Here is a 72089-nt window from a genome sequence, read left to right on the forward strand (position 1 = left end):
GCATAGGAGATTAGGACATGTGAGCATGCATACTATGTCAAAATTAGTTAAGAAAAATCTTGTTGTTGGACTGCCTGAGTTAAAATTTGAAAATGATAGGATATGTGATGCTTGCCAACTAGGAAAACAAGTTAGGACATCCTTCAAGTCTAAGAAGATTGTATCAACATCTAGACCTCTTGAATTGCTTCATATTGATCTATTTGGTCCAATAAGCATAACTAGCTTAGGAGGAAAATCTTATGGCTTTGTAATAGTTTATGACTATTCTAAATATACTTGGGTGTATTTTCTTGCTCATAAAAATGATGCTCTTCAAGCATTCTTAAGTCATTGTAAGAAAGTAGAAAATGAAAAAGGACTAGCCATAGTTAGCATAAGGAGTGATCATGGAGGAGAATTTGAAAATGATGAGTTTGAAAAATTTCGCAATGAAAAGGGGTTGGATCACAATTTTTCTGCACTTAGAACACCCCAACAAAATGGAGTTGTAGAGAGGAAAAACCGAACCTTGAAAGAAATGGCTAGGACCATGTTATGTGAGAACAACTTACCTAAATACAGTAGCTTATATTCTTAATAGAGTCTCAATAAGGCACTTGATTTCAAAGACTCCATATGAACTTTATAGAGGTAGGAAACCAAATATTTCTCACCTTAAGAGTTTTGGCTGTAACTGCTTTGTATTGAACAGTGGAAAATAGCCCCTAAGGAAGTTTGATGCAAAGAGTGATGAAGCAATATTTTTAGGATATGCTTTAAACTCAAAGACCTATAGAGTTTTTAACAAAAGGACCTTAACAGTTGAAGAATCAATTCATGTAGTTTTTGATGAGTCAAATGCATTACAAAAAGAAGTTCATGATGATGATGATGATGTAGAAGTCCTAGAAAAACAAATGGAGGAAATGAGCTTAGAAAACAACAAAAATAATGAAGAAAGCTCACCTAGAAAAGAAAATGAAACTCCACCTCTAGATAATCTAGCAAAGAGTAAAAAATCAGCATGATGATCTACCAAAGAGTTGGAGATTTGTAAAAGATCAGCCACAAGACCAAATAATAGGTGACATTTCACAATGAGTTAAAACTAGGAAAGCAACTAGAGAAACTTGTGAGTTTTTAGGTTTTATATCTCAAATTGAACCTAAAAACTTTAAAGAAGCTACAAAATAGGAAAGTTAGATAATGGCCATGAAAAAAGAACTTGATCAATTCACAAGGAGTCATGTATGGTCATTGGTACCTAAACCTTCAAATCACCCTATTGTTGGTACAAAATTGGTATTTAGAAATAAGGTAGATGAACAAGGAAATGTAATTAGAAATAAAGCTAGGTTGGTAGCAAAAGGATACAACCAAGAAGAAGGAATAGATTATGATGAAACTTTTGCTCCGGTTGCTAAGATTGAAGCCATAAGGTTGTTGCTAGCTTTTGCATGTTTCATGAATTTTAAATTGTTCCAAATGGATGTAAAAAGTGCATTCTTAAATGGATTAATTCAAGAGGAAGTATATGTAGAACAACCACTTGGTTTTGAAGAATTTGAAAAATCTGATCATGTTTTCAAACTTCATAAAGCCTTGTATGGATTGAAACAAACTCCTAGAGCTTGGTATGAAAGGCTTTCAAAATTTCTAGTTGAGAAAGGGTATGATAGAGGCATCATCGATACTACATTGTTCATTAAGAGATATCTAAATGATTTAATTGTTGTGCAAATATATGTGGATGATATTGTATTTGGTGTAACTAATGAAGCTTTATGCAAGAACTTTGCAAAGGAAATGTAGGGTGAATTTGATATGAGCATGATGGGAGAGTTAAAGTACTTCCTTGGCCTTCAAATCAAACAAAGTGAGGAAGGAATATTCATCAACCAAGAAAGATATACTCATAATATGCTCAAGAAATTCGATATGCTAAAGCTAAAATCAATTTCCACACTAATGAGTCCATCCACCAAACTCGACTTAGATGAAAAAGGTAAGGATGTAGATCAAAAGCTCTATAGAGGTATGATCGACTTTCTTCTCTACTTAACAGCTAATAGACTAGATATTTAGTTTAGTGTGTGCTTGTGTGCTAGATTTCAGTCACAGCCTAAAGAATCACACCTAACAACTGTTAAAAGAATTTTTAGATACCTCATAGACACTCAAGAACTATGAATATGGTACTCTAGAAACTCAACTCTTAGCTTAGTTGGATATTCAGATGCTGACTTTACTGGCAGCAGAACTGATAGGAAAAACACTAGTGGAACATGCCAATTTTTAGGAAGGATGCTTGTGTCTTGGTCCAGTAAAAAGCAAAACTCAGTGGCACTGTCTACAACAGAGGCTGAATATGTATCATTAGGGAGCTATTGTGCACAAATCCTTTGGATCAAGCAATAATTAAAAGACTATGGAATAACTATGCATAATGTACCAATATACTGTGATAACACAAGTGCAATCAATATATCAAAAAATCATGTGCAACACTCTAGGACAAAGCACATTGAAATTAGACACCAATTTATTAGAGACCATGTGGTGAAAAATGATATTAAGATAAAATTTGTGAATACTTTACATCAATTAATAGACATTTTTACCAAACCTCTGAGTGAAGATAGATTCTGTGAGATTAGAAGAAATTTAGGGATGATTAATGTGAAGGAATTATAAGAAAACCTTTGGCTCTCACATAGAAAACAAAATGCTTTCAGTCGACTAAGGATTTCTTAGTCAACTAAGAATGGTCTGACAGCTTTAAATAATAAGACTCAGTGAGTTTAGAGAAAGAAGAGTAAAATGTGGTAAAAATTTGGGTTTACCGAGTGCCAAAGGAATGAAGAAAAACTGTCAAAGGTAAATAACCAAATTTTAGAGGGAAGTTTGAAATTATAAAGAAATAAAATAGGGCAGCACTTAAAAGGAAGGTGAGCAGTTTTTTTTCTGAGTAATAACTACTGATTGCCTCTCATCCTCTCTCCCCTGAAACCCCGTTGCTCTAAAAACAAAAACCTAAATCTTCTTATTTGTATCTGAAAATGACTTAAACCCTTAGAAATTTCTGCAACCAATATGGCTAAAACATCTCAAAGCAAAAAGATATTAGAGAAAAAAAAAAGGGAAAAGGCCAATGGAGGAAGGAACAGGAACTGAAAGTCTGAAAGAGAAACTGAAAATCATGCTTGGTTCAGTGAAAGATATATCGGAGAAACTAAGAGAAAAGAAGCAAAAAACTGACAAGAAGAAAGAAATAGAGCCTTCATTACACAAAGGTACTAGTTCTTCTTCTTCGAAATTTAGGAATAAGTTCCATGAGTATAGATTCAAGAATATCGAGAATGCACTAATCTCCAGTGGAAAGTTTATTGATTGGAAGAGTTTTGAGGAAAATGTCGAAATCCAAACTAGTTTATCTAAGTACTTTGATGAACTAGAACTAAAAGGTTACAACACCTTTAAGAATAGGTCTTACAGTCCAAATCTGGTCAAAGAGTTTTATTCTGAAATTTCTTTGAAAGGAAAGGAATTAATAAATTCTGAAGATTATGTAGAAGATGGTTTGAATGTTTATCTGAATGGAAAAGAGTTTTGTTATGACTGCTGAGGATTTAAGGAACCTGCTGAAAATAGAATGTAAAGAAGGTGAATTTGAACTACTTGAAAAATATGATCCGTCCTCATTGTGGGAGATCATCACTGGAAAAAAAGAAAAATATTCTTCAAAAAGTAATTCTGGTTTGTTATCCAGTCCTCAAATTAGGATTTTACATTATTTTATAGCAGCTAATATACAAGGTAGAAGTGGAAGCCTTAGCTACATCAGCCTCCAGGACTTTTGGCTGATGGAGCATCCCTTTAATGGAGTATCTCTGAATTTGAGAAGATTTATGATTTAGAAAATGAGAAGTGACTGTAGATTGGATAAGGTTAATCTGCCATATGGGAATGTAATTACATCCCTTGTGCAGAAGAAGGGAATATGGGCAAAGAGGTATAATATGGACTTGGTAAAAACTAGAGATCAAGCCATTCATTATGGCAGCTTAGTTAAAATGGGGTATGTGCTCAAAGGAGAAAAGTTCATCAAAACCTCTAAAACTGGTCCAATAAAAAAACACAGTCTGCTTGCTCAACCTGAAGAAGCTCCCTCCAGATTTTCAAATGAAGTGATTTTTAATTTACTCATGAGGATTGATGGTAAGCTAACTGACCAAGGAGTGAAGCTACAGAAAATGGAAGAGAAAATCACTGAGTTGGAAAACAAACTGAAGGAGAAGGAAAACATGCCATATGAACTTGTGGCTGTAGATAGTTCTGCCAAATCCAGCACTGCACCTGCACAATAAGGTGCTAAAAGTTCAGTTAAGTCAGCAGAAAAATTTGCTCCTCATGTTGGAAGTTCTAGTATTCAGGCTAAAGGTTCCACCTACAAATCTGCCAGTCCTACTCTACAGACTGAGGACTCTCCCCAAGGGGTTGATCAACCAGTTGAGACATCTTCCCCGGAACCTCAAAGCAAAAATGATTCAGAGACAGAGAAACACCAGGCCTCTTCTCCAAATTCAGAGGAAGTTTCCATCATGGATATCTTCCACCAAATGGTTAAGGAGGGACAAGCTGAAAAAGACACTACCAAGACAGAAACTCAAAAGGATGGTGAAAGTGTAGGAAAAGGAAATAAATCTGCATCAGCTACCAGAGTAAAGACAAAAACAGGGAAAGCTAAAGCCACTACAGCACCACCAATTGAGGCAAAACTACCAACCAAAGGCAAGAAGACTATGGCAACCAAGACAGCTTTTCTCAAGAGAAGAAAATCTTCCAAGTTGGTAGAGAAATCTAAACCAGTTTCAATCTTTTCTCCAATCCCTGTCTCAGACAAGTCTTCACCAGAACTTTCCCCAAGACAGTCATCACCTCTTCGAGAGCCCTCTCTTTTTCCTCTCAACCCTTTTTACAACACTGAATCCTCACCCTCTGACACATCAGATGAATAAAAGCCCCTCCCTGTGATGCTGAAAAAAAGGAAGAGTAGAATGGGTGCAGGAACTAGAGACTAAACTTAAAAAAAAAATGTGTTAAGGTAGAGGAACCAGGAAGGAACCTAGGAAAGGAAAGAAGGCAGAATCAGGGGTGAATGAACGTAGAAAAATAGAAGATAGGAAGCAAAATAGTCTAAGGGCAGTTTCGAAATACTTGTTGATTAATTGTTATTTGTGCCATAGTGGCACTTAAACACTCAATTTTAATTCTGTTATTTATGAGGTTGTATGTGAAAAATGAATGCTGATATGACTATGTTGGTTAATTGCTAAAAATTGAAGTCTGCTGATATTTTGCCATTTTGATATTTTGACTGTCATGAACAAAATTTGTTGGTGCTATGCTGATATTGATTTACATGCTGATAAATGATTTTTGTTATGCCATTGTGGATAATTTTTGTTTGAAAATAGATATAGATGGTGTGAATAGCTTATCAATTGAAACATGAATGATGCAAACAAAATCTGAAATCAATAAACTGTTGACAGTTGTTGGAACATTGATGAAAATCTGTCAACACTTAAAGCTGAAAGTTTAATGATGATCTGCTAATACCTACTTGCTGCAAATCACTCTGTGTTGCTGAACATATGTATACTCTAAATGTACAATATCATTCTCTATATGACGAGAATAAAATTGACTGAAATAAAATAAGCAAAATATGCAGACACTAAAGGGGAGCTTATACTTAGGGGGAGCAATCCTCATTTTCTGAAGAAAACTAAAAAGGATTAAAATGACATTATGCTGTTAATCAAGAAATGTTTTGTCATCATCAAAAAGGGGGAGATTGTTGGCTCCATTAGTTTTTGATGATAACAAAACATTCCCATTTATTTGTGTCTAATACCTTTACTTGAGTGTGCAGGAAATTAATATATGAAATTAATTTATTAACTCTTCAAAGAGTATTTCTGAAAGAAAAAGAGGGATAAAATCAACAAGATGTAACTGAATAACAAGAAGGAAGCTTATTGGTGAAACAAGGAAGAACATTGGTTGACCAAATTTCAAATTGAAGAAATAGCGGGCTGAAGAGTTTGAAAAACAGAACCAATTTAGTTGACCAAGTTAGTTGACTAAGTGCTCTCTGCTAGAATCTGCAAACCAAAAACAGAACCAACTTAGTCAACCAAGTTAGTCAACTAAGAGCTCTTTGTCTGCAATTTGAACCAGAGAACTACAAGACAGATTAACGGCTAGAACTCATCCTCAACTGTTTCCAATGAATAAAAACTGCCAAACTACCATCAAAGTTGCATCTCCAAGTATAATGGGTCTTCCAATAATTAGAAACAAGTTTTTTTAAAGCCTTGAATGAGATTTGAGCTATAGAAAGTAGAAAAACCAGAAAAGCTTCACTGCACTTGTTTGCACTTAAATGCCTACTCTTTGCATTTGTTTTTTCCTCTCAATCTTGTACTAATCAGATCAACCAGTGATCATTGGTACTTTCTTTTACTACTTCTCTTGTATTCTTAGAGTGAGGGAGTCACTCTAAGGAGTTGTTCAACCTTGGGATAGCTTGATTGTTATAGGTTATGGTTAAGCCTTAGAAAACCACTTTGGGTTTTAGTTGAGCCCATGAAAAACTAGTGTAAAAGATTATGGCTTAGCTTGGTAAAAGCCATTGTAAAAGCTTGGTGGAAACTTGTGAATTTCACCGGTTGTTAGTGAATTTGTGCGAAAATCCTTGATTGGAGAATCAAGGTAGTAAATGTAGGTCTTGGACCGAACCATTCTAAATTGCTATGTATTTTATACTTTGTTTTTGTTCTCTTAAGTTCTGGAAATTAGTTTCCAATCTTGTCAAGAGCCAAATATTACTATTCACCCCCCCCTCTAGCACATATTATAGAGACCAACATTACAATGCTTCACTTTACATACTAAAATAGTTTTGAAAGTAGTGTATCCACTCACTTGTTCGAAGACTCAACCTCTACCTAGCCAAGCTTGACTCTAGTGAATTCCTTGAAGTTTCTATAGCACCTAAAGCATTCAAAAATCATTATAATCAATACTTAGGCTATGAATCTCATAATACTGCTCTTAAGCTATTTCGAAACTAGTTGAGTTCATCTAAAACTAATTCTTTCTAACTTAAACTCACTATTTTGTAACCAACTAAAGTTGAAAAATTCTTAAATGCATTTTTCCTTATCTTGGGTGAGCTTTGATACTAAGAGAAACGAAAAAGATCCTCCAACTTGAAATATTAATGAAATATGAAAAAATATGTAATATTTTTTAAAATTGGAAATCAAAGATTTAAAGGTCTAAAGAGTTGAAAAATGTCACTTTATTGATTAAAATTCAAAACCAAGCTTCAAATTTTAAAAAATGGTGTTTGTTTGTAAAATTGAGTCAGAAAGTAGCTGGTGTTGAGAGAAAATAAGGAAAAACTGCTGAGGATAAGAAACCCTAGAAAAATAGAACCCTATTTATAGTGGAAAATGTTAAAAATTCCTTTTTACCCTTTTTATTTTTGAAATATGATGTTGAAGTATCAATGCTTTGAGCCTAAGTATTGATACTTTTGAAATATAATGGTTTTCTTGGAGAGCCTTGACAAAAAGTGACTTGTTCATGTAATGTCGAGACACACGATTTTTCCAAAAAAGTCTCAATACTCTAATGAAAGTATCGATACTTTTTTAAATTGTGTGTCTTGACACTGCATGAACAAGTACCGAGACTTGTTCGTCATAAACCATTTCTGGGTTTCAATTATTGATACTTGATGAACAAGTATTGATACTTGATGAACAAGTATTGATACTTTTAATATAGAATGCTACTTTCAAGTTAAAAACTAAACTTTTTCGCTCTCTTTAAGTCTCCACTTTCTAATAAATTCATTTAGGAACACATGCTACCTATTTCTAAGTAAAAAACATAATTAAAATCATTTGTGAAAAACTTTGGAATCATTATCTCAACTAAAGATGTCTTAATCTACTTTCCTATGCAAGTTGGGGGTTTCACTATGATAACTCTATTATATAGAGTTATTTTATGTATCTTTGGAATCTAAAATTGAGCTAAGTCTTCTATTTTTAAGTAATCCATAAGTAATTTTATGATCAGTAGTAGTAATTTAATTTATGTCATGGCATTTATCATTTATGCAATTTCAATGAATTTCTTATTAAAATCCCTTATTTCAGCCTCAAATTAATTGATTTTCTGATATTGAAGGATGTGCAAGGGCTTGGAACTCAAATGGCAAAGGATCGTGCAAGTAGCTTAAGAAAGGCCTCCAAACACACTACAATATTTTAAGCATAACTCAATCTACGGAACTCCAATCAATACAATTCTTAGGCCTATAGAAAGATAAAAGGAAGAGCTACAACTTTGATGTTTAGCACTTCACCCAGTTCAAAAGAGATCATGATCAAAAATGCAGAGGAAGCTGACTGATTGTAGTAAAGTGCAGTCAGTGTTGACAGAAGCTTGGGCTCCTAGGCTCCAAATGCACAATCTAGCATGTTAAAACAAACCACAAAACAGAACCTTGGTGCCTAGGCAGCGACATGTAATTATGCATATTTTGGCTTTTCAATTTTAAATCAAGTGGCCATCAAAAGGGGTATTGTCACGACCCAAATTTTGAGCCATGACTTGCGCATGGGCCCAGTGGACGTAGCCCACTAAGCCCAAGCAAGCCTCTTTATGTAATCACGTTCACTATCCCATCAATTTTTCATCACCATTACTAGACCACCATTTGTAATTTGCAACTAGACGTATTTTCATAATACAACATAGATACAAAAAATTTACATTTGTATGATCTCAAAATAAGGCTATTCATAGCCATCTAATAATGGCACCATCATTCCAAACTATACATGCATCGTTAGCAAAGTGATTCCTAGCAATTTACATTTAATGTACATGTACTCATATAAAAGACTTTTGATGACCAGTGAAGTGACTTTGGTGAAGGTACGGCTATCGAATGCCATGATACCTATCAAGAGTGAATGCAAGTGGACGCCTTAGCCTCGGTCCCAACTATCTACGGATCTGAAAACATGCAATTTAAAAGACTAAGTATAAACTCAGTGAGTGAACATAAGAAGGGAACAAGCAATGACAAGGAATGTTTTAGAAAGCATGATGCACTTACGATAAACCATGTAATTTAACCTAAATTTTTGGTTCAAACCCCTTATTTCAAACTTTGAATGTTTAATCCCTTAATGTTACAAAACCCATGATGAACCATAAAGTTGAATAGAATGAAAATTTCAGCAATGACTAAGCAAGACAAACAAATGAGGGTTTCTTAGCTGCAGCGAAAAGGCATTCTCAGTTTGCATATGCTTTGGTTTTTCAAGCATATCTCCCACTACAAAAGCCCAATTGGCATGATTTTTGGGTATTAGAAAGCTAAGAGGCTGGGCTACAACTTTGATGTTTACCACTTGGCCCAATTCTGACCGAAAGGTGGTCAAAATCTTTCTCAAAGTGAAAGCACTGCACTAGAATTTTGGAACCACTCGAGAGTTTCTTGCTGTAGCGAGAAGCTTCAGGAAATTTATCGTTGTAGCGAGAATACATTATCACTAAATCGAGAACTAGGCCAGTGTAACCCCCCCAACCCAAGAGTTTCTTACTGCAACGAGAATGAATCTTGTTGCAACGAGAAACAGAGCAATTTAGTTAAAAGGGGTATTGTTACATCAAAAAGCCATTTTCTTGTTGAAATAAAAAGCAATTTGGGAGCAATTAATAATGCCAACACATAACACAATCACAATTATTTTCAAAAACTTTCTATAACATATATACATATATATGTATATACATACATCATCATGCATACCATCCCTCCACACTCAGCTCATGTGCACTCCCTACTCGCACATAGTCTGGTCATCATCAGCTCATGTGCACTCCCTACTCGCTCATAGTCTGGTCATCATCAGCTCATGTGCACTCCCACATCGCACATAGCTGGGTCATCATTAGCTCATGTAGACTCCCACACCGCACATAGCTGGGTCATTATTATCACACAAAAGAAGCATCCAAAGCATAATATACATATCAATATAATGTGATAATGCATGAACTATTCATATTGCACATTTCACAAGATAGAAACATTTCATCAAGGGCTTGTTCCCCAAGTATTTTTTTTTTAAAGCAAAAACAAAAGAAACTGTCAAATGATTTATTTAAACATGTAGGCACTTCCCAAAACATTTTGAAATGCAAGTTCACTCACCGATATTTGTTAAATCTTAGATTGACTCCAACTTCCACTAATGCTCCGAATGGGGCGGTGGGGCTTTGTTGGAACCTATCATCACAATAGCATCACAATTAACTCAATTTACATAACTATAAATTCTAAAAGCTATCTCCTAACTAGCTTCCAATTGCCATTAAGTGGCTATCTATTTTCACTATCCTAATCATTATAAAATGAATAAACAATCTCAACTACAAAACACTCAAAAGTCTAATCACTAGCCATTCTCAATACTTAAAAATCAACTCTGTTGGTCCCAATAATATGTGCTAGAGGGGAGCTGAATAGCACAAATCGACTCTTGACAATACGTGGAACTAATTTCCAGCACAAAGAAAATAAAAACAAAGTAGACAATGCACAACAAATTATAGTGGTTCAGTCCAAGACCTACATCCACTACCTTGATCCAACCAAGGATTTTCACAACAATTCCACTAATAACCGATGAAATTCACAAGCTTTCACCAAGCTTTACAATGGCTTTTACAAGGCTCAGGCAAAACCTTTTACACTAGTTTTTCATGGGCTAAACTAAAACCTAAAGTGGATTTTTCAAATGCTCAACCACAACCTTTCACAATGGCTTTTCACGGGCTCAACCAAAACCCAAAGTGGTTTTTCAAAGGCTCAACCACAACCTACAATAATGGTTTTTACCGGGATCAACCAAAACCCAACAACCAACTTTTCTAGTCTAAGTTGGAACCTTTACACTCAATCAAGCAATCCAAGCTTGAATAAATCCCTTAGAGTGACTCACTCACTCTAAGTGTACAAGAAGAGAAGAAATAAAGAAGCACCTATGATCACTTACTTGATCTAGATGGTACAAGATGAAGTGCTAAACACTATTACAAAGATTGGAGTTTAAGTGCAGTAAGATACAGAGAAGATTTTTTGGTTTTTCAGCTTTATATCACTTGGAAGCCTTCAATTCTCTCAAAAACTTATTTCTAACCATTGAAATACCCTTTTATACTTGGTGTCACGACTCGGAACTCCCATCGAGTCCGTGAAAATCGCCATGACGTCCCGATAGGCACTCATTACCTCGAATGCCGATCGAAACCCCGAAAGGCTTAGCATCAGCTTCTGCATCTCTCTAGTGAGCGAAAGTTATTAAATCTCACATTTCAAAAAAATCATAAGTCATTTCCAAATCAAAACAATAAAATATTACTTTCTAGCTCACAGGGGCATTTTCATCATTTTTCTTCAAAAATACCGAAACTCGCCAAAAACATGGTGTAAAAACTAAATATATTCATACATATTTTAAATCAAATAATTGAAGAATAAAATTACTTTTACAGTGACACGTGGGCCCCCAACTGACTAATAAAATGTAGGGTTACGAACCCTTACTTTCTAAGATGTAACTCCGAGATTAATTCTCGTCTTAATCAACTATCAACAAATTGTCCTGAGCTTGAAAAATGTATAGGAATAAGGGATGAGATTATAAAATCCCAGTGAGTAGACAGACATCATCAAAATAATCTAAAGTCGAGTAATAAGAGACAATTAAAATAATTCATCCCAACCCATATAAATAATTGGATTTCATCCAATTACTCAACATGGCTTATGCACTTTTCAAAAACTTAGCCCTTGCCAAAAATCCATTCTCGGGGATACCCCATGAAGGCATCTTACCGAGACCGCCAAGGCTGTTTATTGTCACACACATAAACACATTTCACCTCTGACAACACAGTCGTTCCTTGACGTTGGCTGAGTCCCAATTTCACGTGGTAGCCAGCGTGAAGTGTACTCAAATCCTACCTCGGGAGTTATCTTACGCGCCTCTCCAATCGAGGTAAGCTCAATAATTAGGAACCGTGCCCATCTAATTAGGCTAGCCCACGGAACCCCTATCACTGCAGTGCCCACAAATCCTACCTCGGGAGTTATTCTACGCGCCTCTCCAATCAAGGTAAGCTCAATAATTGGGAACCGTGCCCCTCTAATTAGGCTGGCCCACGGAACCCCCGTCACTGCAGTGCCCACTTTATAATCCACCAACCAATAAAATCACAATAGTATGACATGGCTCACTTAACACATTCAAGGCAAATTAAAGCAGTTCACATATTCTTAAAATCATAAAAATAACCAGTCATACCCACATTTATCATAAGCCATTTAATGTAAAATCATAGATAAACAACACAATCATAGTATAGGTCTCCAATTACTCTATTTTTGAAATCATTATTAAATTTGTAAAAATTTTATAAAATCTCATTTTCCCATAAAACACAATAATTTTCTAATTAAACCATTTTTCCATAAAATCACACAATTAAATAAATCTACTCTAGATAATTAAGACGATAGTAAGTTTACTCACTGTTCTAGGAGTCGATATACTCCTATTTTCAGTCTGCGGGTACAGTCCTTTACCCGTATTTAATGGCTCACCACCTAGCTATAATCCATGGTACATATTTCAATTAAATTGTGTCTAACAGTCATAAGCTATTTCAGGCTCGATATATATGCATGATATGAAATGAAAAATGCACAGATAGCCATCTAGACCCGGTATTGACCTAAGTCGATTTTTCATCCAATAAATTGGCCAATGCGTCCAATTTCACTCCAACTTTCTCCATTTCTTTTCCAATCCCTCAATTCACCAAGCACAACTAATTAACACACAATTAGGCAAATTTATCTTCACTTTTCTTCTTGGAACTTTCGGCCATTGAAGGTTCATGGGGAAAATGGATTCTTTTCTTGTTGTTTTGTTTCTAAACATGTTTAACTAACTCTAAACACCAACATAACTCAAAATCAAACAATTCCAACATCTTTCTCTCTCCATACCCATTTTGACCAGCCATAATTTCATCATGAAAACATGTAATTTAACCATGGAAATTAAGGAAAAATGCATGGGTAAGGTAAATCACTAGCAAAATCAAAGAAATTTTACCTTTGCTTGATCAAATCCTTGAATTCCAACACTTTCTCTTTGATTTTTCCCACCTAGGGTTTGCTCTTCCTTGGCTTCTCTTCTCTTCTGGTTTGGCTGATCACTATGGGAGAAATGGGCTGATTTTTTTGCCTTTTTATAAAGAAATAATAAAATAATAAAAACATGACACATGGCATTTCTTTATTGGCTCAAATTTTAAATATTTGACTTTTAATTCTTTAATTCTCCACCACACATTTCTCATGTTTATCCATTTCCATGATGAATAAAATCCCTTGGTCTTGACAAGTGACGGGGGTGAAAATTTACCGATTTGCCCCCGGGGTGGCAAAATTACCATTTCACCCTTATACTCCAAATTATACCGGAATTAAAATTTTTCACTTCTAAACTTCAAATCATACTCCAATAAGTCAAATGGACCAAAAAAAATCTTTTCTAAAAATTTCCATTTTGTCTCCAAGTGGCAAATGACCATTTTACCCCTAGATAGTGAAAATTCCGGTTTGACTCCAAATTGATCCTCGAACTCCGAATTACCATTTTGAGTCATCCATGAATTGTGAAACTCTTAATTTCACCTTAAAATTCCTATTTGAACTAGTTCGAGGCTTAATCGACTCAATGGTACCATTAGGGGCAATATCATCTTTTAACGATTTCTCGAACTTCCTAAATATACAAACATTCTATCGAGCATGTGAATGACATTATAATTATTTTACAAAGCAGGGTTTGACACTTGGAGAAACAACTCTAATGGCAATTTGATAGTTTATGGCCATTGAAAACAGTTGAGGATGAGTTCAGCCATTAATCTGTCTTGTAGTGCTTTGATTCAATTTGCAGACAGAGAGCTCTTAGTCGATTGACTTGGTCGACTAAGTTGGTTCTATTTCAAGATGTAGATTTTAGCAGAGAACACTTAGTCGAGTGACTTGATCGACTAAGTTGGTTCTGTTTCTCAAACTCTTCAGCCCGCCATCCTCCAATTTGAAACTTGGTCAACCAACATTCTTCCTTATTTCACCAATAAGCTTTCTCCTTATTAGAAAGTTACATCTTGTTATTTTTATCCCTCTTTTTCTTTTGATATACTCTTTGAAAGATTGATTTATTAATTTCATACATTAATTTTCCTGCACACTCAAGTAAAGGCATTAGACATAAATGAATGGGAATATTTTGCTATCATCAAAAACATATAGAGTCAACATTTTTTTTCTCTTATTTTTGATGATGACAAAACACTCCTGATTAAAAGTGCAATGTCTATGTTCAGTATGAATGCTTCAAATCTTTATGCATAATGAGTTGCTCCCCCTTAGTCAATGCATCTAGTTTTCTTTAAAGATTTGTAATAAACTACTTATCATATCCATAACAGCTAAACAAGATATACAATGCCCACAGTAGCTAAGGAAGATATATTGAATATCCATAATAAGTAGCACATAATATTCAATAAAATCCTAACTAAGCATCACACACATAAATTAAACATGGAAAACTATCACACTCAATTTAACTTACTTTTCCTTCTCTCCTTTTTTGCCATTATTAAAAAAGATATTCAAAACTCCACCTTAATAAGTGCATCTAGATTTTCCTTTAATCTTTAAATCAAACTTTAATGAATAAGAATCATAAGCACTCATATACTTAAGTCATACAAGCTTATAGATATAGTTCAATAGCTTCAAGAGTCAAGCTTGTGTTTATGTAAGAACAAATGTATGGGAGTTAAATCATTTCAAGATTACTCAAATAATATTCAAGCAAATTTCATCATTTTGTCATAATCAAAACTATAATATTTTTAAAGCTAACAATCTCCCCCTTTTTGATATGACAAAACTATGAGCATAATTTACATTTGAAATGATTTTAAAATCTCCCCCTCAACATATGCATAAAATTAAATTTGCTCATAAACTTTCTCCCCCTTTTTGTTATATCAAAAAGGTTAAGAAGAGTGAGCATTAAACACTTGAGCTCAAGAAACAATGGTTAGGAAAGTCCATCAAGAATATAAGCGTTAAGACTATGGATATGTAACCACAAAGTCACTAAGTCATCATATATATGCACTTAATATCCTCAACCATGTCATTAAGAAAAATAACATTCATGAAGTTCAAGAAAGATAAGCATAAGATGTTCAATAAGCACATAAGCAATATTTCAACTCCAATACCAAGTGTTAAAGCTCAATAAACCAATTGATAGATGTAAGTAAAATCTCCTCATTTGTAAAAGCACAATATCAATTATGAGAGATGGAATTATTTTAAAGCTCATTATATCAATTGGTAAAGCACTAGTAAAGACTTCCCTTATCATTAAGCATTTTAAGCATATCAACTTCAAGGCTCAAAACATTTAAGAAAGATATGATCAATTTAAAGCTCAAAAGAGAAGAGACAATTATAAGGCTTGATGCTAATTTTAAAACTAGACACTAATTGAGAAAACTTAAAGCTTGATACCAATTATGCATTTCAACATTCAAGTTTCAGTGAGAAGCAATATAAGGCACAATATCTATTTTGGTGTTTAGAAAGATGTTACCTACAGCAAAGAACACCAAATGTGGAATCTCACAAAACCTTGTTGTTGAAGATCTTAATTCCTTATGATATCAAGGACAATGATTGACTCCCTTTAAGAAATCATAAGCTCAATACAAATTGTTAGAGATCCTCAATAGATCAAATATTAAGAGAGAAATCATGAGCCTAGAATAAATGAGCATTCAAATGGATATTCAATTTATTTTTCTAATGCTCAAGTATTCATGGAACGAAAAGAGTATAAGCATTTGAATAGATGTTCAACATACGCATCAAATACTCATATTTCAAGAAATGTTTGCAAAGTAGTTCCTAGGCATGTCTAAGGTATCATTAGTCTTCAAGCATTATTCTCAATTATCATCGAGTATTATCAATCATCATCAAGCATTCATTATTTATTTTCAATATCAATCAACCAAGCAATATTAATCAAGCATTTTCAGGAAATTCCCTAAGATTAGCAACTCAAGGAGAAATTAAAAAATATCATCACTAAGCATTTTTAGTGAGTATTCTTCCCAATCAATTCCGAGCAGTCATTCATCCAAATCATTTTGAAGCAACCATTGCAAGATGTATTTTCCATATTATATGTGAAATTGTCAATTCAAGGAGAACTTTCAAAGAAGGCATATCATTATTAACGAAGCATGACTAAGGCATTTTGCATTATTGCAATCATGTATGAGAGTTATGATCAAATAATCACAAACATGGTTACAAGAAATAACATGGCTATCTTCCTTAATCATGATTCCAATTTTGTTCATCAAAATGCAAGCATGAGTTCAATATAGACATATACCCATTGAAAAAATATGCAATCATTAAAGTTCAAGGTACATGCAATTTCTCAATAATTCATAATTCATGAGTGAAATCAATTGTTATAGAATATTGAAAGTAAAGCACTCAACTCATGAATATATTCAAAGTGAACATTCAATCATCAATGAATGCCAATTATAAAAAAAAAAAAAAAGATATATTTAATCAAAGCACATTAGGCATTCATTGCTAACTAAAGCTATAGGCCATATTTTATTTGACATGTCAAGTCATTTACGGTGACCTATAAGCTAAAGTTGGATGCACACAAAATCTTTAGATCATGTAAACGTTAAGGCTCAATAAAAACATAATTAACATTTAAATGCATATTCAAAATAAATTTCAACCATGTCAACTCACTATATATGCCATGATCAAACTTGACAATTAAATTCATATTCAAATGTATAGCTCAAGTCAAGTTTTAAACTTCAAACCTTAAGGTCAAGCAAAATGAAAAATCATGTAAGCATGTGTCTTGACCAATATAGTAGATGAACCAAGAATATTTTCATTAAGTTCAATGAGTTCATCCTAATCAAATAAGTATACATAACCAAGAAATCAATTTTGAAACAATCATTTGAGCACAAACGTAAAATATATTTTAAGAATTGTTCCTAGATTAGCATTTGAACATTTCAATTTTCATGAGAAGATATTTTCAATATATGCACATAAAAATCCAATTGGATTAACAAATTTAAGCATTGATAAACAATTTCTCATATTTATATTTTGTCATTGTAAAAACATGAGAATTTATGGAATCAATATGAGTGTCATGCTTGGGAATAGATAAATTTATGTCATCAAAAAGGATTTTCCATTTTTCAGCAAGTTTTGCAATTTCAAGAACATGTACTTGCACCAAATGATCATGAGAGTATTCATAATGCATATTATTAAGAGTCAAGAATCATCTTTGAAAAGGAAATTCAGAGAAGAGAATATTGTAATGGACAAGAAGTAAAGTAAAAAGATATTTTGGAACACAAAACCTGTCCATTTTTGCTTTAAAGCACTCAAGAGTCGACTATTGATCCCTTGGGTCCACATTTTATCATTCCAATAGCATTTGCATTTTGTTCTTCAATAGTCGACTAGCTATGCTAAGGAGTCAATTGTGCTAGATTCCTGCACATTGAAAAGCCAGAAAAAGGTACAAAACATGCAATGTTCCAAGGTATAATGATCTCAAAACATGGATTAGTGTGAAAACAATTTAGAATTTCATTTCAACCATGTTAAAACATCATTTTAGACATGTATGATCAAAGATTCTTCAAGAAAAACATGTGAACTCAAATTTTGGCTTTTATTGCTCATTGTTCACAAGTGCTAAAAAGTTGAAATGCTCATTTGAAAAATCATGCCTTTAATATGCTCAAACATATTCAATTTACATCATGATGCGTGATTATGACTTATAACATGTATAACAAGTATTTAAACAATGTTTAAGCATAATAAGCATCAAATTTAGCATTTTCTACAATATTTTAGCATATGGACAAAAATGCCCTTGAGGTTATTCAAGCAATCATTTGTAACAAGAACAAGATATAATGGCATTTTCAACACAAGGTACGCTTGTTCAAGTTATATATCATTGAAATCATTATAATCTCAAGGATGCCAAACATTGCAAATAGATATATTCTTTTGCTTGAAAAAATTCCATCAATGTTAAATTATCACACTCAAAATCATGCTTAAGAAATCCCTTTCAATCAATTTCACCAATCATAAGAGAAATACCAAGCAACATCGAATTTGTGTAATTTATATGATATAAAATCAAGTTTGCTCAATCATGCTGTGTCATTAAAAATAAAGAATTAATTTCAATCAAAGAGAATAAAAAAATTTCACAAGAAAATCAATTGATAAAGATTTAATCTTTCTTTGCAAACTTTTTAACTTGAAACAGTCAAGATTAGACTTGCTTTGTGAAAAATCATGAGCTCAATGTCACTCAATTTTGTTTCATTATGCTCTAAATGATTTATGAAATATGTAATGGGCATAATGAATCATGTATATGCATGTCAAGGGTCATTTGCAAATATCTCACAATTATGTTCCAAAAATGCCCTTATGACCATTCAAGCTAACAAGCAAGCATACACATCCAATAAGAACAAGTCATGAGTATTTTCATTATGAAACACACTTGTTCAATTCATAAATCATTCTAAACTTAAAGGATGGCAACCTTTTTTTTTTTTCATTTAAGCTCATTTTGCTTTAAAAGTACCAATCAAATTAGTTAAAACTTTCAAGCTCATTGTCAACCATCTTGAACTATTCAAGCAAGTTCTAGAATATAAATCAAGATTGTTCAAATGGTCAACTTATGTTAAGCACAAGGAAATCAAAGAAATTTTTTCTTAACTCAATTTTCCTTGTCTTAAGCTACTTGAATAAGTATGAGTGTAAGTCATCAAGTATGCTCATATTTCTATCACATTATCTAACCTTTCATGTTTCAAAATTATCCACAAAAATCATTTTTCCTCAAAGAAGTAGTATAGAAACGATGTCATAAATCATGAGGAAATTTTATAGAAACAATTTTCTCAAAATAAGGATGATGACATATTCAAGATTAAATATAAGTACATACTCCATCTTTAGATTCATACTTCCTTGCAACTTATAGCATGTATCATATCAAATCAAGTTGCATAGCCAAGATTTATCGATAAAGCTCAAAGAATTTTGCACTTAATATTCAAGCAAGAATAGGCAACTAAAATTTTCAATGTAGAAAAGCAAACAATTTTAGAAACCAAGCCAAATGAATGAAACATTCAATAAATAAGCAATCAAGATTCTCATTAAAAAAAATTTAGCATAGAAATCACCCATTTTCCTTTACGTGTGACTAAAGAGCATCCATTCTTCAAGAATTATTCCTTCTTGCTCTAGCACACCTACAAGAGACATTTTTCATTTGATCTTTGGTATCCAAATTGCTTTGGATCTTTGAAAGTTTGTCTCGTTGCATAAAGTTCCTTTTGGAACCCAAATTTTTCTAATTTTCTGCACATTTCTTTTTCTAAAGCAATCATAGGATAAATGTCCAATTCTATCACATACAAAGCATCTATGGGAGAAATCATTAACATTTCTTATGAAATTTGTGCTTTTTCATGATGATTCTTTTCTTAAATTCTTAAGAGCAGTATTTTCAGCAACTGCAGCTTGTAAAGCATTTGTTCTGTTTTTCAACTCCAATTGTAGATTTTCAAAATCTGTTTTTGAAAGTTCTAATTCAATTTGCAGAAAATTTCTTTGCTCAAAAACAAAGTTGAAATCATGTCTTATCTTTTCCAAATCATTTTCAAGAGATGCAGCTTTTCTTTTCAAAATTTTATATTTTGATGCAAGCTTTTCAAACTCATCATAGAGACATTCATATTCATCTTGCAGCTCATCAATTGAAATATCACAAGAAGTAGAAGACACCTCGGATTCATCATCTTTGGCCATCAAGCACAAGTTTGATCTTTCTTTCACTTTCTCATTTAATAAATCTTCAAATTTTATTTTCATGTCAAAATTTCCTTTTTCCAAAAAATCAATTTGCTCTTGGTAAGCTTTAAAATCCTTTTCCAAATTTTCATTTTCTTTTTCCAAATCAATTAAAAATCATTTTTTGTTTTCATCAAAAAATCATTTTCAACATCAAATGTGGAAATGATTTTCTTGTTCTTTATCTTAATTTTCTCAAACTCAAAAGCTAAATCCTCAAAAGCATCATGTAATTCATTGAAAACACATGAATTAAGTTCACATGATGAAAAAGTTACCTTTAACTCTTCAAGAGCCATGAAGCATAATTCAATTCGATTTGAGGATACATCTTCACTTGATTCCTTGTCTTCATTTTTCATGCTGCTTGTTGAGCATTGATTCTAACAAGAGTTATCTTCCAATTCCTTTTCCATATTTGTTTTTCCATGTAACTCTCCTAATCTTTTCCAAATTTTCTTGGCACTTTTACACATGAACACTTTATCATATTCTCTATAATCAAGTGCACAAATAAAAGTATGCATGGCCTTAGAGTTGATTTGAACTTTCTTTATTTCAACTTCGATCCACTTACTTCTATGTTTGGGAGTTTTCTCACCATTTATCGAATTTCTAATCATTGGAATGAAAGGACCATCGGTAATGACATCCCATATCTCATAGTCAATTGCCCTAATGTATATTGACATCCTAGTACTCCAATATGGACAATTAGAGCCATTAAACAGAGGTGGTCTGTTTGTTGATTGTCCCTCAGCAACTATGGATTTTTGGAGAGCCATTTAAATCCTCCCAAAAGGTGTTAGACCTTAAAAACAGGGAACTAGCTCTAATACCACTTGTTGGTCCCAATAATATGTGTTAGAAGGGGGGTAAATAGCATAAATCGGCTCTTGACAAGATGAGGAACTAATTTCCAGCACAAAGAAAATAAAAACAAAGTAGACAATGCACAACAATTTATAGTGGTTCGATCCAAGACCTACATCCACTACCTTGATTATCCAACCAAGGATTTTCCCAACAATTCCACTAATAACCGGTGAAATTCACAAGCTTTCACCAAGCTTTACAATGGCTTTTACAAAGTTCAACCAAAACCTTTTACACTAGTTTTTCACAAGCTAAACTAAAATCCAAAGTGGTTTTTCAAAAGCTCAACCACAACCTTTCACAATGATTTTTCACAAGCTTAACCAAAACCCAAAGTGGTTTTTCAAAAGCGCAACCATAACCTACAACAATGGTTTTTATCGGGATCAACTAAAACCCAACAACCAACTTTTCTAGGCTAAGTTGGAACCTTTACACTCAATCAAGAAATCCAAGCTTGAATAAATCTCTTAGAGTAACTCGCTCACTCTAAGTGTACAAGAAGAGAAGAAATAAAAAAGTACCTATGATCACTTACTTGATCTAGATAGTACAAGATGAAGTGCTGAACACTATTACAAATATTAACGTTTAAGTGCAATAAGGTGCAAAGAAGATTTTCTAGTTTTTCAGCGTTATATCACTTGGAAGCCTTCAATTCTCTCAAAAACTGTTTCTAACCATTGGAAGACCCTTTTATACTTGGAGAAACAACTCTGATGGCAATTTGACAGTTTATGGTCGTTGGAAACAGTTGAGGATGAATTCTAGTCGTTAATCTGTCTTGTAGTGCTCTGATTCAATTTGCAGACAAAGAGCTCTTAGTCGACTAACTTGGTCGACTAAGTTGGTTCTATTTCAGGTTGAAAATTCTGGTAGAGAGCACTTAGTCGACTAGCTTGATCGACTAAGTTGGTTCTGTTTCTCAAACTCTTCAGCCCGCCATTCCTTCAATTTGAAACTTGGTCAACCAACATTCTTCCTTGTTTCACCAATAAGCTTCCTCCTTGTTAGACAGTTACATCTTGTTATTTTTATCCCTCTTTTTCTTTTGATATACTCTTTGAAAGATTGATTTATTAATTTCATACATTAATTTTCCTGCACACTCAAGTAAAGGCATTAGACATAAATGAATGGGAATATTTTGCTATCATCAAAAACATATAAAGTCAACATTCTCTTTCTCTTATTTTTGATGATGACAAAACACTCCTAGATTAAAAGTGCAATGTCTATGTTCAATATGAATACTTCAAATCTTTATGCATAATGAGTTGCTCCCTCTTAGTCAATGCATCTAGTTTTTTTTTAAAGATTTGCAATAAACTATTTATCATATCCATAACAGCTAAACAAGATATACAATGCTCACAATAGCTAAACAAGATATACAATGCTCACAATAGCTAAGCAAGATATATTGAATATCTATAATAACTAGCACATAATATTCTATAAAATTCTAACTAAGCATCACATACATAAATTAAACATGGAAAACTATCACACTCAATTTAACTTACTTTTCCTTATCTCCTTTTTTGCCATCATTAAAAAAGATATTCAAAACTCCACCTTAATGAGTGCATCTAAATTTTCCTTTAATCTTTAAATCAAACTTTAATGAATAAGAATCATAAGCACTCATATACTTAAGTCATACAAGCTTATAGATATAGTTTAATAACTTCAAGAGTCAAGCTTGTGTCTATATAAGAACAAATGTATGGGAGTTAAATCATTTCAAGAATTTGTCAAAGATTACTCAAATAATATTCAAGCAAATTTCATCATTTTGTCATAATCAAAACTATAATAATTTTAAAGCTAACAAACTCTACTTCACTACTCACCTTGGTAGCTTTATAATTGAATCCCTATCTAAGAGTTTTCAAGTTATTTTAGAAGCTCTCTCTTTCTCTCTGTAAAATACCTAGCTAGTGAGAGAAAGTATAGGAGTAAGACTTTTAAGGGTTTTTAAGGTGAAAGAGTAAAAGAGTATGAAAAACTCTATAATAAGGTGTGTAAAAGCATGAAATTTGAGGTTAACTTGAGAAGGTGATGGAAGCTCTGAGAGAAGCTTTCATGGAGGATGAAAGAAACAGGAGTTGGGATGAGAAGAAGAAGAAGCTGCTGGAGAAATGAAGAAGCTGCTGGAAAAATGATATTTATAGCTAAAGCTTATCCAAATTCTACTTAAATTATGAAAATGCCCTTAACAAGTTGGCTTGTTCTCCTCCAATCCATTGTGCAATCTTTTTACTCTTTTGACACTAGGACAAAGTCCATAATAGTCTAGATATACTCGAGTTCATGAAAACTTAAAATTTCGACTCGAGATGAAAAATGACCATTTTGCCCCTACCTTGGAAATCATCATTATTTCTATTTCCTTCATCATTTTATCCTTATTTTCATCATTCATTTATGCCTTAGGCCTCCTTAGGCCTTAATATTGTTTGAAACCTACTTTTGGGAGCTCACTAAGGAAAATGACGAAATTACCCCTAGTTCGTTTTATCGCGTCTACTTCTAAATTACGTGTCTATGGAGGTCGAGGTCTTACAAGTATAAATATAATCATTTTTTAGGACTGAAAGGGGGACTTTGGAAGAGCAACTTCAAAGGCAAAAAGAGCTTTCCATAAGGAGAAAAGAAAAGGAAAATTTTGGAAGAAAAGCTTGACAAAGCTGTAGCAAATAGAGTTTTCTCTCATTAGCTTATTTTTCTCTCTTTAAATCTCCTTATATTAATGCTTAGTTTTGCTAAAATTTTGTTGTGAGCTGTTGAAATGTTAAACTAAACTTCCATTCCTAAGATTATCGTAGATATTAATGTATAGTTTGGATGCTTGATTGACGATTACTTGTTTTATGGAATATTTAGTGTTTATTTAAATCTACACTTATTTCTTATTTTATTAACTGATCACCAATAGGATGTGTATGGATTTTTAGATAATACTTGACAAAGTTAGTCTAAAAAGACCATGGTTTGGGTAGCATATGATTATTACAATAAAGAGGTAATTAGGTGATTTGTTAATAGGGTAGACATATACCTATTAATTATATATAGTCAATTTAGAAGACCTATACTTAAAGAACTTAGCTTAATTAATTAGCTATAGACATATAGAGAATTAAATTAAGTTAGGTCATTGTACGATACCTCGATAGAGAATTGTACATGCTTAAGGATCTTAAGCTAGCATTAGTTTTCCATAAAAGTAGGTAATCAGACAATCTTAAGTCCAAATGAAGCCTTAATTGAAACCATAATCCTGGGTACTTCCCTACTGTTTTCCAACTCAATTTACTTGCATTTTTTTTTTAGCTTAGTTCACTAGTTTAGCCTTACTATTTTAATTTTTTCATTTACAATTAATTTTCATACTAGATTTCCTTAGATAAGATTAGATTGCCCAATTTTAATAATTAGTAAGAATTTAGATATAATTTTCTGTGAAGACGATAACTCACTCACGATTATATTACTTGTTGACCATGTACACTTGCATGATGTTTTGCTAATTTGATAAAAGTTTTAAAGCAAATTGTCTTGATAAATTAGCAAGCAACACACAACACAAGATAGCATGATGATATTCTAAATGATATTGGGAATGCATGAATATAAATTGTTATTGTATGTAGAAAAGTAAGACCTTTGCTTGGGTCTAGTGGGTTATCCCCACTTAGGTCCTTACGTTGATCATATCATTCGGAATGGGATCTAACATGGATACAACAATAATTTCTTTATAATCTATAGATTTAATTATGAATTAAATTAAAAGTATATGAGTTTGACAGAACGTAATAAAATAATAAAAATTTATTTAAATTTTTTTGAATAATTTAGGAGCTTTTTTAGATATTATGTCTAAATTTTACCATTAAACTTATACAATAATTATATATCCAGTTAAAAAAAAGTAATGAAACAAGAAACATTACTTTCTCATTTTTTAGTAATAAATTGCTAAAAATAGAATTTCTTATTTCAAGAGAAACAGAAATTTCTCATTTTCTTAATAATAAATTGCTAGAAATAGAATTTACTATTCCAAGAGAAATAGAAAGGATAAAATTTCAAAGATCCAAAACGGCTACAAAGGAAAAGAAAGAATAGAACTGGGAAAAAGTGGGTGGCTTTGAAAAATGGGAAGAAAGTTAGCACTCGATAAAGACAGCAAAAGAGGAGATTGGAATGATCTCAACGTCACGCTTTCTCTCCCCTTGCTTTCTCCCTCTTGTAGTTTGAAAAAGTGTACATCGATTATTAAAGAAATTAATTAATTATTTCAAATCGATTTTAGGAAAAAAATAATGAAATATTTTTTAGAATAGAGTTTTGTTCACTAATTTCTTTAATCTAACTGTATTCTTTACCAGATTAGTTAAAATATTTTTATGTTAAATATAATAATGGGTAGTTAATTTAATAATTTTGAGTAAATTGCACCTGTGATAGTTAACTTTTTATTTCAGTTTCATTTTCAATATTTAATCTTTGAATTGTTTTTATTTGGATCCCTAACTTTTGAAAATAATTTCATTTTAACCTTTTTATCAAATTATCTTCTAAAATTGACATAATATCGACATTTGTGGCATGCTACATTAATATTATTAGCATTTTGTGTAAATATTTTGTCAAATGTTAACAAAAGTAACGCAAAAAAAAATCAAAATAAAATCCTTTTAAAAGGTTAAAAATTCAAATGAAATAATTTAAAAATTATGAAAAATATCTTTAAAATACTTATTAAAAAAATTCAAAATGAAATTTCTGTTTCCCTTCTCCTACCTTTGAAGTAGTAATTTTTTTTTTAAAATTTATTTTATTATATTAGTTATGTGCTGTACGCTGTATGTATAGATCAACTCATTCCATGTACGATTAAAAAGTCAAAAAATAGATTAATTCTTTAGTAATATTTTATTTTATCTTATCTTCTCTTTCACACAAGCCTTCCTTGTTAGGGTTTTCCCTTTTCTTTAGCTCTTCTCCTTTTCTCTCGTTGTCTTTTCTGGCTTATGTCCTCAAAATTTACACTTCGTTTGTTCCAGCTGAACTAGCTACTTCTTCTCAGTTGGAGCTGTATGCAATCGTTGGTGCTTTGAATTTCAACTTCAAAGAAAACGCCAGGTTAATTTAGTTCAGAGATTTGGTTTTTCCCCCTTTTTATGATTGAAACTCAATTATTTTGCTATTTGGTTTGTATTCAGATTTGGATTTTGGCCTTTTTTTTTTCCTTTTTATCTTACTGGGTTGTTTTTATTTTGTGTTGCAAAATTGTACGGAATAGTATGTGATAGTGGAATGCTTCTTGTTTTGGTTTGAGAATTTTGATTATAATCTAGCTTATGAATTTCTTTTGGGTAACTTTATCTGAGTTATTGGGTGTATTTGGTTGACTCCATGGAAGAAATTGAACGGGTGGAAGTGGAGATTGTTGTAAAAGGATAAAAAAGAGGAGGTGGTGGATGATGATGATGGTTCGTGATGATTGATGGGCAGTAGAACAGTGAATATTGGTATAGGAAATGATAAGAAAGCTGTAACAGCGATGCCAAGCTACGTTCCTTCAGTACCCACTTCCAATCCCAGGTATTTATTCACTTTTCAAAATTGGCTTTATTCTGAGTTTTAAATTTGTTTTGATTTTCTATTGTTTCTGAGCTTTCTGTTAACTGTTTTGTACTAATTCATTAATGTTTTTCATCTTCCATATGAGCTTTGTAGTGGCCAACTCTTCATGTCTTTGGTTGTTTACAAAATCCTCTCTTTTTTTTTTTTATTGTATTGATTTGCAGTAAGGTAGAATTGGTTGATTTTTTGAAGTGAAAATTTTTGATGGGAGGAGGGATATTCAAGGCTTTAATGTTTGTTATAATTGTAGGCCATTAATATTCCTAAGGGGTTGAGTCAGGGAGTTAATATATTGTTTTGTTGTCTTGTTTTCTTGTCATCTATGTTGTTGATTTCTCATTTGTGTCTCTGGGGAAAGAATGGTATTATATTGACTGAAAGGTTTGCGTTCTGTGATAAAGAGCCGTTGTATTGTCCCTCTGTAGGTAGTTTTGTTGTATGGTTATATTTTATAATCGCCTTTCTGTGGATGCTCTTAAAGTTAGCACTTGTAAGCACCCATACTAAGCTGAAAGCATGTGGAATCTTTTTATGAATATGCTGGTTGACTTCTGTTCTACATTGTTTTTTGGTTTATTAACTTCCATTTCCTGATAGTATTCTACTTATGGCAAATTTCAAAAATCAGTACTATTTCAGAGTGTGAGAATTTGTCTCTTTTTTTTGAGTTAGAGTTTGATCAAAAAATGCTAACTTGTCTTGATAAGAGGTTGATCAAACTATGATACCGAAACTGGAATGCTGAACATTTTGTATTGATATGATTGTGAGAATGTGTGGTTGGCCTCATTATGATAAATAGAGGCCGTTTAAGAATGTAGATATTTTGTTGTGCCATGTTACACATTATGGAATATTTCTATTTAGCTTTTTCTTCTTGACTTGGGAATATGGACTTGATCTTTTTCTTATTGGGTTATATTGCTTCAGTTTAGAACATGTGGTTTTGATGACTTATTTCAGCAGCACAGAGGCAAACACCATTCGTTCTTCTCGAATACCAGACTTAGGAACCCTTGAGCAATCTCTTGGATTTCGCATTGAGGATGCTGTTGATCTTACCAGAAGTATGTAGTGATGGTCTTCAATTTTCTAGTAACAGACATATGCAAGAATTTCATTTTTCATTTTATGGAAACTGAATTGCATTATGCATTCTTACTACTTTCCAGCTAAACTTATGACTAGAATATGTTGTGTATCTTGTTTTATTTCTTTATGTTGTAGCATGAGTGCATTGTCTCTTGCAACTTACCATCTATTATGAGTAATATGGGTTGCTTAATGATTTGCTTCCGGTTCTCCACTCCTTATTTGATGAGGCTGTAGGCTGTAATTAGTACTGGACCATGTTCTCTGTAACTTTTTGCACACACTATCTGAAAAAACATTTTCTTTTCTTTTTTCTTCTGTTTTATTATTACAACTCAAGGATGTAGCTTTCTACAAATATGATTGCCAAAAGGCATAAAATTGAGGGTATGGTGAGGAAAGCGATTCATAAACCAAACATTTTCAAGATTTCTCCTGTGGCAGTGTGGCTTTGCTATTCTTCTTATTGAAGTTGCCATCATATTGCATTGCTCAATTATCTTGTTATGAAATTGAAGTTATTTCTGGACTTAGTGTTTTTTTTCTTCTTCTTTTCCTAAGGGACCTTATTTTGACATATTTTTTTTATGGACAATGTTTTGTCTTTAGATCCTCTGTTTAATCAAATAAAGTCAAGTACCCAGGCGATAGCTGATGCTCAATTTGGTGCTATAAATAAGGTGGGCATTTATCTCCAATAAAAAGTTGTTTTTGTTCTTCAAACTTTTAACATAAATTTAGTTACTTAGAGTTCTCTGTGTCTGTGCGTGTTTGGGTGTGGGGATGAAGACACTTGCATCTGCAGACAACAACCTCTCTGCTGCCATTGTGGGGTCACAAACATTAACGCTTAAAAAAGATACCCCACCTAATCTTGTATCCATATCAGCTGGTCGGGAGAATTGGGGGGATTCCAATATGGCAGATGCCAGTCCTAGAACTGATATTTCAACAGATGACACTGATGAGAAAAATCAAAGGGTGATGCCTCTTAACTTTGATTTCATGTATAAAATTCTATGTTTAAGATGCATTAGTGAAACACCTTTGCTTCTTTGGGTTTTAATTTTCATTTAAACTTATGGATTTCAGAAGTTACTTTTTCTTTCATCATTGAGAAATAAAAAAGAAAAGAAAAATTGCATGTGTAGCACACACATGAACACACACACAGACATAGAGCTGGAGAATTTGCCTGCTGGCTAATAGTTATTGTGAATGCACCAACCTTTGTGCAGTTTGAAAGAGGTCAAACAAATGCTATTGTGGCCTCTGATTCTAGCGACAGATCAAAAGATAAAACAGATCAGAAGGTCAGAGTTTTTTTAATTACAAGAACTAGAGTATTTGATTGTTAAAGCAGTTTATTCATATACTATCATGTTGAACATATTATTTCTCCTTCTCAATGTCGACTTTGCAGACATTGCGTAGGCTTGCACAAAATCGTGAGGCTGCAAGAAAGAGCCGGTTAAGGAAAAAGGTATCTCATTCATTAGTTGGTTTAATCTTTTCAATTTTACCATTTTTTTATACTCAAGCTTTTATGATATTCTAGTGGCAATTATCTATCAATGTCCAGTTTCTTTGTGTCTTATTATAAATTAAGTTTAGTGGTAATTTATAAAATCCATTGTAAAGTTGTGTAGCAGGTACACACTTATGTCACACCTTTAACTTCTATTGGTTGCCCCTCTTAGACGTTATAGAAATTGGAAAAACATTATTTTGTCCAGATGAACACAAGTAATTTCCTCAGGGAAAGTTTTTGGTTGGAAATATGAGGAAACTATGTTCTCTGACTCTTTATTTTCCTTAAGAGTATCCTTGTCTGACACATATTTGACGGACATGGATATGGAGGTCTGACCCTCCAAATAAAAGGAAAATCTTAAAGAAAAAAATAAAATTAAATGTGTCCATGTCATAGACACACCCAATCTGACACACAAGCCCTAGTCTGAGTAACAAAGGAGGAAAGTGCAGAATTACAATCAGTTTATGGTTTTTTTTTTCCAGCTATTAAAGCTCAGTTTGCAGAATTTATTAGCATATTCCTTAATTGTTAACCATTCTTCTGCTATCAAAATCTAGGCATATGTGCAGCAGCTTGAGAGTAGCCGACTGAAACTGACTCAACTTGAGCAAGAGCTGCAGAGAGCTCGTCAGCAGGTTTGCTTTGTGTTAATCCCATCAATATTGTGATGTATCATTTACATTTTTCGATGTTCAGGCTGATAATACTGTCCATTATGCCTCACATATCTTTTTTTTTTTTCTCGCTTCTTTCACTGCAGGGCATATTTATTTCAAGCTCAGGAGATCAATCCCATTCAATGAGTGGAAATGGTATCTAAGCTTTATTAGTCTTTCCTCCTGGTCAATTTCATAGTTGAAATTGGAAAATCGATTTTGGTGATTTGTTGCCAGGGGTTTGGAATTCAAGTTTATTGTGTTGTGAGTTAGTTGAAAATGTTCATTAAATAGCCATACATGTGTGGATATTGTGTGATTACTGAAAAATGGAAAACAAGGTACTGAAGGTACTGTTTCTGCTTGTGTTAGACGTCGAGGAGTACCATGTCAGGGTACTGAATTCAAGGGACAGAGTTCATCACTTTAAAAGAGTCTGAAATGCTGTTCTAGCTTGGGTGTCTGTTGTAGAAATAGTTTATCTGTTTCTTGCTTCGGTCTTCAGGGTATTAAGGTCTAATATTATTGGATAGATGTTTTTTATTGCTGAATTTTTATTGACAATAAAATTTGATGCCATTGTTTGGCTTGGCCTGAACATGAAGTGATTGTTGGTTTCTTCTTTCTTAAATTTGGCTTCCATATGTGAGAACATTATTGCCCTTATTTTTTCTGTTGTTGCTATGTGGTAGTGAATTATGTTTTTATGGGTTTTCCCTTCTCTTCCCTTTTTTTCTTTGAGACAGAACTAAAATTAAAAGGAAGCGGTTTTAATCTTTTCATTTTTTAGTGTTTGTGATTTTGAACTCTTTATCTACCAATGTATCTACCATGCTAAGATATTCTTTTTCTGTTGTTGCTATGTGGTAGTGATATATGTTTTTATGGTTTTTCCCTTCTCTTCCCTTTTATTCTTTGAGACAGAACTAAAATTAAAAGGAAGTGGTTATTTTTTTTTAATTTTTTAGTGTCTGTGCTTTTGAACTCACTGTCTACCAATGTATCTACTTGCTAAGATATTTTTTTTATGAACTGCTGGCACAGGTGCCCTAGCATTTGATGTTGAGTATGCACGGTGGCTGGAGGAGCACAATAGGCAGATAAATGAGTTAAGGGCTGCAGTCAATTCACATGCTGGTGACACCGAACTTCGCACCATTGTTGACAACGTCACAGCACATTTTGATGACATTTTCAGGTTGAAAGGCATTGCTGCAAAAGCTGATGTTTTCCATATCTTATCAGGAATGTGGAAAACACCTGCAGAGCGGTGTTTTCTGTGGATTGGTGGCTTCCGCTCATCTGAGCTTCTTAAGGTGAGCTCCAGTCTTCTTCTACAGAGGGACTGCTGTCATGGTGCATGCTAGGTTTCAATATTTGGGTGCCTCAGAAAGTGGTCCATCAGAATTTACATATCTTAACTTTATTGGAGTTAGATTTATTACTAATTTGCTGGTTTTTGAATCTGAATATTGACTAAGGAAAATATTTGGGGCTTTGGTTGTTGCAGTTACTTTTTGTTATTTGCATTTTGCTTTCCAAAAACTTTTATTTAAGCAATGGGGGATCCTTTTTCCACACATGTTTTGGTCAAATGCGAATTCTTGTTGCTAGGCAGGTGGGAGCCACCCAAAACATGCATTGAAGTAAGGTCACCCTAAAACAAAAGGAAATTGTAAAAATTAAATCTTTTATATTTGATTAAAAATAAAAAAATGTTTAAAATTAAAAATCAATTCAAACGTAGTTCTCCCATAAAAGTAAAGTAATGCATTTTACTGTTCATAAAAGTTAAATATCTAAATTTTAATATTTCAAAAAAATTATTTTTATATCCAAAACATTTTCACCTTTTTCTTCTGGATGTATAAAACAAGTAGCAAAGGTAACAAGCACCTGGAGCTTTAATGTTTCTTCTGATCTACTATTTTCTTAAGGAGTTTGGTCCCAACTCAGAAAAAAGGACGGTTAGATTGAGCTCTTCTTTTTGTGTAATCATGTTCAGTGGGTAGTTAAGCTTCAAAATATGTGGTCACCTGAGAAAATTTGCTGGTGGACTGGAGACACATTTGTTGTGCCACTGAACTGGATGTATGAGATGGCAACCAGGTTTCTTGGGATGCGGGGGCGTTTTGCTTTAGATTTTTTAATTGAAGCATTAAGATATGATATAATGCAATAACAGTGCGATGTTTCTGTTAAATGCTGTTCAATAGAGCTTGTGCTGCCTTTTGCCCTGTTTGAACTTATTTGATGTATATGAAACTTAGTTGGCTATTATTCTTATTAGTAGACCTAGACTGGTTGACCTTGCCCTTGAGACAGTTTGGTTCTTCGATTGGTTTGTTTGTGCTATTGACATGGAAAAACCAGCATTGACTTGCTGGTTTTTGATACATCCATGACCAATTAGGGTTTTTTTTTTTTTTGACCTAAATGGGTGGGATATGGACTTGTCAAAATGACTTTTAAATTAAAACTAAGCTAACTTTTTCATATTAAATATGGGTTGTCTTGTTATTTAACTATTTTTTTTAAAGAAAACGTGAAAGCTAAAAAGTAAAAACAAATTTTGTAAGCGTAGCTTATTTGTAATTTTTCTAATGATATGAATTTCTAATTCTTATCTCTTAAGTTGTTATTTGTAAAGTTATTCAAAATATTTTATTATCTTTTACATAATCTATAACTTTTTCTTTAAAAAAAATATAATATTTAAAATATTTTATTAACTTACCAACTTTTGATTTGAATGATTTGATTGTTGAACCATTGACTATATGATATGAAGCCTTGTATTGATTGTCCAGTCTGATTCTGATAGTGTGGTTTTCTTAACTCAATTCTTGCTGTTTTATATGGAAATATGTTATGAACTCAACTGGCTTTACCCATTTTGTTGATATAGAAGCTATGTTACATGCGTTGTTTACTTTATCCTAATTTATCGCATTTTACACTTTAAATCTACATGGGATGGTGCTTAAATCCTCCAAATTAATGTAGAACATTGCCAAAAACATGTCATACCTGTGTAAGAAACATACACCTGTATTTGATGATCCTGAGTCAATGTAACAAAGTCTCAGAGTTCTTGATTTTTAATGATTAATGTAAAGTTGTGCTGTTTTCCCCGTCTTTTATCCTTAAATAAAATCTGATGCATAGATTTTTTCTTCCCATGTTAGTTGATTGATCATTTTTAAACTTAATTGATTTTTATGCAGCTTCTTGCGAATCAATTGGAGCCATTAACTGAGCAACAGTTTATGGGTTTCCACAACTTGCAGCAATCATCCCAACAGGCTGAAGATGCTTTGTCACAAGGGATGGAAGCATTGCAACAATCTTTGGCTGAGACGTTGGCCAATGGCTCACCTGGTCCCTCCGGATCATCTGGGAATGTGGCAAATTATATGGGTCAAATGGCGATGGCCATGGGAAAGCTAGGGACCCTTGAGGGGTTCGTTCGTCAGGTACTTTCCTTTTGGGTGCAATATGGCATTGTTTCCAATGTGTTTATCTATCTGTTATGTGATTTGATTGTTGAGCCTTTTCTTTGTCCTCTTTTCAAACAGCAGGATAACAGTTTTCTTGTGTGGATATCCCGTCTTAACATAATTAAATGTTTGTTTATAGTATGTCAAAATTTGATGTGAATGATTGCAGCTGTACTTGGAATAAAAAGCAAGTTAAATTGAATAATACTTACATATAATCTTCTTTGGTTCTAGATAGAAGATGTCTATCTTATGATTGAAGAAGGAAATTGTGATGCTTCCACATTTTACAGCATGTAAAAATTGACTATTGCAATATTTGTGAGCAGGATAATGTCATTTCCATTTTTGTGTAAATGCAATTTTCTTTTGTATAACTGTATCTTAGGTTTCAAATCAAGTTATACTCTTATCAAGTAATTTTTCCAGGGTGGTCACCAGGCTGATAATCTTTTATTTTTTTGGTACATACCAGGCTGATAATCTGCGTCAGCAAACACTGCAACAAATGCACCGTATCTTGACAACTAGGCAATCAGCTCGTGCCCTTCTTGCAATAAATGACTATTTTTCTAGGCTTCGAGCTCTCAGTTCTCTTTGGCTGGCCCGGCCACGCGAGTGAGAAGTAGATATATCCCGCTGTTTGAAGTTACTCTGAAGGTTGACTGTCATTTGATCAAATTTTAATGGTGTTCTCCTGGAGCAATGCTATTGTTTCATGTGGGTAAATTGCTCTTCTTCGACTTTGACATCCTTGAAGGATGCAACTATGGTGCAACTTGGTCACTTCGTTGTATCTATAGGTACTCCTTTGACAGTTGTAACATCAGATATGTTCCCAAAGGTGTTGTATGCTCATTACTTATGTTGTAAAACAGCAGTGCAATAATCTGATAGCGTTGATGCTAGAATTGAGAAAGGAAAATAGGGAGTGGTATATGTAACATAGGATAAAGCTGTAGATTTGTATACCGGGAATCAGATTAAAAACCAGGGTGGTAATAGTTCTTTTTTTTAGGGTGTTATGACTACCGTTGGCTTGTATATATGTTACACTTTCATTTGTAATGTAATTGATCCTATGTATTTCATAGATTGCACAGGAGTGAGGCATCTTCTCTAATAGAATTTTTGCTCTGCTGCAGCTTTAGGGACATGCTGGAATTAAACCTACAAATCTTAGTGGACTCAGTTATAGGAGGCTTTTAACAAGTGTTTATGGTTCCCCTCTACACCAAGAAATGGAAAGCAGAATGATACTTATATGATTCGAGGCAAAAACTGAATGCATTTCTTTGTCTAGTGTAATGCTATTTTGTTCAACAGTCTTAACAATCCGACATTTCACAAATGGTGCGACGTAAATTGTGAGTATTCTGTCGGTCTCTGTCAGACACCTTGGCATTTCTCAGTTGGTAATTTATATGTTGACTGGTACTCAATCGATATTTAATTAAGCGGCAATATTTGCCCATACGCATGCTTTAAACAACTAATTTGAACCAAGTCTTTAGAAATTATGAAAGACAATGCACCTTATTATGATAAGCCCTCGTAGCTTGTTTTTGTTTTTTTTCCAATCATACTCATGTATTGTTTTTAGAGGTAGCAAATGAACGAGTTTGGATTGGGTCCTCTTGAGTTTGGGTCACCACAGATTTTGGTTCTTTTCGATTCAGATTAAAATAAAATTGATAATTAAATTTTATGTTTTTAATGTTAAGTTTGAATTATTACGATTTTGAATTGTTTCGATTCAAGTTGTTTTGAATTCAGTTCTTTAACATATTTATCAATTCAAATTGATCATATTTGAGTCTGAATTTTTTCAATAGATTTTTATGTTCAAATATATTTTACCACATTTAATTATATTTTATGAAAGTATTAACCATTAATACTTGTCCAAAAATCTTATCCATATGTCATCATGTGTCATTCTTAAACATAAATTGTTAACCTATAAAAAATTAAAGTTTTTCCTTCATACATAAGATCAAAAAATGTTCAAATTTCATATTTTTTTTTATATTATTGAGATTTCATACTTAAGAATGAATACATTTGGAAAATTAAATTTGACCTAAGAAAATTCAAAGACCACTATCTGTAATACCCCACACCCTCATTGGACACAAATAAGATCTAATTGATCAACGAATGATCGTTTGATGTGAATTTGCGTGCTAAAGAGCGACAAAGGATGAAAGGAATGTTATATAATAAAATACTTCGTGCGTACAGAAACAACAATTAAATAATAATATTTTTGTTGGAGAGGAATTAGTAAGCTAAAAGATGATTCGGAAGTAAATCGAGATGTAACGATGTGTTTCGGGACCAAAGAAAGCAAGTGAAACATTTTGAAATAAAATAATATTTTATTCAATAAAATAATATTAAAATATTAATATTTTATATGTTGTCAGAATTAGTCATGAAAAATGGAATATGACTAATTTAAGTGGGGGAGATAAAGTAAAGAAGAATTTTGAAGGAAAACGACGATAATTGTGTTAGCGTGATTTTATTAAATCGAGCTAACACCGGTAAGTAAATATTTAAACATTATGGTGACACCGCGTTGAAATGCAATCTCGATATTTTGATTATACATGTGTAAGAAAAAGAAGATAGAAGGAAATTAGAATTTTTACACATATCGGAAGAATTAATTTTAAAATATGAAAATTTGAGGGAGGTGTGTTAAATAAAATGAAGTTAAGGCATAATATGTAAATTTTATTGTTTTGAAGAAATAAAAATAAAATGAAAATAAAATGGATGATAAAATAATGAAGAAAAGATGTTGAAAAGTCAAACAATATTTTTATATGTACATGAGTGACCACATGAGTCAAGAATGGGAATGATGTGGTTTGGATGGGAATGAAGAAAAGTCAAAGTCATTTGGAATAATACTAAATTTGGAACCAAGTGAGGTGAATGGCCGGCCATACAAAAGAAAGGAAGAAAGACAAAAAAATAAAGAAAACAAAAGAGAAGAGTGTAGAAATTGATGGTGGGGCATGTGAGATGAAAGAAGAAAAGAAATGAAGAGAAGTCGGTTATGAAGAGGAAAGAAAGAACCAAAAGCCAAGCAAAAGAAAGGAAAGGAAAAAGGAAAGAAAAACCGTGGGAGAGGAAAAGAAAAGGAACAAAAAAAAATTATGCTCTTTTTTTGGCACAATTTTGCTGCACTTTGAGGGAGAAAAAGAGAGCTTTTTGCTGCAATTTTTAGAGGAAGAAAAAGCTGAAAATTTTGAGGTAAGAAAGCATATTTTTTTTTAGGTTAATTGCTGGAATTTTTGAGGTTTTTATGGTTGATTTTGGCTGCTGAAAAATTAGAGCTGTTTGTTGTCAATTTGTGCAGAAAAATTGGACAGCTTTGCGCTGCCAAAATTGAGAAGTTTTGTGCCTTATTCTTTGTGTGGTGTGCATTCATGAGATTTATTACATATTCACCATGCTATTTTGATACAAAATATCATGCAAATATTTAAAATGAACATTTTACGAAAAGAGAGTTTTAACGTGATGTGGGGACCGATATTTTGAGAAAGATTTAAAACATCCCCTTGAAGATCAAATTTGAATTCTTTTAAAAGGTGATTTCATTTTAATCAAGAAATTCAAGAGTAATTAGAGATTGCTACTTGTTGTGTTATAAATTGTATTTTGAATCAAATGGCTTAAGACAATATTTGCATGAATGGCTGAATTGGTATTTGTGTTGAAATATTTGAACTGTGTATTTAGCCTTGAGAGGCTGGATTGTGAAATAATTGCCATGTCATGCTATTGCAAATTTTATTGTATGGTGGGTTTAGCTTGTTGCAGTGGGCGGGTTCTGTGGACTAGCCTATTAGAGGGGCACAGAATCCGATTATATTCTTACCTCGATTGGAGAGGTGTGTAAGGTAACTCCCGAGGTACAACTTTAGAGTTCACTTCACGCCAAATATAAAACCCGACCTTATAAACACATGTCATGACATACATGCACTGAGTAGCATGTTATTACGCTAGGAAAGCCCCTAAGAATAGACGAAACCCGATATTGTACCTAATGGTACACTTGAGTTGATTTAATCTCGAACTAGTTCAAATAGAAATCGTAGGATGAAATTTAATATTTTACAGTCTAGGAATGACTAAAAATGATTGTTCAGAGTTCGAGGGTTCATTTGCGGAAAAATTGAAAATTTTGATGTTTAGGGGTAAAATCGTCATTTTGTCACCTAAGATAATAATTTGATCATGGAGTGAAATTTTTGACCAAGATTAACTATTTGGAGTATAGTTTAATGATAGAAAGTGAAAAATTTCAATTCTGGTAATTTTCAGAACATAAGGGCAAAACGATAATTTTATCACCTAGGGGTAAAACCGTAATTTTCACCACCCAAAACTTGTCAAAATCATATGATTTATTTATTTTTGGTATGAATAACTATGGTATTTTAAGTGGTGAAAAAATTGAAGTTTAAAGGATGAAATTTTAAAAACGGGCCAATGGAAAAGTGATACATGGCACTTTTTAATGATTTAATATTATTTTAAAGGAAAATCAGCCCATTTAAACCCCACATCAGGTGATGGTCGGCCATAAGGAGAAAATAAGAGAGAAAATAGAGAGGAAAGGAAGAAAAGAGAAAAACGAAAGGAAAACTAGAAAATTCAAAGGGGAATTCACGTTTTTCGTCAGTTTACGTGTCTAACGGTAAGATTTTTTGACTTTAGCTTGATTTCTACCTATCCTATGCCTTTGTTTCCATTTAGCATGCTTGAGGAGAGATATCAAAAAGTGATACCAAGGGCTGGCCGAATTTCAAGGGGAAGGATTTTGAAATTTTTATATTTTGATTCTTAGTTAAATTGGTAATTTTAGTTAGTTAAATGTGTATAGAAATCAAATAGGGCAAGAAAGCATGAAATTCTCACAATACCCACCCTTGGCCGAATATTCAAGGATGTACAATGATGATGAACTAATTTTTATTCTAAGAGAAATGAAGAGAAAATGATGAAAAATGGTTAAATGTGATAGAAAAATAAAGTGGAAAATTAACCGAGTTAATGTCCCATTTTTGACCAAATTTTTCAAGGAGGAAAGTGAGCTGATTTTGGTGATTTTAGAGGGTTATTGGCTAATATTTAATGGTTAGAAATGTTGGAGAGAAAATGGGACAATTTAGAGCTAAAATGGAGCGCGTTAGCAATTTATCAGGTAAAGTGCCAAAAATAGGTTAATACCGCGTTTAAGCCATTTTAGGCTATTGCATTTCATACCATGCATTAGTATAGGATTTAAGTCAATTATATAGTGATTTAGCATCAATGTGGTGAATTGTGTAATTTTTTCAATGTTTCTATGTCACGACCCGGAACCTCCCTCGGGCCCATGACAGCCTCCGCGACGTCCCGATTGACACTCATTACTCGAAATACCAATCAAAACCCCGCAAGGCTTACGTATCAGTTTCTTGCCTTTCCTGTGAGCAATCGTTGTTAAACGTTCCATTTCAAACAATTACCAGTCGTTTTTGGCTCAAGTAAATCAAAAGACAAAAATATATTTTTGTTTTTAAAAGTTTTTATAGACAAATATTACTATTCAAAATATTGATTAAAATATAGTATTTTTATATAAAACAATATTTATAAAAACACGTGTAAGTAATCTTTTGTAACGTGGAAGTAAAATAAATTCATACATTCAATAATTTACAAAGTTATAATGTACAATAATAATTACAATGACAAGTGGCCCATAAATACACCAAGTGTTGGTGATAGTAACCTACTGTCTATGAGATAGAGGGGTCAATTGGAATCCTCGACAAAATCAGGTATCTACAAGCTACCACAGGCCTGAAATATTTGGAAAGGAGGTGGGTGAGATTTTGCAATTCCAATGAGTAAACAGACATTATTATAAATATCTAAAGGCGAGTAAAACGGAGGCAAGTTTAAACAACAAATCACAAACCATTTCATAAGGTTTTCAATTTATTTCTTAAACCGTAAAATATTTGTAATTTACCAAAACAGTTGTTAAGGCTTATAGCTTTTATTAAAAACAGGGAGCAAGCCAAAACTAGTTATCGGGGATACCTTGGCTGAGGCATCTAACCTAGTCCGCCAAGGTTGTTAAGATATTTACATGTGAAACACATTTTTATTTTTAAAACAAGCCGTTCCTTGGCATTGGCCGAGTTACACATTCACGTAGGGGTTCGACGTGAAGTGAGCTCTAACACTACCTCGGGAGTTACCCTCCTCGCCTCTACAACCGGAGTAACTATGTAACCGGGTTTACCGTACCCTTCTAATAGGCAGTCCACGAAAACCCGTCACTATAGTGACTAAACCCACCAACTTTAATAAAATTTCAATAGTATAACGTGGCTTTTATTTATTTACCCAGCCTGCATAGTAAAAGACAACTTACATAAATTCCCAATGCAATTATAAAATATAGCCACATATATATATCATAAGCCATTCATAGGAAAATATATTTTTCAAGACAATTGGCAGCCTCCAATTACTCAATTTCATGATCGAAAGTTTCTTATTTCAGATAATCAACACAATATATTTATTTGTCACATTTATTTCTAAAACATCAAAAGTCTCATTTTAATCTCATTTTCATTTCATAAAATACATAAAGAGCATTTAAAAAATAAACTCTAGATAATTTACAATAATAATAGGTTTACTCACTATTTGTACAAATTAAATGCTTTCTAGGTGCCCCGATCACTATTCGTTGGGTACGACTTCCTTGCCTTTACCGGAAGGCTCTCCTCCTAGACACATTGCAAAAATTACACAATTCACCACATTGATGCTAAATCACTATATAATTGACTTAAATCCTATAATAATGCATGGTATGAAATGCAATAGCCTAAAACGGCTTAAACACGGTATTAACCTATTTTTGGCACTTTACTCGATAAATTGCTAACGCGCTCCATTTTAGCTCTAAATTGTTTCATTTTCTCTCCAACATTTCTAACCATTAAATATTAGCCAATAACCCTTTAAAATCACCAAAATCAGCTCACTTTCCTCCTTGAAAAATTCGGCCAAAAATGGGAAATTAACTCGGTTAATTTTCCACTTTATTTTTCTATCACATTTAACCATTTTTCATCATTTTCTCTTCATTTCTTTTAGAATAAAAATCAATTCATCATCATTGTACATCATTGAATATTTGGCCAAGGGTGGGTATTGTGAGAATTTCATGCTTTCTTGCCTAATTTGATTTCTATACACATTTAACTAACTAAAACTACAAATTTAACTAAGAATCAAAACATAAAAATTTCAAAATCCTTCCCCTTGAAATTCGGCCAGCTCTTGGTATCACTTTTTGATCTTTCTCCTCAAGCATGCTAAATGGAAACAAAGGCATAGGAAAGGTAGAAATCAACCTAAAGTCGAAAAATCTTACCGTTAGAAGCGTAAACAAACGAAAAACGTGAATTCCCTTTTGAATTTTCTAGTTTTCCTTTCGTTTTTCTCTTTTCTTCCTTTCCTTTCTATTTTCTCTCTTATTTTCTCCTTATGGCCGACCATCACCTGATGTGGGGTTTAAATGGGCAGATTTTCCTTTAAAATAATATTAAATCATTAAAAAAATACCATATGTCACTTTTCCATTGGCCTGTTTTTAAAATTTCATCCTTTAAACTTCAATTTTTCACCACTTAAAATACCATAGTTATTCATACCAAAAATAAATAAATCCTATGATTTTGACAAGTTTTTGGTGGTGAAAATTACGATTTTACCTCGGGGCGACAAAATTACCGTTTTATTCTATGTTTCGAAAATTGTCGAAATTGAAAATTTTCACTTCCTATCATTAAATTATACTCCAAATAGTTAATCTTGGTCAAAAATTTCACTCCATGATCAAATTATTATCTAAGGTGGCAAAATGACGATTTTGCCCCTAAATATCAAAATTTTCAATTTTTCCCCAAATGAACCCTCGAACTCCGAACAATCATTTTTAGTCATTCTTGGATTGTAAAATATTAAATTTTATCCTACAATTCCTATTTGAACTAGTTCGAGATGAAATCAACTCAAGTGTACCGTTAGGTACAATACCGGGTTTCGTCTATTCTTAAGGGCTTTCTTAGTATAATAACATGCTACTCAGTGCATGTATGTCATGACATGTGTTTATAGGGTCGGGTTTTACAATCTAGGAGGAGAGCCTTCCTGTAAAGGCAAGGAAGTCGCACCTAACGAGCAGTGATCGGGGCACCTAGAAAGCATTTAATTTATACAAACTGTGAGTAAACCTATTATTATTGTAAATTATCTAGAGTTTATTTTTAAATGCTCTTTATGTATTTTATGAAACGAAAATGAGATTAAAATGGGACTTTTGATGTTTTAGAAATAAATGTGACAAATAAATATATTGTGTTGATTATCTGAAATAAGAAACTTTTGATCATGAAACTGAGTAATTGGAGGTTGCCAATTGTCTTGAAAAATATATTTTCCTATGAATGGCTTATGATATATGAGTATATGTGGCTATATTTTATAATTGCATTGGGAATTTATGTAAGCTGTCTTTTACTATGCAGGCTGGATAAATAAATAAAAGTCACGTTATACTGTCGAAATTTTATTAAAATTGGTGGGTTTAGTCACTGCAGTGACGGGTTTCTGTGGATTGCCTATTAGAGGGGTACGGTAAACCCGGTTGCATAGTTACTCTGGTTGTAGAGGCGAGGAGGGTAGCTCCCGTGGTAGTGTTAGAGCTCACTTCACGTCGAACCCCCACGTGAATGTGTAACTCGGCCAACGTCAAGGAACGACTTGTTTTCAAAACTAACATGTGTTTAACATGTAAATATCTTAACAACCTTGGTGGACTCGGTTAAATGCCTTGGCCAAGGTATCCCAGAGGACTAGTTTTTGGCTTGAGCCCTGTTTCTAATAAAAGTCATGAGCCTTAACAACTGTTTTAATAAATTACAAATATTTTATGGTTTAAGAAATAAATTGAAAACCTTATGAAATGGTTCGTGATTTGTTATTTAAACTTGCCTCCATTTTACTCTCCTTTAGATATTTATAATAATGTCTATTTACTCATTGGGATTGCAAAATCTCACCCACATCCTTTCCAAATATTTCAGGCCTGTGGTAGCTTGTAGATACCCGATTTTGTTGAGGATTCCAGTTGACCCCTCTATCTCACAGACAGTAGATTACTATCACCAACACTTGGTGTATTTATGGGCCACTTGTCATTGTAATTATTATTGTACATTATAACTTTGTAAATTATTGTATGCATGAATTTATTTTACTTCCACGTTACAAAAGATTACTTACACGTGTTTCTATAAATATTGTTTTATATAAAAATGCTATATTTTAATCAATATTTTGAATAGTAATATTTGTCTATAAATTTAAAAAAAAAAAATAATAATTTTTGTCTTTTGATTTACTTGAGCCAAAAACGATTGGTAATTGTTTAAAATGGAATGTTTAACAACGATTGCTCACAGGAAAGGCAAGAAACTAATACGTGAGCCTTGTGGGGTTTCGATTGGCATTTCGGGTAATGAGTGTCAATCGGGACATCGCGACGGTTGTCATGGGCCCGAGGGAGGTTCCAGGTCATGACACCAAACCACCACGTGAGGGTGAACTCAGCCAATGCCAAGGAACGACTTGTTTTCAAAATAAAAATATGATTTATGCGTACATGACTTTTTAACAGCCTTGACGAATTCGGTTGGGATAGCCCCAGGCCAAGGTATCCCTGACAACCGAGTATGAGAATGATTTTGGCACAAGCCAAGTTTTTAAGAAAGTCATAAGCCATGTTGTTTATTTTTGACAAAAATGTAATGGTTTTATATGAGTTGAAATAAGTTTTAATATTATGAATTATATTTCTTTGCATGGTGAAAAAAGAATTAAACAGTTTTTCGCAGCTCCCCTATATGTTTATATGTGAAATGAATATGTAATTCCTCGCATATGGGGCGAGTTATGATTTGGGCATGATTTTAAATATTATTTGGTTTCTTGGGAGCTTGCTAAATTTTATTGATTTGATTCGAAAATGATTATTAATATATTTTGATGTGAAAAATTTTATTACCTCGATTATTTATACTTTATAAGAAATTCTCAATTTTTATATAAGGCACAAACCCACTTTTGAAACCAATTGCTTTTATAATCTTGCATTTTATATTCAATTGATCTGTCGTTTGCTTGTTTCCCATCTACGCCTTACTTGCTGAGTCGATGATTATCACTGAGTCAATGAGACTCACACCCCTTTATTTCCCCTTTTGCAGATAGGGATCAGCCTAGCGTGTAGTCAGTGACGGTTCGGTCCACCGTGAATAGGTAAATGCATCTCCTAGCATTTTATTTCGAGTCGCTCCACTGTTAGAGGTCAAGTCGTAGCATTTTATTTATTAAGTTGTAAACGAATTCTAAATTTTTATATAAGCATTAATTTGTAGATTATAGATTTTAATGCATATACTTACGAATAAAAAGGAAAAAATTTGTATTGATTTTTATATTTATGGTTCAATTTAGTATATGAAAGTATCAATATTATATGGTGATTGAATGTAGTGGATTAATGAGCAAATTCTAGACAGGCTTGTTCGAGACTTGGCGGGTCTTTTTCAAAAGTCTTGGACACCGACAGTGATCGGGGAGAGGTCGTTGCACTATCACATACACAAATAAGGGTTTACCTTTTTCTTTTCCCTTCATTTATTATGACTTTCCTTTCTTGTTTGTTTTCTTAAAAGGAATTTTTAGTCTGTTCCTCCCCCCTCTCTTATACTATTCTTTCTCGCCTGATTATGTGTTTTGACTATATTCATTATTAGTTTATGTTATTTCATCTTATGTAAAAAAAAATGTTATTTCATCTTATTTTTAGAATCTATTTTAGTCTTTGTTATTTGTTCATATTTTGGTCAAATTATAAAATTAGTTTCTATACTCTATCAAAGTGATGTATTTAATCTTTGTACAATAATTTGTAAAAAATGAGTCCCTTATTTTTCAAAATTACCAATATCAATCAAATTATTAATGGTGCTAAGATTTTTTCGTTATCCATGTTGACATGGTATTTGATTGTATTGACATGGCATATTTGTGCTGATGTGGTATTAAATCGGATGACGACCTTTGATTTTAGCTCTTCTCATCATGCTCTTTGTTTCAACGGTTATTACCTTTTTTTTGTTAAAGTCGCCTTTGATTATTGTGATCGAAACATTTTTGCTATTAACGCCATTGGCTCGACTCAAAATGCCATCCACGTCATTGAGAAGTGGGTCTTGTAGATTTAGCGGCAAGATTGCATCTGCCTAGTATCATGAAGTCTCAAGATCTTATTGGTGTCTCACTAGTTCTCGCTTTTTAGTAGCTCTTCTTTTGGTTTATAGCTATATTTAATGAGCTTCACTATTTTGGTATTAATTTTTATTTTGTGTTTGAATTTCAATGTGTTGAAGTTTGTTTTAATTGCCAAGATTTTACTGTAAAGTGACTTTGTAAAGGTTTATTTTTCCATACTATTTGTTACGACCCAATCTCAAGCAATGATCAACACGAAGACTAAGAAGACAAGTCCCTTTGACCCAAGCAAGCCTTATAACCTTCAAGCACACCTATACTCTGTACCATTAATAGCACATCTATACTCTTACCATTACATATCTATACATATGTCCATCAAAGTATCTTGGCATCAAAGTAAGAGTGTAAACACAAAAGTTATATAACTAAAGTAGACTCGTTAATAGAACCTAACAAGGCACAAGTAGGCTCCATGGTTGATCGTTAGGCATACCTATCAAACGCGGCTCAAAGATCCCTCTTGAATGGCTATTAAAGCTAAGTCGTGTATTTGAAAACCAAAAGCATGAGATTTGAAAATGTGAGTATAACTTAGTGAGTGAATAATGAAAGGGAGCAAGCTACAAATGATTTGATTAACAGTGCGATACCTTTATTTGTAAACCATGTTATTTGTTTTCAAAGCCAAATCCCATTCAAATCATGAATGAACAATGTGCTGTGCATGAATTAGGTGCCCTTATACATGTATGGAAACCCCTTTAGAAGTTGGGAGAAAGGAACCAACCAATGGCCCTTGAAAAACACTCAAAGGGGGTGCACATTTCTATGTCAGTATAGGGGGATCGACCTTTCCTACCTTGGGGGTCGATCCTTAGCACACAAAACCACCAGTCTTTAGGTTTTATCTTTCGGGGGTCAACCTTTCTTACTCTGGGGGTTGATCTTTATTTGTCAGATAAACCACATGAGTGCACGTATTGTCAATAAGTAATATAATGAAAGTAAAGTTTACTCCCATAGAGAATTGTCCAAATCTTTTTTGCTAATTACTATAATTAAAACAACTTAACCTTATTCAAACAACTGATTTTTAATGCTAATGAAAACTAAAGAAACTAAAATTATAATTATAATTAGAATCAAAAGTAACAATTTAACTTAAATCAATGAACCAAAAGTCTAGAACCACAATATCCCCTCAATGTTTCATCTGAACCTTTTCTATTCCCTCTTTACTTGCTAGATAAGCTTGAGTCATTAACTTTTAGTTCTAATTTATTTATAAGTCTCTTCTGATGTTCTTACAAAAATAACTTCTTCATCAATTTACTATATTCTTATGCAAATTGAAATCAAGAAAGACTCATTAAGCTTAGACTTTAATTATGGCTATATATGACATGTAAGTGTAGTCCTACCCTACATGTGAATCAAATCAATCATTTCATGCAATTGATATTGAACATATGCTATTTCATACATAGCTTCTCTAAACTCCCACTTCTAGTTCCATTTAGGTTTTCAAATCAATCTATTAGTGGTCAAGCAATCAAAAGCATTAAGTGTTAGGATGTCACGACCTGGAACTCCCATCGGGCCCGTGACAACCGCCACGACGTCTCGATAGGCACTCATTACCCCGAATGCCGACCGAAACCTCACAAAACTTAGCATCAGCTTCCGCATCTCCCCGGTGATCGACAGTTATTAAATCTCGCATTTCAAGAAATCATAAGTCGTTTCCAAATCAAAACAATAAAATATTATTTTCTGGCTCGCAAGGACATTTTCATCATTTTTCTTCAAAAATATCGAAACTCACCAAAAACACGGTGTAAAAGATAAATATGTTCATACATACTTTAAATCAGATAACTGAAGTATAAAATTACTTTTACAGTGACACATGGGCCCCCAACTGACCAAGAAGGTGTAAGGCGCGAACTCTTACTTTCTAGGATGCAACTCCGAGGTTAATTCTCGTCTTACTCAACTATCAACAAACTGTCCTGAGCTTGAAAAATGGATAGGAAGAGGGGTGAGATTATGATTACATAATCCCAGTGAGTAAACAGACACCATCTAAACTATCTAAAGGCGAGTAAAGAGAGACAATTAAAAATAATTCATTTCAGCAAATTTTTCACAACACGAATATTCATTTCAACTAAATAATCAATATGGCTCGTGAATTTCTCAAAACTTGGCTCATGCCAAATCCTGCACTCGGGGACACCTGGACTAGGGGTACCCAACCGAGTCCGCCAAGGCTGTGAAAAATTTTATATAATTATAAAACTTGTTTTTATTTTGAAAAAAAAAATAGCTGTTCCTTGGCGTTGACTGAGTCTCACTTCACGTGATGGTTAACATGAAGTGCACTCAAAAAGCCCACCTCAAGAGATACCCTACGTGCCTCTACGACCGAGGTGAGAAAATAAAGGAGTTTACCGTGCCCCTCTAATAGGCTGGTCCACGGAACCTCGCCACTGCAGTAGCTAATCTTTAATCCACCAATTGATCAAATCTCAATGGCAAGCATGGCGATTACATTACTAACCAATTTATCAAGGCAAAACAGACAGTTCATATTTTTCGACACAAGTATAAATTCAGCCAATCATGCCAATTTATCATAAGCCATTTAATTCAAATCATAATTTATAATAAATCACATGGTCTCCAATTACTTAAATTTTCAAATCCAACATTCTATTTTCAAATCAATTTATAAAAAATTTAATTTATTTTATAATTCCATTTATTTTATAAATTCATATTTTTCTCATAAAACAAGAAATGCATCATTTAAAATAATTTTCACAAATCACAAAATTGAATAAAACCTACTCTAGATAATTTAGATGATAATAGGTTTACTCTCAAGTTTCAAAAGTTCAGATTTCGGGTGTACTCAGCTTAGTGATCCCCAGGCGTAATTTCCTTACCTTTGTCGAAGGGCACACCAACTTGACACAGTATAAAATCAAGGAATTTACTACGTTGCCCTTAAATTGAAATAACTAATTTAGATCACTAATGCATAGTATGAAATGCAAACGGTCTAAATTTTGCCTAAACACCGTATTGACCTATTTCGGTCTTTTACTAGATAAATTGAAATACGCATCCAATTTAGCTCCAATTGATCCCATTTCTTTTTCTAATGCTTCAAATCAGCAATGTCCAACCAAATAACCCAAAAATCAGCAAAGCCACATTCATATTCCTTCTTGGAAAAATTTGGCCAAAATGGTGCATCATTGTCACAATTTTTCCTACTTGATTTTCTTTCCATAATTCATTAATTTCCATATCAGAAACCATGATTTCATAATCAAATAACCTAAAATAACATCACATTCTTCCTCACCATTGACTTGAAAATTCAGCTAAGGCTAGGTAATGGGAAAAATGAATGTTTTTCTACATATTTTGTTTACTAACATGCTAAACTAACACTAAACACTAACATATATCAAAATCAAATCAATCCAACAATTTTCTCTCTCTAGACCCATATGACCAGCCATGAAATCACCATGAAAACATGCAATTTAATCATGGAAAATAAGGAGAAATGCTTGGGAATAAGAAAACTCAAACTTAATAGAAAAAATCTTACCTTTTTCACTTAATTTCCTTGAAAATTCACACTTTTTCTTTGATTTTCTCTCTCTTGGGTTTGGCTTTTATTTTCTCTCTCTTCTTGCTGGTTTGGCCGACCATGGGGTGGAAGATGGGCTGGTTTTTGTGCCTTTCAAAAAGAAAAGATAATAAATTAATAAAGGCATGACACGTGGCATCATGTCATTGGCCCTTTTTTTTTTAAATTTTGACTTTTCATTTTAATTTTCCACCACACCTTTATTCCATCTTTATCCATTCCCACCATAATTAAATTCCACAAATTTGACAAGTGTTGGTGATGCAAAATTACCATTTTGCCTCTGGTATGGTAAAATTACCGTTTTGCCCCTATACTCCAAAAATATCGGGAATTGAAAATTTTTCACTTCTAAACCTCAAATCATACTCCAATACTCAAATTATACTCCAATAAGTCAAATGGGGCCAAAAAAATCTTTTCTAAAATTCCCATTTTGCCCCAAGTGGCAAATAACCATTTTGCCCCTAGATAGTAAAAATTTCGGTTTGACTCCAAATTGATCCTCGAACTCCAAATTACCATTTTGAGTCATCCTTGGCCTGTGAAACTCTTAATTTCACCTTAAAATCCCTATTTTAATTAGTTCGAGGTATAAATCGACTTACTTGTACTTCTAAGCACAATACCGACTTTTAAATATTCTTCCGGGACTGTTCAGATATACAATCACTCTATCAGTCTTATGTGTAACATGGTAGATAATTTAGGACTGGGCTTGACAGCACTACCCCCCTTAAAATAAAATTTTGTCCTCAAAATATCTCTTATCAAATTCAAAGAAAAAGTGGGGTATTATCTTTTTATTCGATGCTCAACTTCCCCTATTATCTCCTTTCTAGGGAATCTTGATTTGCTCCTCGTATTTATTTCCAACTCAACTTGAATACTTTACTTATATCTGTTATTACCCTTTAGAATTTGATCAGCAATAATCCTCTCAATCATGAGTCTTTATGTCATTTAGGATTACGCTAGGTGGTTTTCCAAAATAAAGAGTCTACGCAGCCTCCTGTTTATAATCGGTGCTGCAGTCACTGACTATAAACAAGACTCTACATCAACTCCATTATTCTACTGTTTACCACAAGAGTTGCTTCATTTAATCACTTTTCATTCAACTGAGTTAATACAAGAATTAAAAATCCTTATAGTAATCCTTTATAGTACTCATTTTCTATACCACCATCGTAATCCTTTATTCACAAATTCGTTACTTAACATTGATGTCCCTTCTCATTAATCTCTCATCCTTTTTATTTCTTAAGATTTGACTTTGATCAATACATTATTGATCTTAATACTCCACAAGGTAATTTATTTCAATGTAGCCGTTGGAATCTACTTAATTAAAACAAATCTTTTACTTTTGGAGTTACTACCTTAGTCGTTCTCAATGGCTTGACTCTTTTTTTAGTCTATACCACAATTAGCAAAGTAAATTTTCTATCACAGATGCATGATCGGGATACTGACCCCAACATATCTATATTATCTATGTGATATGCCACAGTTATCCCTTAGGGCATATTTCACTACCAATATTCATATATCTTTACAATTTATATCTCCCTTTATAAGCATCTCCAAAAATCCTCATGTCCTATGTCCCACCTTAGGACAGTTGTAAAACCTGACCCTATAAACACATATCATGACATACATGCACTAAGTAGCAAGTTATTACGCTAGGAAAGTCCTAAGAATAGACGAAACCCGGTATTGTACCTAACGGTACACTTGAGTTGATTTAACCTTGAACTAGCTCAAATAGGAATCGTAGGATGAAATTTAATATTTTACAGTCCATAAATGACTAAAAATGATTGTTCGGAGTTCGAGGGTTCATTAGGGGTAAAATTGAAAATTTTGATGTTTAGGGGTAAAATCGTCATTTTGCCACCTACGATAATAATTTGATAATGGAGTGAAGTTTTTGATCAAGATTAACTATTTGGAGTATAATTTAATGATAGGAAGTGAAAAAGTTTAATTCTGGTGATTTTTGAAGTGTAGGGGCAAAATCGTAATTTTGCCACCCGCGGATAAAATTTGAGATTTTGAGAGAATTTAGATCAAATTTGACAAATTGGAGAATGGTATGAGTATAAGGGATGAAAAATATGTCTATGGGCAATTTTTCAGTTTTTGGGCAAAAATGTAAATTTTCACTTTTACGGGGGTAAAAGTGTAAATTTCAAAAATTACTCCACCGAGACTTTGGATAAGTCTGAGAATTTTATCTAAGCTATGGATATGTGGGACAAGTGTATGGTGAAAATTTGGAAACAAATGGATGAAATTTTAAAAATGGGCCAATGGGAAAGTGAGACGTGGCATTTTTTTAATGAAATAATATTATTTTAATAAAAAGTCAGCCCATTTAAACCCCATTTTAAGTGCTGGCCAGCCATAAGGAAGAACAAGAGAGGAAATAGAGAGGAAAGGAAGAAAAGAAAGAAAAGCCAAAGAGAAACAAGAAAATTCAAAGGGGAATTCGCGTTTTTCGCCCGTTTACGCATCTAATGGTAAGATTTTTCGATTTTAGCTTGATTTCTACCTTTCCTATGCCTTTATTTCCATTTAGCATGCCTGATGAGAGAGATCAAAAAGTGATATCAAGGGCTGGACGAAATTCTAGGGGAGAGAAATTGAAATTTTTAGGTTTTGATTTTTAGTTAAATTGATAGTTTTAGTTAGTTAAATGTGTTTAGAAATTAAATTGGGCAAGAAAGCATTAAATTTTCACAATACCCACCCTTGGCTGAATCTGCAATGAGGTACAATGATGATGATCTGATTTTTATTCTAAGAGAAATGAAGAGAAAATGATGAAAAATGGTTAAATGTGATAGAGAAACAAAGTAGAAAATTAACCGAGTTAATGTCCCATTTTTTGCTGAATTTTCCAAGGAAGAGAGTGAGCTGATTTTGGTGATTTTAGAGGAATATTGGCTGATAATTAATGGTTAGAAATGTTGGAGAGAGAATGGGACAATTTAGAGCTAAAATGGAGCGCGTTACCAATTTATCGGGTAAAGTGCCAAAAATAGGTTAATACCGCGTTTAAGCCATTTTTGGCTATTGCATTTCATACCATGGATTAGTATAGGATTTAAGTCAAATATATAGTGATTTAGCATTAATGTGATGAATTGAGTAAATTTTTGCAATGTGTCTAAAAGGAGAGCCTTTCGGTAAAGGCAAGGAAATCGTACCCGACGAGTAGTTATCGGGGCACCTAGAAAGCTTTTAGTTTGTACAAACAGTGAGTAAACTTATTATTATTGTAAATTATCTAGAGTTTATTTTTAAATGCTCTTTATGTATTTTATGAAATAAAAATGAGATTAAAACGGGATTTTTGATGTTTTACAAATAAATGTGACAAATAAAGATATATTGGGTTGATTATGAAATTGAGTAATTGGAGGTTGTTAACTGTCTTGAAAATTATATATTTTCCTATGAATGGCTTATGAGATATGAGTATATGTGGCTATATTTGATAAATTGCATTGGAAATTTATGTAAGCGGTTTTTACTATGCAAGTTGGGTAAATAAATAAAAGCCACGTTATACTGTCGAAATTTTATTAAAATTGGTGGGTTTAGTCACTGCAGCGACGGGTTTTCGTGGACTGCCTATTAGAGGGGCACGGTAAACCCGGTTATATAGTTACTCCGATTGTAGAGGCGATGAGGGTAACTCATGGGTTAGTATTAGAGCTCACTTCACGTCGAACCCCCACGTGAATGTGTAACTCGGCTAACGCCAAAGAACGACTTGTTTTAAAAATAAAAATATGTTTCACATGTAAATGTTATAACAACCTTGGCGGACTCGGTTAGATGCCTCGGCCAAGGTATCCCCGAGGATTAGTTTTGGCTTGAGCCTTGTTTTTAATAAAAAGACATAAGCCTTAACAATTGTTTTGGTAAATTACAAATATTTTATGGTTTAAGAAATAAATTGAAAACATTACGAAATGGTTTGTAATTTGTTGTTTAAACTTGCCTCCATTTTACTCGTCTTTAGATATTTATGATAATGTCTGTTTACTCATTGGGATTGCAAAATCGCACCCACCTCCTTTCCAAACATTTCAGATCTGTGGTAGCTTGTAGATACCCTATTTTATCGAGGATTTCAGTTGACATCTCTACCACACAGACAGTAGGTTTCTAGCACCAACACTGGGTCTATTTTGGGCCACTTGTCATTGTAACCATTATTGTACGTTATAACTTAGTAAATTTTTGTATGTATGAATTTATTTTACTTACACATTACAAAAGATTTTTTACACGTGTTTCTATAAATATTATTTTATATAAAAATGCTATATTTTAATCAATATTTTGAATAGTGATATTTGTCTATAAATCTTTTTTTGTTTTAAAAAAATTTCTTTGGATTTATTTGAGCTGGAAACAACCGGTAATTGTTTTAAATGGAATGATTAAAAACGATTGCTCACAGGAAAGGAAAAAAACTGATATGTAAGCCTTGCGGGGTTCCGGTTGGCATTTCGGGTAATGAGTGTTAATCGGGACGTCGCGGCAGTTGTCATGGGCCCGAGGGAGGTTTCGGGTCGTGACAACAGTCTTCCCATATGGTTCAATAGATCACAACTTCATCACACACCTAATGATTCATTATTTATAGTATCCCACTATTCTCATAGTCGAAACCGATTATATTTCTCATCTTAAAATTTTACGGTATCACCTTTTAATTCCCTCCATACTCAAGTTTATAATCCTTGACTTAACCTCGTTAACTGGCGATCAATTCATAGTACTGCAAGGTTTAATCGTTATTAAATCTAATAATTGCTAGAACCATTAATGGCTTCCTATTTCAACCTTCAATACTTATTTAAATAATCGATCTTGCCACTAAGATAATTATTCATCCTCAATACTTATATTACTAATCTACCTTTGTCATACTAAAAGATTTTTATACTCCTTCTATCATTTAAACAACTACTCCATCATCCGTTTATATTATACAAGACAAAAGTCAACTTTTAAGCCTTTTATACAGGGGACTATTATCCGTCTTATACTACATCTGCTTAGGATTACAGTATTACAAGCTTCAACAAGGCACTAAACATCTTTAGGATCATTATCATCTTGATCCTTTTCGAGTCCGTTTCAAGTTTTCCCTTTTTCTTTTCTTGCCATTTACTTACATTGCTCCCATAGCTTGGGGGAGAATGTCTAACGACCGATGCCGATGCTTTCCCACTACAATATTCTTCTTCTGCTATCCTCATTTTCTTCTTCCCTTTGGCATGTTCCTCAATTCCTTTTAAGAGAAAGTTTCTCATGCCTTGATTTACGTCATTACTATCAACACTCTCATCAGTCTCACTATTACTAGGACTTTCCCTTATTTTAACTTTCGCTCACAAATCTGATGAGCCCAATTAGTAGGTACTCTAAATGGATCTCCTTCTGGATTATTAAGTTTAGGACACCATCGGCTTTCAGTAGTGAAATCTGTTGATCCCTCACTAACACTCTGTGAAATATCAGAATCACTGTCCCCCCTAGACATGTTAAGCGTAATCCAACACACTTCAAAACTTATATGAAATCAAACGACAATCACTTAATTTCTTACACACCCTGAAAACAATTAGGTCTCTATATGCAGACTCATGCATTCTATTCGACTTAACTTAACTTAACGTGGGCCACGAAGTGTTAGTGTAGATTTTTTAAAACAACTTTAAAACCAAAAACTTTAAAATTCAAAGCTTTAAAACCAAAATCTTTGATCTTTAAACCATGCTCTGATACCAACCGAATTCAACTCAACCTCGCAGGGTATAATGGCATTCCATGGTACCTATTAGAGCACTCGGCAAGAGGTACACTTCACTCCGGGAAGCATTGGGAGCAATCCCTTCCCTCCTCTTCCAAGCTCTTGGGCGGAGAGTCATACTTCACCATAGATCATATGCGAGAGTTCCCAAGAATAGGGTTATTTTTCCCTTTCCTCTGATACCAATCGAATTGTCACGACCCGAAACTCCCATCGGGCAAGTGACAACTGCTGCGACGTCTCAATAAGCGAATATTACCCCAAATGCCGATCGAAACCCCGCAAGGCTTAGCATCAACTTTCGCATCTCCCCAGTGAGTGACAGTTATTAAATCTTGCATTTCAAGAAATCATAAGTCGTTTCCAAATCAAAACAATAAAATATTATTTTTTGTCTCACAAGGGCATTTTCGTAATTTTTTTTCAAAAATATCGAAACTCGTCAAAAACATGGTGTAAAAGATAAATATGTTCATACATACTTTAAATCAGATAACTGAAGTATAAAATTACTTTTACAGTGACACGTGAGCCCCCAATTGACCAAGAAGGTGTAGGGCACAAACTCTTACTTTCTAGGATGCAACTCCGAGATTAATTCTCGTCTTACTCAACTATCAACAAACTGTCCTGAGCTTGAAAAATGGATAGGAAGAGGGGTGAGATTATGATTACATAATCCCAGTGAGTAAACAGACACCATTTAAACTATCTAAAGGCGAGTAAAGGGAGACAATTAAAAATAATTCATTTCAGCAAATTTTTCACAACACGAATATTCATTTCAACAAAATAATCAATATGGCTCGTGAATTTCTCAAAACTTGGCTCATGCCAAATCCTGTACTCGGGGACACCTGGACCAGGGGTATTCAACCGAGTCCGCCAAGGTTGTGAAAATTTTTTTATAATCATAAAACTTGTTTTTATTTTGAAAAAAAAGCAATTGTCCCTTGGCGTTGACTGAGTCTCACTTCAAGTGGTGGTTAACGTGAAGTGCACTCAAAAGGCCCACCTCAGGAGATACCCTACGCGCCTCTACGACCGAGGTGAGAATATAAAGGAGTTTACCGTGCCCTTCTAATAGGCTGATCCATGGAACCTCGCCACTGCAGTAGCTAATCTTTAATCCACCAATTGATCAAATCTCAATGGCAAGCATGGTGATTACATTACTAACCAATTTATCAAGGCAAAACAAACAGTTCATATTTTTCAACACAAGTATAAATTCAGCCAATCATGCCAATTTATCACAAGCCATTTAATTCAAATCCTAATTTATAATAAATCACATGGTCTCCAATTACTCAAATTTTCAAATACAACATTCTATTTTCAAATCAATTTATAAAAAATTCAATTTATTTTATAATTTCGTTTATTTTATAAATTCATATTTTTCTCATAAAACAATTCATCATTTAAAATAATTTTCACAAATCACAAAGTTGAATAAAAACTACTCTAGATAATTCAGACAATAATAGGTTTACTCACAGGTTTCAAAAGTTCAGATTTCGGGTGTACTCAGCTTAGTGATTCCTAGGCGTAATTTCCTTGCCTTTATCGAAGGGCACACCACCTTGACACAATGTAAAATCAAGGAATTTACTACGTTGCTCTTAAATTGAAATAACTAATTTAGATCACTAATGCAGGGTATGAAATGCAAAAGGTCTAAATTTTGCCTAAACACCGTATTGACTTATTTCGATCTTTTACCCGATAAATTGAAATACGCATCTAATTTAGCTCCAATTAATCCCATTTCTTTTTCTAATGCTTCAAATCACCAATGTCCAGCCAAATAACCCAAAAATTCAGCAAAGCCACATTCATATTCCTTCTTGGAAAAATTTGGCCAAAATGGTGCATCATTGTCACAATTTTTCCTACTTGATTTTCTTTCTATAATTCATTAATTTCCATATCAAAAACCATGATTTCATAATCAAATAACCTAAAATAACATCACATTCTTCCTCACCATTGACTTGAAAATTCAGCTAAGGCTAGGTAATGGGAAAAATGAATGTTTTTCTACATATTTTGTTTACTAACATGCTAAACTAACACTAAACACTAACATATATCAAAATCAAATCAATCCAACAATTTTCTCTCTCTAGACCCATATGACCAGCCATGAAATCACCATGAAAACATGCAATTTAATCATGGAAAATAAGTAGAAATGCTTGGGAATAAGAAAACTCAAACTTAATAGAAAAAATCTTACCTTTTTCACTTAATTTCCTTGAAAATTCACACTTTTTCTTTGATTTTCTCTCTCTAGGGTTTGGTTTTTGTTTTCTCTCTCTTCTTGCTGGTTTGGCCGACCATGGGGTGGAAGATGGGCTGGTTTTTGTGCCTTTTAAAAAGGAAAAATAATAAATTAATAAAGGCATGACACGTGGCATCATGTCATCGGCCCGTTTTTTTTAAAATTTTGACTTTTCATTTTAATTTTCCACCACACCTTTATTCCATCTTTATCCATTCCCACCATAATTAAATTCCACAAATTTGACAAGTGTTGGTGGTGCAAAATTACCATTTTGCCTCCGGTATGGCAAAATTAGCGTTTTGCCCTTATACTCCAAAAATACCGAGAATTGAAAATTTTTCACTTTTAAACCTCAAATCATGCTCCAATACTCAAATCATACTCCAATAAGTCAAATGGGGCCAAAAAAATTATTTGTAAAATTTTTATTTTGTCCCCAAGTGGCAAATGACCATTTTGCCCATAGATAGTGAAAATTTCGGTTTGACTCTAAATTGATCCTCAAACTCCGAATTACCATTTTGAGTCATTCTTGTACTGTGAAACTCTTGATTTCACCATAAAATCCCTATTTTAATTAGTTCGAGGTATAAATCGACTCACTTGTACTTCTAAGCACAATACTGACTTTTAAATATTCTTCCGGGACAATTCAAATATACAATCACTCTATCAGTCTCATGTGTAACATGGTAGATAATTTAGGACTGGGCTTGACATAGGAATTTGAGAATATGATGCCCTGGAAAGCAAATATATTTTCATGTTTAATTTCATTTTTTTTGTAACGAATATACAATTTGATAATAAGACAAAGAGTTTGTTTTAAGTAAGCATTTATTATCTGGTTATTAAGGTACCGTGATTTTATTGCGATATTAAAATACATTTATATAAATAGTCATACATAGGAGACATGCATTTTAATTGAATTTAAAAATTGTTCATAGCCATAAGTTGTGTAATTTTTTACCCATGCAAGTATACATATCAAACAAATAATATATTGGTAAGCAGAGTGTCGATCCCACAGAGAATTGATCTAAAATTTCACTAAGTACTAAAATCAACACAATTCAGTCTTTTCCAAATAATCAAAATCAAATAACTAAATTAATTATAAATTAACTAAATCTAATTAACAATAATTTAAACTAAAATATCAAAGAAAAAATAAAATTGGATAGCCTAAGTTTACAATGTCCCTCACACTTCATCTAAATCTTACCTCTCTCTCTTTTAACTTATTCTAATGGGTTGAATTACTAATCAAGAGTCCTCAATTATTTATAAGGCTCTCTCAAAACTTTTATAAAAATATCTATTTTAGTCAAAACACTGTATCTTTGTGTGTATTGAAATTAAAATTGACTCATTAAGTTCAGGTTCTAATGTTGGCTACATACAGCATATAGGTATATCTCTATTCTATATACAAATCAATTTATTCATCCAAGCAAATGAATATGATCATATGCTATTCCAACCTCGGCCTACTTTAAACTCCCTTTCTCAAGTTATGTTTAAGTTTCCAAATCAATTTAATTGGTAGCTAAGCAATTAAAAGTATTAAGAACAAATTGGTATAAACAATTCAATTCCATTGAAAATAAGCAAGAAAGAGATTAAAAATTTAAACTACATGTGAGTTCAATTGCAATCCTAGAGGAAAGAAATTAGCTACTCATAATTGTAATAATAAATAAAAACATTTAAAGTTTAGCCATTAAGAGTTACAAGAATAATAAAAGCTAAGGGAGTAGAAAATAAACAAATATTAGCAGCTTTTAATCTTTAATCTTCAACCTCAACTTTTAACTTCTTGAATCTCTCTTAAGGTTGTCTTGTTACGGCTAACTTCTCCTCAAACTCTCTTTTTATACTACTAACTTAACCTAATTTTTCCTAATTTAAACTACTTTAACCTAATGGCTCTTAATATGGGTTTAGAATAAGTGTAAAACCCATAAAACCTTAATCCATCCATAGCCCTTTTCTTTTCTGCACTAATTCTTCAGATTTTTCCTCTTGACGTCGTGGCACAACCCCTCGATGCTATGGTGTTGGTGTGACTTCAGGTTTTCTGTTGCCTACTATTACACTTTGTCAACTTCCAACACGATTTTCTCTTTCGAGGTAGAATTGGGTAAAGTGATCTACGTGAAAGTTGTAGCTTTATCTCTTAACTTTCTAATGGTAAAAAAATCACATCATTTGGACATCTGGAGTGAAAGTTATGATCAAAATCTCGTAACATGTACGGATAGGGCCTTGGTTCTTTAAACACCTTTCCTCACCAAATTGAGCCTTATTCTTTTAGAATCCTACAAAAGCATAAAAACTAATAAATAATAATTAAACTAAAGTAAATAAACATAAAAATAGCATAAATTAAAATAACTTAATAAAAGTAAACTAATTAAAATAATAACTAAAAATAACTAAATTCTAACCTAATCTCAAGAACTTAGCTAACTTTTAAGAACAAATTAAGATAAAAATAATTCTATAAAATAGAATTATCACACCCCTAAACTTAAGATTTTGCTAGTCCTCAACCAAAAGAAAAGAAAACAAAGAAAACTACAAATTAAAAATAAAAGGACTTTGGGAGAGATAAAAATTCACCAAGTCATGATTTCCCAAATTTTCCCTTAAAAATCATCCCATCATTCCAACTTAAGGTGAAATACAAATAATCTTCAAATTCATGCATCAATTCAAATGAAAACTCACTTTCGAATGGACTTTTTGTGTGTTTGTGAATAACCTCTTACAAAGAATATCATGCAATTTGGGTTGATTTATGCCAATTCTAAGCACATATTAGTATTAGGATCCCATATGTTTGCTTTCCATCTCTTTCTCCACTAATATAGACTAACACTTATTCAGGGATCAATAGGTCTTTCTTAAACTTACAACGTAAGGCATGGTCAAGGTATGATAAATGAAATATTAAGGTTCAAATCATCATAAGCACATAATGTCAAGCCCAGCCCTATAATATACTTGCCATGTCATTCATGTATTTGACAACATGCTTGCATACTTGAATACCTCAAAAAAATCGTCAAAAGTAGGCAGTATACCTAGTGGTACAACTAAGTTGATTTAAGCCTCGAACTAGTTCAAATAAAGATTTTAAGATGCAATTGAGAGTTATTGAATCTTAGAATGACTTAATATGGTGATTTGGAGTAAGGGAATTGATTTGGAGTTAAATTGGAATTTTCATAACGTAGAGGTAAAATGGTCATTGTTCCACCAGAGGGAAAATTTGGGATGGTGGATGAAATTTTGATCAAGTTTGACTATTTGGAATATAATTTGAGCTTGAGAAGTGAAAAATTTTAATTCCGACAATTTTTCAAACATAAAGGCAAAAAGGTCATTTCAAGTGTCCACAAGGACATAATTAGAATTTTTGGAATTTTACACCACCTTGACACTTGTCAAACCCATGAAATTCATTTTATACTTTGGATAATCGAGGGATTTTATGTGGTGGAGAAAAATGCTTAACTATTAAGTTTTATGTATGGACCAATCACATGGTGACAAGTGTCAAGCTTTAATATTATTATATTTTCCTTTATAAACACAACTAAAACTCTCCCATCTCATTTCTCTTGGCCGGCCAAGGCAAGAACAAAAGGGAAAAAGTATAGAACAAGCCCTAGAGAAGAAAGTCAAGGGAAAATTCATTGGATTTCAAGGAATTAAGCAAGTAAAGGTAAAATTTCTTAATTCTAGCTTGTGATCTACCTTTCCTATGCATTCTTTTTCAATTACCATGGTTTAAATTGAAGATCTCATGAAGGATTCATGGCTGACTGAATTTAGGGAGAGAAGATTTGATGATTTATTTGGTTAGATTTCAAGGTATCTTAGTGTTTTTAGTTGTTTGGTGATGTTTAGCATGAAAAACAAGCAAGAAATTTCATGCCTTTCACCCACACTCCTTGGCTGAAATTTTCAAGAGAGAAATTGGATAATGGACTTTGATGAATTTCATGCTATTTAGGTGTTTTTAGTTGTTTTATGATGTAAGGTGTAAAAATCAAGCATGAAAATTACATGTTTTACACTAAACCTTCAATGGCCGAATTTTACAAGGAAGATATTGATGATGGATTTTTGTGATATTACATATTATTTAACTTGTAATTGATGACTTGGAGTGTTGGAAGTGGAATCAAGTTAATTGGAGTTGAATTGGATGTATTGGCCAATTAACCGGTGTATAGATCGAATTAGGCCAATACCATTTTATTTCGATACATAATTGAAGCTACGTAGAACACTATATTTAGATAATAATCCGAACATTTCGCATCCCATTTCATGCATTCATGTAGAGCCTAAATTGGTTTTATAACGGTTTAGTACAAATATAGTAAATTGTTTGTTGTGCATTATGTTTAGGTGGTGAAACTTCCAATAAGGGTAAGGAGATTGTACCCGAAGATCGGGACTAGGAGTACTTCAACTCCCGATATTGTGAGTAACCTTATTATCGTCTTAATTATCTAAAGTAGTTTTTATTCGTTTTTGTGATTTTATAGAAAAATGAGTTTAAATAGTAAATCCTTATGTTTATAAGTAAAATGTGATTAAAAGAAATGAGTTTTATAAATCATTTTGAAATTGAATGATGATTTTAGAAATTGAGTAATTGAAGACTGTTTGATTGTGTTGTAAATTTATAGTTTGAATTGAATGGCTTATGGTGATATTGGCATGAATGGTTGAATTGGAAATTGTCAAACCCTGTTCTATAAAATAATTACGACGTCATTTACATGCTCAATAGAATGTTTGCATATTTAGGAAGTTTGAGGAATTCGTTAAAAGACGATATTGCCCTTAATGGTACCATTAAGTCGATTAAGCCTCGAACTAGTTCAAATAGGAATTTTAAGGTGAAATTAAGAGTTTCACAGTTCAGGGATGACTCAAAATGGTAATTCGGAGTTCGAGGATCAATTTGGAGTCAAACTGGAATTTTCACTATCTAGGGGCAAAATGGTCATTTGCCACTTGGGGACAAAATGAGAATTTTTAGAAAAGATTTTTTTGGCCCCATTTGACTTATTAGAGTATGATTTGAAGTTTAGAAGTGAAAAATTTTAATTTCGGTATAATTTGAAGTATAGGGGTGAAATGGTAATTTTGCCAGCCCGAGGGCAAATCGGTAAATTTTCACCCCCGACACTTGTCAAGACCAAGGGATTTTATTCATCATGGAAATAGATAAACATGAGAAATGTGTGGTGGAGAATTAAAGAATTAAAAGTCAAATATTTAAAATTTGAACCAATAAAGAAATGCCATGTGTCATGTTTTTATTATTTTATTATTTCTTTATAAAAAGGTAAAAAATCAGCCCAGTTCTCCCATAGTGATCAGCCAAACCAGAAGAGAAGAGAAACCAAGGAAAAACAAACCCTAGGTGGGAAAACTCAAAGAGAAAGTGTTGGAATTCAAGGATTTGATCAAGCAAAGGTAAAATTTCTTTGATTTTGCTAGTGATTTACTTTACCCATGCATTTTCCCTTAATTTGCATGGTTAAATTACATGTTTTCATGATGAATTCATGGCTGGTTGGAATGGGTATGGAGAGAGAAAATTGTTGGATTGATTTGATTTTGATATATGTTAGTGTTTAGTGTTAGTTTAGCATGTTAGTAAACAAAATATGTAGAAAAACATTCATTTTTCCCATTACCTAGCCTTAGCTGAATTTTCAAGTCAATGGTGAGGAAGAATGTGATGTTATTTTAGGTTATTTGATTAGGAAATCATGGTTTTTGATATGGAAATTAATGAATTATGGAAAGAAAATCAAGTAGGAAAAATTGTGACAATGATGCACCATTTTGGCCGAATTTTTCCAAGAAGGAATATGAATGTGGCTTTGCTGATTTTTGGGTTATTTGGCTAGACATTGGTGATTTGAAGCATTAGAAAAAGGAATGAGATCAATTGGAGCTAAATTGGATGCGTATTTCAATTTACCGGGTAAAAGACCGAAATAGGTCAATACGGTGTTTAGGCAAAATTTAGACCTTTTGCATTTCATACTATGCATTAGTGATCTAAATTAGTTATTTTAATTTAAGGGCAACGTAGTAAATTCCTTGATTTTATACTGTGTCAAGGTCGTGTGCCCTTCGACAAAGGCAAGGAAATTACGTTTGGGGATCACTAAGCTGAGTACACCCAAAATTTAAACTTTTGAAACCTGTGAGTGAACTTATTATCATCTTAATTATCTAGAGTAGTTTTATACAATTGTGTGATTTTATAGAAAATGGGTTTAAATGGTAAATTGTTATGTTTTAGAAGAAATTGTGATTTTATAAAATGATTTTATAAATTTTCTAGAAAATTGAATACTGGTTTTGAAAATAGAGTAATTGGAGACTGCCTACTTGTGTTATAAATTGTGTTTTAAATTATATGGCTTATAACAATATGTGAGCATGAATGGCAAAGTCAGTATTTGTATCAAAATTATATATACATGTATTCATCCTTGAGAGGCTAGATTGCTATAAATTGCCATGTCATGCAGATAAGGATTTTATAAATCAGGTGGTAGATAAAATAAAGATTAGCTACTGCAGTGGTAGGGTTCCATGGACCAGCCTATTAGAGGAGCACGGTAAACTCCTTTATATTCTCACCTCGGTCATAGAGGTGCGTAGGGTATCTCCTGAGGTGGGCTTTTTGAGTGCACTTCACGTTAACCACCACGTGAAGTGAGACTCAGTCAACGCCAAGGAACGACTGCTTTTTTTTCAAAATAAAAACAAGTTTTATGATTATATAAATTTTTTCACAGCCTTGGCGAACTCGGTTGGATACCCCTAGTCCAGGTGTCCCCGAGTACAGGATTTGGCATGAGCCAAGTTTTGAGAAATTCACGAGCCATATTGATTATTTGGTTGAAATGAATATTCGTGTTGTGAAAAATTTACTGAAATGAATTATTTTTAATTGTCTCCCTTTACTCGCCTTTAGATAGTTTAGATGGTGTCTGTTTACTCATTGGTATTATGTAATCATAATCTCACCCCTCTTCCTATCCATTTTTCAGGCTCAAGACAGTTTATTGATAGTTGATTAAGACGAGAATTAATCTCGGAATTACATCCTAGAAAGTAAAGGTTCGTAGCCCTACACTTTCTTGGTCAGTTGAGGGCCCACGTGAAATACCCCATAGTTTGATATGGTGATAAATAAAGTTGATCGAATGCAAATTGAGGTCAATTAAAATATTTAAAATTGATAAAAGACGAAAGGAGTAGTTTAGGATAAAATATTTCGCAAGTGAAAAAATAATAATAAAATAATAATAATTTTATCGGAGGAGAATTTGTGAGATAAAAGGCGATTTGGAAGTCAAGTGAGGCATAATAAGGTATTTTGGGTACCAAGGAGACAAGATAAAATTTTTAGAATAAAATAATATTTTATTAATGAAATAATATTAAAATATTAATATTTAGCCGGATATCGAAATCAGTCATGAAGAAGGATCATATGGTTGATCCAAGTGGGGGAGAAGATGACAAGCCCAACTCTATAAAAATATTTGTCATGACATACATGTGATGGATAGCATGTTTGCATGCTAAGAGAGTCTCGAAAAACTTACAAAAGTCGGTATTATACCTAAACATGCAATAAAGTTGATTTAAGCCTCAAACTAGATCAAATAGAGAATTCACAATGAAATTAAGAATTTTAAAGTCCCAAAATGGTTTAATATGGTGATTCGGAGTTCGAGGATCAATTTGGAGTCAAATCGAAATTTTCGCTATCTAGGGACAAAATGGGAATTTTAGAAAAGATTTTTTTGGCCCCATTTGACTTATTGGAGTATAATTTGACTTATTGGAGTAATATTTGAGGTTTAGAAGTGAAAAGTTTTAATTTCGTATAATTTGGAGTAAAAGGGTAAAATGGTAATTTTGCCACCCTAGGGGCAAAATTGTAATTTTCCACCACTAGGACATTTTTCCAGCACATGGTCTTCCTTTATCCTCATTTTGACCATTGACTAATTGTGTGGTGGAGATAAAAAGGATTAAAATTTTTAAAGTTCTAAAAACAGACCAATGACATGATGCCACGTGTCATGCCTTTATTAATTTATTATTTTCTTTTTTAAAAGGCACAAAAACCAGCTCATCTTCCGCCCCATGGCTGGCCAAACCAGCAAGAAGAGAGAGAAAACAAAAACAAGACCCTAGAGGGAGAAAATCAAAGAAACAGTGTGAATTTTCAAGGAAATTAAGTGAAAAAGGTGAGATTTTTCTATTAAGCTTGAGTTTTCTTATTCCCAAGCATTTCTCTTTATTTTCCATGATTAAATTACATGTTTTCATGATGAATTCAATTCTGAAAAAGTGGGTTAGGAGAGAGAAACTTGTTAGATTAATTTGATTTTAAGTTATGTTAGTGTTTTAAGTTAGTTTAGCATATTTAGAAACAAAACAACAAGAAAATAATTTATTTTCTCCCACAATCATTAATGGCCGAATTTATCATGTGTTGAGTGAGGATAAATTTGATTTCCATTTTAGGAGAATTGGTTAAGAAATGATGAATTATGAGCCTAGAAAAATAATGGAAATTTTCGGAGCAAAAATATGATTTTTACCCACTAGGGGTATTTTCATAATTTGCTACCGAGACTGATAAATTGAATCTCATTCACAGTCATGGAGGTAATTTAGGTATAATTGGAGTGTAGAAAGGGAGAAGAATTGATTTAGAGTTAAATTGGAGATAATAGGCCAAATTAGGTCAGCACCGCATTTAAGTGGTAGTTTGATAAGTTGTATATCATATCATGCATATATACCGAGCCTGAATTGATTTTATAATGGTCAAGCATTGATGTGATGAATTATGAAATACCCCATACTTTGATATGGTAATAAATAAAGTTGATTGAATGCAAATTGAGGTCAATTAAAATGTTTAAAAGTGATAAAAGACGAAAGGAGTAGTTTAGGATAAAATATTTTGCAAGTGAGAAAATAACAATAAAATAATAATAATTTTATCAGAGGAGAATTTGTGAGATAAAAGGCAATTCAGAAGTCAAGTGAGGCATAATAAGGTATTTCAAGTACCAAGGAGACAAGATAAAATTTTTAAAATATTAATATTTAACCGGATGTCGAAATTAGTCAAGAAGAAGGATCATATGGTGGATCCAAGTGGGGGAGAAGATGACAAGCGACACTCTATAAAAATATTTGTCATGACATACACGTGATGGATAGCATGTTTGCATGCTAAGAGAGTCCCGAAAAAAATTTACAAAAGTCGGTATTGTACCTAGAGGTACAATAAAGTTGAGTTAAACCTCGAACTAGATCAAATAGAGAATTTACGATGAAATTAAGAATTTTATAGTCCCAGAATGGTTTAATATGGTGATTCGAAGTTCGAGGATCAATTTGAAGACAAACCGAACTTTTCGCTATCTAGGGGTAAAATGGTCATTTGCCACCTAAGGACAAAATGGTAATTTTTAGAAAAGATTTTTGGCCTCATTTGACTTATTGGAGTAAGATTTGAGGTTTAGAAGTGAAAAATCTTAATTTCGGTATAATTTGGAGAAAAAGGGTAAAATGGTAATTTTGCCACTCGAAATAAAAAATTTAATTTTTGAAAGGATTTTGATCAAATTTAATTATTTGGAGTGTGAAATGAGTATGAGGAGTGCAAATTATGCATTATGGCAAATTTTCAATTTTTGGGGCAAAAATGTAATTTTTGAAAAGTTCGGGGGCAAAAGTGTAATTTTGAAGAATTTGCTCCACCAAAACTTTGGAAAAATCTGAAAATTTCACTTAAGACTTGGATAAGTCAAAGGGAATGCATGGTGGAAAAATTAGGACAAATGGATGGCTAGAAAAAAAAAATGAATTAATAAAATATTTAAAATATGAATAAAATAATATTATTTCATTAAACAATAAAAAAGGCATAAAAAAATCAGCCCATAAACCATTCTTCTTCTTCAACATTCGGCCAAGCAAGAAATAAGAGAGAGAAAGGAGAAAATAAAACCCTAGCCAAGAAATTTAAAGGGAAAATAAGTGGAAATTCAAAAATCAAGTGAAAAAAGGTAACATTTCTTAAATTTGTCTTGTGCTTTACCTTTCCCATGCATTTTTCATCATTTTTCATGGTTGAATCATGTGATTTGAGGATGATTTGAATTCTGAAAAATGGGTTAGGAGAGAGAAAGTTATTAGATTAATTTGATTTTGAGCTATGTTAGTGTTTAGTGTTAGTTTAGCATGTTTTTGAGCAAAACAACAAGAAAAATATTTATCTTCTCCATGAATTTCTCTAGGCCGAATCTAGCCAATGGTATGTGAGGATGAGGTTGACTTTATTTTAAGAGAATTGGGTGGAAAAATGATGAATTATGAGGTTGGAAATTAAATGGGAATTTTCGATACAATAAATTGAAATTTTTACCCACTAGGGGTAAAAGCGTAATTTATAGTTCGGACTGATAAATTGGACCAAATTCACAGTCATTGAGGTATTGTGGATATAATTGGATAATTGAAATTGAAATGGATGGAATTGGAGTCGAATTGAGGATTTTAGGAATTTACACCGTGTATAGGCGAGTTAGGTCGGACACCGCAATTAAGCGATTGTCTAGACATTTCAAATCCTATCTAGTGCATACGCATGGATAAGAGCCTGAAATAATTTATGATAAATTGACACAATTTACTGAATTTTGTGTCATGGATTATGGATAGGTGGTGAGTCAATTGTTTCGAGTAAGAGACTGCACCCGAGGGCGGAAGATAGGAGTATTTCTACTCCTAATACTGTGAGTAAACTTATTATCGTCTTAATTATCTAGAGTAGTTTTATACAACTGTGTGATTTTATGAAAAATGGGTTTAAATGGTAAATTGCTATGTTTTAGGAGAAATTGTGATTTTATAAAATGATTTTATAAATTTGCTGAAAAATCGAATACTGGTTTTAAAAATAGAGTAATTGGAGACTGTCTGCTTGTGTTGTAAATTTATGGTTTTAAATTGAATGGCTTATGACAATATATGAGCATGAATGGCTAAATTGATTTTGGTGTCAGAATTATTTGTATTGTGTATTCAGCCTTGAGAGGCTAGATTGCGATAAATTGCCATGTCATGCTAGAATGAATTTTATTAAATTGGTGGAGTATATATTAATTATTTACTGCAGAGGGGGTTCCGTGGACCAGCCTATTAGAGGGGCACGGTAAACTCCATTATATTATTACCTCGAACGGAGAGGCGCGTAGGGTATCTCCTGGGGTAAAGCTTAGGGTTCACTTCACGTTAAACCACCACGTGAAGGGGAACTCAGCCAACGCCAAGGAACGGCTGTATTTTTCTCAAACTAAAAATATATTTTAAGTGTATATGAAATTTTAACAGCCTTGGCGGACTCGGTTGGATGCCCTGCGCAAGGTATCACTGAGTATGAGTTTTGACACGAGCCAAAGTTTTAAGAAATTCATAAGCCAAGTTGATTACTCGATTTATATGGATTGATTTTATTGGGTTGAAATGAACTGAAAGGTAATGAAATTACAGTATGATGACTTATTTTAATTATCTCCATTTACTCGGCTTTAGATACTTTAGATGGTATCTGTTTACTCACTGGGATTATAAAATCTCACCCCTTCTTCCTATACATTTTTCAGGCTCAGGACAGTTTGTAGATAGTCGAGTAAGACGAGAACTAAGCTCGGAACTGCATTATAGAAAGTAAGAGTTCACAGTCTCACATCTTCTTGGTCAATTGGAGCCCACGTGTCATTGCAGATCAAAACTTATATTTTGGTTGTCTGTATTTCTATTCATACAATTTTTACTTTACTTTCATGTGCGAAAAATTATTTACGAATATTTCTATAAAAATTTATTTTATGAGAAAATAGAATATTTTATTTATTATTTTTGAATAGTATTAGTTGTCAACAATTTGCTTTCAAATGAACGTTTTAGATACTTAATTGTTTTTAAATCATTAAATATATATTTTCTGCTTACCTACTACATTTTTAGCAAGTTTTGAGATTTTTGACGAAAAATTACGAAAATACCCCTGTGAGCCAAAAAATAATATTTTATTGTTCTTATTTAAAATGACTTATGATTTTTTTGAAATGCGAGATTTAATAACTGTTGCTCACCGGGGAGATGCAAAAGTTGATGCTAAGCCTTGCGAGGTTTCAATCGACATTCGGGGTGAAGAATGTCTGTCGAGGCCTCGCGGCGGTTGTCACGGGCCCGATGGGGAGTTTCGGGTCGTGACAAATTATGTATTGTACATTGTGGATAGGTGGTGAGCAAAGTACACTGGCAAAAGTACAGAGATTGTGCTTGGAGACTGGGATTAGGAGTACATCGACTCCTAGAATAGTGAGTGAACTTATTATCGTCTTAATTATCTAGAGTAGTTTTATACAACTACGTGGTTTTATGGAAAATGGGTTTAAATGGTAAATTGCTATGTTTTAAGAGAAATTGTGATTTTATAAAATGATTTTATAAATTTTCTAAAAAATCGAATATTGGTTTTGAAAATAGAGTAATTGGAGACTGCTAGTTTGTGTTGCAAATTTATGGTTTTGAATTGAATGGCTTATGATAATAAATGAGCATGAATGGCTAAACTGATTTTGGTGTTAGAATTATTTATAATGTGTATTCAGCCTTGAGAGGCTAGGTTGCAATAAATTGCCATGTCATGCTAGAATGAATTTTATTGATTGGTGGATTATATATTAATTATTTACTGCAGAGGGGGTTTCGTGGACTAACCTATTAGAGGGGCACGGTAAACTCCATTATATTATTACCTCGAACGAAGAAGCGTGTAGGGTATCTCTTGGGGTAAAGCTTAGGGTTCACTTCACGCCAAACCACCACGTGGAGGGGAACTCAGCCAACGCCAAGGAACGACTGTATTTTTTTCAAACTAAAATATATTTTAAGTGTATACAAAATTTTAACAGCCTTGGCGGACTCGGTTAGATGCCCTGCACAAGGTATCACCGAGTATGAGTTTTGGCACGAGCCAAAGTTTTAAGAAATTCATAAGCCAAGTTGATTACTCGATTTTTATGGATTGATTTTATTTGGTTGAAATGAGTTGAAAGGTAATGAAATTACAGTATGATGATTTATTTTAATTGTCTCCATTTACTCGACTTTAGATAGTTTAGATGGTATTTGTTTACTCACTGGGATTTTCTAATCTCACCACCCTCATTTCCTCACATTTCAGGCTCGGGGAATTCCATAGTTAGCTGACTTTGACAAGAACCTTCATTTGGACTCGAATCGGTAAAAGCTGTAGGTTTCCAACTTCCGATGCATTTTTGTTAGATATGGGCCCACGTGTCACTGTAAAAGAAATTTTATACTTTGGTTATTTGCTTTATAGTATATATAAATATAATTAACTTTTACGCTATAAGAATTATGTACCGATAGTTTTATGAAAATTATTTTATAAGAAAATAGTTTATTTTATTGAATATTTTTATTATACTCAAATGGTGAAATTTTCACTTCAAATGAACGTTTTAGATATTTAATTTGTTTTTAAATCATTAAATATATATTTTCTGCTTACCTACTATATTTTTAGCAAGTTTCGAGATTTTCGACAAAAATGACGAAAATGCCATTGTGAGCCAGAAAATAATATGTTATGTTCTGATTTGAAAATGATTTGTAATCCCTTGAATTTTGATATTTGATAACTATTGCTCACTGGGGAAGTGTGAAAGTTGATACAAGAGCCTTATTTTGGTGTTAGAATTATTTATAATGTGTATTCAGCCTTGAGAGGCTAGGTTGCAATAAATTGCCATGTCATGCTAGAATGAATTTTATTGATTGGTGGATTATATATTAATTATTTACTGCAGAGGGGGTTTCGTGGACTAGCCTATTAGAGGGGCACGGTAAACTCCATTATATTATTACCTCGAACGAAGAAGCGCGTAGGGTATCTCCTGGGGTAAAGCTTAGGGTTCACTTCACGCCAAACCACCATGTGGAGGGGAACTCAGCCAACGCCAAGGAACGACTGTATTTTTTTCAAACTAAAATATATTTTAAGTGTATACAAAATTTTAACAGCCTTGGTGGACTCGGTTAGATGCCTTGCACAAGGTATCACCGAGTATGAGTTTTGGCACGAGCCAAAGTTTTAAGAAATTCATAAGCCAAGTTGATTACTCGATTTTTATGGATTGATTTTATTTGGTTGAAATGAGTTGAAAGGTAATGAAATTACAGTATGATGATTTATTTTAATTGTCTCCATTTACTCGACTTTAGATAGTTTAGATGGTATTTGTTTACTCACTAGGATTTTCTAATCTCACCACCCTCATTTTCTCACATTTCAGGCTCGGGGAATTCCATAGTTAGCTGACTTTGACAAGAACCTTCATTTGGACTCGAATCGGTAAAAGCTGTAGGTTTCCAGCTTCCGATGCATTTTGGTTAGATATGGGCCCACGTGTCACTATAAAAGAAATTTTATACTTTGGTTATTTGCTTTATAGTATATATAAATATAATTAACTTTTACACTATAAGAATTATGTACCGATAGTTTTATGAAAATTATTTTATAAGAAAATAGTTTATTTTATTGAATATTTTTATTATACTCAAATGGTCAAATTTTCACTTCAAATGAACGTTTTAGATATTTAATTTGTTTTTAAATCATTAAATATATATTTTTTGCTTACCTACTATATTTTTAGCAAGTTTCGAGATTTTTGACAAAAATGACGAAAATGCCCTTGTGAGCCAGAAAACAATATGTTATGTTCTGATTTGAAAATGATTTGTAATCCCTTGAATTTTGATATTTGATAACTATTGCTCACTGGGGAAGTGCAAAAGTTGATACAAGAGCCTTGCGAGGTTTCGATCAACATTTGGGGTGAAGAATGTTTGTCGAGGCTTCGTGGCGATTGTCACGGGCCCGATAGAGAGTTTCGGGTCGTGACACCACATGTCACTGTAAAAGTAATTTTATACTTCAGTTATCTGATTTAAAGTATTTATGAACATATTTATCTTTTACACATGTTTTTGGTGGGTTTCGATATTTTTGAAGAAAAATGACGAAAATGCCCCTGTGAGCGAAAAAATAATATTTTATTGTTTTGATTTGAAAATGACTTATGATTTCTTGAAATGCGAGATTTAATAATTGTCACTCACCGGGTAGATGCGAAAGCTGATGCTAAGCCTTGTAGGGT

General features: G+C 32.9%; 1 protein-coding gene and 1 long non-coding RNA gene across 5 annotated transcripts; both read left to right on the forward strand.

Annotated features, from left to right (window-relative positions):
- The first annotated feature begins 26034 nt into the window (after window positions 1-26034).
- Window positions 26035-35029, forward strand: LOC18598521 (transcription factor TGA2.3-like). 4 transcript variants are annotated; one of them, XR_001928165.2, is made up of 13 exons: window positions 26035-26248; window positions 26529-26710; window positions 27683-27819; window positions 28454-28524; window positions 28634-28825; window positions 29083-29157; window positions 29268-29327; window positions 29939-30016; window positions 30142-30193; window positions 31082-31353; window positions 33265-33513; window positions 34013-34340; window positions 34683-35029. XR_001928165.2 is itself a non-coding variant. In XM_018121781.2 (12 exons), the coding sequence occupies exons 2-12, from the start codon at window positions 26613-26615 to the stop codon at window positions 34157-34159; spliced, it is 1431 nt and encodes a 476-aa protein (XP_017977270.1). In that variant the 5' UTR covers window positions 26035-26248; window positions 26529-26612; the 3' UTR covers window positions 34160-34630. The 4 variants fall into 4 exon arrangements, 3 of the variants coding, with proteins under 3 accessions (XP_017977270.1, XP_017977271.1, XP_017977272.1); XM_018121781.2 differs by lacking the exon at window positions 34683-35029 and having other exon boundaries at window positions 34013-34630; XM_018121782.2 differs by lacking the exon at window positions 34683-35029 and having other exon boundaries at window positions 26036-26248; window positions 27716-27819; window positions 34013-34630.
- A 1231-nt stretch (window positions 35030-36260) lies between these two features.
- Window positions 36261-38550, forward strand: LOC18598525 (uncharacterized). The gene is made up of 2 exons (XR_001927900.2): window positions 36261-36804; window positions 36911-38550. It is a non-coding gene; the product is annotated as an uncharacterized LOC18598525 (long non-coding RNA).
- The last annotated feature ends 33539 nt before the right edge of the window (window positions 38551-72089 follow it).

The sequence above is a fragment of the Theobroma cacao genome, chromosome 5 (assembly GCF_053813885.1).
Source record: "Theobroma cacao isolate CCN51 chromosome 5, ASM5381388v1, whole genome shotgun sequence".
Lineage (NCBI taxonomy): Eukaryota > Viridiplantae > Streptophyta > Magnoliopsida > Malvales > Malvaceae > Theobroma > Theobroma cacao.

Excerpts from the sequence above, each read along its gene's own strand:
- LOC18598521 (XM_018121781.2), top strand. The coding sequence starts at position 26,613 with ATGGGCAGTAGAACAGTGAATATTGGTATAGGAAATGATAAGAAAGCT. Across the intron at positions 28,525-28,633 it reads AATTTGGTGCTATAAATAAG|ACACTTGCATCTGCAGACAA; the intron begins GTGGGCATTTAT and ends GTGGGGATGAAG. Across the intron at positions 29,328-29,938 it reads AGAGCCGGTTAAGGAAAAAG|GCATATGTGCAGCAGCTTGA; the intron begins GTATCTCATTCA and ends ATCAAAATCTAG.